The sequence below is a fragment of the Saccostrea cucullata genome, unplaced genomic scaffold, assembly GCF_032062105.1.
Source record: "Saccostrea cucullata isolate Sc308-1 unplaced genomic scaffold, CSIRO_AGI_Scuc_v1 ctg315, whole genome shotgun sequence".
NCBI lineage: Eukaryota > Metazoa > Mollusca > Bivalvia > Ostreida > Ostreidae > Saccostrea > Saccostrea cuccullata.
Genome location: NW_026930873.1, coordinates 357,909 through 427,911, shown reverse-complemented (window position 1 = coordinate 427,911; position 70,003 = coordinate 357,909). Strand labels below are relative to the sequence as shown.

The window sequence follows — 70,003 nt, the reverse complement described above, 5'->3', positions numbered from 1 at the left end:
TATTCTAAGAACCTTGAAGCACATTGAGAGGCGAATAATGAAAATTGTTGCATGAAAAGTTTTAATTTTCAAGCTTCATTTTGAGACTATAATAAATTAAAGATTAATCCTTCCTGACTGAGGATCGGAGTACTTTATACATATTATTCAGATTGTACAGATCGACCCACTGGAAAAAATTAAATGGGAGGGGGGCAGTCTCTCTCTCTCTTCTCTCTCTCTCTCTCTCTCTCTCTCTTGTCATGCCTCATAGGCGTCAGAACCGGGGGAGGGCGGGGCTTAGCCCTCCCACTTTTTTGCAAAGATTGTCATATTCTAGGCATTGAAAATTGGGGGTAACATTTTTTTTTGTTAGTTTGCCCCCCCCCCCTCACCGACTTTTAATTAGCCCCCCCCCCTTTCAAATTGCTTCCGATGCGTATGTGTCTAAGTGCATTTTGAGTCTTTTACTGGATTTTCCGCTAATACTTATAATTTTATAATTTCTTTCATATGAAACTCGTCTATTTGTTAACATAATTTAAAGGGTTAAAAAGAAATTCAGTCAATAAACAGCGTATTCAGGTTCTGAGTGAGTGACAAGCAGCTGCATTGAAAATGTCCCTTTTACCATGATTACATGTATATGTTCATTTAATATTTGAAATGTTCTTCCTATAACATGCGAGGATCTAGAGGGGGGTCGGGGGGTCAGGACCCCTCGTGGAATTTGCAAGGTTATTAAATTTATATACTAAAGCAAGAAAAATAGATACCTTGGATCCCCCCTGGAAAACGCAGACCCCCCTGGTAAATGTGTCAAATTGGTATGTTGGTATGAAAATTCAATGGTGTGAAGCATTTGAAGTAATGGACTACCCCCACCCCCACGAAATAGGTTTTTGACGTTTTGGCGAGTTTACGTTTTTTTTTTTTTTTTTTTTGCTTGTCAAGAAATTTCTGGCTTGGATTTTTTGGGGGGATTAGCATGATTAGAGTGGATCCCCCCTGGAAAAAATTTCTGGATCCGCGTCTGTATAACCATGATAACGCTCTTAAAAGTTTGGAATATTTTATATCTAGTTATTTACTCATTTGTTTATTTTACTGAATTTTTCTATTTTTGTAATTTCAGGGATGATTTTTTTAATTTAAGGGTTGGGATCGACATACAGAATGTCTTTTTCCCTCGGGCGCATGCGTTCGATTGACGGAAGTACAAAAATGTCGTAGAGATATTGTTGTTAATGTTTTCAAGTGATTAAAAAACAAGAATACTTAAATGTAAATATCTGGAATTGTACATCAGAAGAATTTTCCAAATAATTTGTAAGTGGTGTTTAAGTTAATGAAATGTTTTAAGGCAAGTGTAACCCTTTCATTTAGGTGTAGTGAAGTTCATGAAGGTGAAAGTGTTGACAACTTCAGTCATCAGTGTGTGCAAGTACTGCCACTTTAAAATGAAATATTTGATTGACATTATAGCCACTTTAAGGTTTAGTTTGCAAATTTTCCTAAAGTTTTTATGTACTATTTTATTTATATATTAAACTAGGTGATAGTTTGTTTACCTACAACTATTTTTATTTTAAGAAATCTAAACTTTGATGGGGCTTGAACAGCTTGCCACAAGAACTTGTTTCGGAAATAAATTTTAAACCATAGTAATATGTTGACGGTGCAACTGTTAGGACGAGCGCAGGTAATTGCTCAGTTTTCATTTAGATCGGGCTGGCCAAAGTGCACGTGACATTTGGTGCATCTAAGACTCTGACATCACGTTTGTATGCATGTTGCTTTACCAAACCAAAGACTATGCATGGCTGATTTTAATGAAGAATCGTTTTATTTTTTGCAATAGATTCATTAAATCAAGGCAAGTGTATAATTCGTTTAACTTTTGTTATTATTCTCGTGGGAATGCTGCTTTAGCTTTTGTGTTTGAAGCGATGCATTGTGGGTCCAAAGTTACTCCGGAAAAATTCTATTGAATAGATATGCAGTAGTCCCAGTTTTCTTTTGGCCTAGACATTGACGTTAGAGCTCGCAGTGACGAGAATCCCTTCGTGACGCTCGCTTCACTCGCTATAATAACAGGGACCCGTATACTAACGAGAGAGGCAACTCCTTTATCACCATGTTTATTTACCCAAAACATAATATAATTTAGATAATTATAAGTAAATGATATTGTTTACCTTATATTAGCACATACAATTTCATTAGCAGTACAGGGCTCTCACACCACTTTTTGGGACTGGGGCCGGGGCCATTCAAATTGGGAAAATTATCATCATTTTGGGAAAAGTTGGATAACCAAAATTCATTAAAAAAATCCTAAAATTTTGCTTTTCTAGCATTTTGTCATCAATTTACCTCTGGTTTGGAATAAACAGTTAAACAGAACAAACATGGGTACATAGGCTTTTAATGAAAGTACATTAGCTTTGTCGTTACTTTCTCTGAGTGTTGATAATTGCGGTTATATGTCTTTCTGAGTGACAGTCGCTAGTCAAGTAGTCCCGAATTTCCTCGATCACATGGACAAGTTTGCTTATCAATACAGCGCGAGACTGAACATGCCGAAGCGAGGGTATGTTTATAGGTGCAGCTTACTAATGTTTAAATGAAAAGTCTATTTTTGAAACCAATATGATGTTTTTTGTTGAAACTACATGACAAGATACTCTGCTCTCATAGTTAGTACATATTTTTGTAAAAACAATAATCTGGTTCCCCGAACCAGTTTACGAATGCATTTGGCGCGAACTATTAAAATAGTAGTACAGATTCACTTTCATTTGCAAGTGTATTTCGTTTGGGTTTTTTTGCGATTAAGTTTCATGGACTTTTATTTTTTAATTAATATTTTGCTATGGAAATTGGGAAATTTACACCTTTCTTTTGGGAAAAAAAGTAACAATTTTTGCATTGGGAACGGGGCCGAATATCGACCCCGTATATAGAGAATCGAGAGCCCTGTAGTATAAGACTTTCCACTTGACAAGCAGAGTTTTGATGCTGTTTACTGAGATAACAAAGACATGCGGTTGTGTAGATGAATTATCATAGAAGAAAATGGTAATGAATAGTTCGCCAGTGCATTCCTACGAAATAAATCGTATTCTTGATCAAAGCGCAGCATTTTTTTTTTTTAATCTGAAAATTTTATTTTACATTGCCGAAATTCTCATTATGTACAATATTAATTGACCATATATCATTCTGATTAATGGTCTTCATTACAATTTGTGCATTTACGATATAAATATAATTTTTTTCTCTTTAATTAAATAAAACAGCAATAAACAAACAAAAAACTTTTTACAATGTAAAACCGATGTTGTTCTCAGACCCTTACTGATCAAAGAGGAACAACTCTGAAAATGTAGGAGATGTTTATTTTCCTCCTTTTATTCACGGTTTTCCACAGAATCGGATACATTTACAGCAAGACCTGATAAATCCGAGAATTGAATACTATAGACCTCATATACATGTACACTATGTAAGTATAGAATATTGAAAAGAATTGTTCACTAGTACTGAAATTATCTGCATTTATGAATATCCTATTGCAGCAAAGACTTTCTGTCAATGTCAACAATGTCGGTTCGCATTTCCTCGAATCAAAACAAAACATAGCCTATAAGATTTTTAAAAATATCAATGTGCGATTTGATCGATATAAATTGAAATAGATGAGGAGTTTAATGTTTAACATTTTGAAGATAATGTGGACGAATACGGAATTTCCATTTTAACTTTAGAAGCAACAACATTGAAAGAATGCGTACAATATCATGAGGGGTGTACATCTATGCAAATGTCGATGTATCCCCACGGCCACATAGTGATACTGTCTCATTTGAAATAATGACATGAAAGAAACTACAATTATTCCATTTATATCACAGGAGAGTTGAACATACACAATTTTTTTTAATAAATAAAATTAAAGAAATCAAATGAAAAATCAACATATTCAAGTTCAACTTAACTTGAATTCGTGTCCAGTTTTCATGTGATATGGAATGCATAACGCATGCATATATGGACTAAAATCCTTCAGTAATTTTTTTCCTTATACATATAAAAACAGTAGTCAATATTTATTCTGCATTCATGAATTTAAAAACTAATGCATACCTCCAGGATTCAAATGAAAAAATACCGGGTACTAGTATATTTGCACTGTAAATGACGTTTCGTCAAACGCTAATGGTTGCGACGCAAAAAAGGAAGGGATGGGGGTGGTAGGGGTATTCAAAAATTGCCTAAAAATCTACATTTAAATACGCTTTACATATGAGAACTTTTAAATTTGTAAGTTTATATATTTTTGAAGCAAAAGCAATATTCCAATTTGATTTTTTAAAAATGTGTATTTGTAGATTCATAGCAAAGTGATCGACCCCTGTCTGAAAGACGGGCAGGAACATGATTTATTGAGAAAGGGGGAGGGGATAATTTTCCGCTATTAAATCAAAACTGGTCGTACAAAAATTATTAAAAAAATATAAAGATTATTTTTACTACCAGCTACCTAAAGAAAGTTTTTTATCAAAATTAAACGACAGGTTTTTTCACAAAAAAATTTTGAATTTGAAAAGTACACAATTTTCAAGGCTTAGATAATTCATAGTTTTTCAGTTTAAGGTCTTTAAAAATTGTTTTGATGATATGTATATCAAAAAGATGACTATGTTTCTGTGTTAAATGGTTAAAGGAATAAGTCAGTGAAATTTGACATTTATATCTAACCTGGCTTTTTTGAAAATCAAGGTTTAAGTACACTAGTTCATTGATTAAAAATTTTCTCTCCTTGTAAACGCCACTCGAACGATTTTGTCCAAAATGTGCATACATGCAGTAGATATAGTCAAGTACTAAATATACAAAAATAACGAAAATTAAACGACAGGAATTTTGGGGGGTAGGTGTGTTGTACATCCTTAAGTTCATTTTTAGCTCTACTGGTCAGAGACCAGAAGAGCTTATGCGATAGTAATGCGTCCGACGTCAGTCCGTCTGTCTGTCTGTCCGTCTGTCTAGCTGTCTGTCTGTCTGTCTGTCTGTAAACAATTTTTCAAAATGCTACTCCTCCTACAGTTTTGGTCAGATTTCAATATAACTTGGCACACAAGTAGACTACACTAAGATACGTAATTCTGTGCATCGGTTTTTGATTTCGATGAACGGTGTTGCCGAGGTTACTAAAAATAGAAATTTTTGTGAAATTGTTTCAAAATGCTACTCCTCCTACAATTTTGGTCCTATTTCAATATAACTTGGCACACAAGTAGACTACACTAAGATACATAATTCTGTGCATTGGTTTTTGATTTCGGTGAACGGTGTTGCCATGGTTACTAAAAATAGAAATTTTTGTGAAATTGTTTCAAAATGCTACTGCTCCTACAATTTTGGTCCGATTTCAATATAACTTGGCACACAAGTAGACTAACCTAAGATACATAATTCTGTGCATTGGTTTTTGATTTCGGTGAACGGTGTTGCCATGGTTACTAAAAATAGAAATTTCTGTGAAATTGTTTCAAAATGCTACTGCTCCTACAGTTTTGGTTCGATTTCAATATAACTTGGCACACAAGTAAACTACACTAAGATACATAATTCTGTGCATCGATTTTTAATTTCGATGAACGGTGTTGCCGAGGTTACTAAAAATAGAAATTTTTGTGAAATTGTTTCAAAATGCTACTCCTCGTACAATTTTAGTTCGATTTCAATATAACTTGGCACACAAGTAGAAGATACTAAGATACATAATTCTGTGCATCGGTTTTTATTTTGATGAGTGGCAAGGATCATTTTTCTATTTATTGCTGATTTAAAGTCTCAAGTCCCAACTGCTACTTTTCTCTTTCTTTGTTTTAAGTATACTCTATTCTCTGACCTTATTTATTGGCGCTGCCATGTTTGGGTCACATGACTTGACGCCATGAAGGTGCTGATAACGTCATATATTCGGTCATACTTAATGCAGTAATTTTTCTCCGTTATTCATCAATTTACTGGCGTAATACTTATACAAACACGCGTTTATATAAAGTAAAAGTTTACTGATTCATTCTTTGTTTTGGTATTTTTTTTTTTCTTCATTGTTCGTGTAAATATCGTTTTAAAATAAATAATGATCGATTGATTGTTATTGTTTTAGGCAGAGTTGGTTATATTTCATCCTTATTTCCGCGGTTTAATAAACATTAAGCCGGGGTTTTTTAAAATTAAATTTTACATGTAGCGAGATTAAAAGGTAAAAACTTGTATAAGTAAGAATATTATATCTTCTACACAGTGAGAGAGAGAGAGAGAGAGAGAGAGAGAGAGAGACGGAGGGAGAGAGAAGGGGATGGTCTCGAGTAAAATTAAAAGTTTTAAAACAGGTGCGTAGTAAAGCCATTTTGGAAATGAATATGAGCATACAAACACAAACAAATGTACGACTGGAACTTTTTACAATTCGTGTTTCATTTCTGCGATGATTATTTTTCTAGTTCATTATAGGCTGTACGTGTTAAATTATTCATTATCCATGGGTCCTCGTGGGATATTGGCAAATGAATATCTTAAGGATGTTTTAAAGAGGGGCGAGTTGACGACTGATCCTCCCCTTTTAACTGAACCCTTCTCGTATTTTTTCACATTAAAAAAAATCTGCGTGGTTCGCGTTCAGCATGCAAGTCAGTTTAATGCTCAAGCAACGCTTAACTACCCATTTTTTAAACAAGTTTTTTTTTCTTTCCTAAGTGATTTCACACAACCAACATGTGTGGAATCATTTCATAAAACCGATAATCGTGTTTAATATTACAGCACACTCTAAAATAAAATGGAGATTTTGTTTAAATTTTTCCTACTCAAATGTTATAAAAGTAATACATGAAACTAAGTCATGTTTTAAAAAAAGGGGGGGGGGGGCGTAAAATGATTATCTCGGCAGGCGGGCTGTTCATATATATGATTGTATTTAGACCATTGGGAATTGTATCAGATAAAGAAGAATAGAAAGTTTTTTTTTTTAGTATATCGCTTTATAGAGTAATAAATAAATTAATATCCATAAGGTAAAATTGGATAAAGAACACGACGATCGTCTTGATTTTCTCGACTGACACATATTTTTTTTTTAAATGGTAAACACGCAATAATTTTTTTTTGTCTCAGTTTATTTGTTATTGATCATTATTTTATTTAGTAAACCAGCACATGGTGTATAAAATTATATACTAAACATCAAATAAAAAGGTTTTACCTATGAGCGGTTAACTAATAAAATGAAATTGAAAACTTGATTTAAAAAATAAAAAACACACATGTGTATATCTTCTCGTTAAATTTATTTACTATACTAACCTTTCCAGTCGTATCTCAGCATGTCCGACTTTGGAAAACAAAAAAACAATGCATTTGTCACCCATTTATTCGTAGTGCTTACTGTCACTCTTATCACATTATCAGCACTGTAATGGCGGCCGACGACAACGCCGCCGTGTGACAAAGCGGGATAACTCTGTAAAACTTGTGAAAAAGAATCGTGTATAAACCAGTAGAGCTACAGTCTCGAGAGAGACTTCTGGTTAATTTATATGTCAAAATATATCTATAAGACATTGAGTGAACTAGAAGTATACACAAGATCCACTGTCAGGTAGAGGGATTTAAAGCACTGAAAACTTTTTTTTTACTGCAGTTCACTGGAATTGAAAAGAAAGAATTTACCTATTGCAAAAACAAAAAAAAAAAACAAAGCAAAAAAAACAAAAAACATTAGGCAATGCAATAAGAAAATGTAAGAAAGGGCAACTTTCTTCATGATAAAGTGCTAATTAACAAATAAAATTCACAATACGTTATTGTATGCCTGCAAGCTGCTCATATTTATATTACACCAATTATAAGTTTGAGGACAGTTTCAATTACATAAATATAAGTACATACAATACAAATTGTTTTCTTCATAACCTAATGATTTTTTTTTCTTCTATATATGAATAAAATTCATTATGATTGTGGTCAGATGACTTTTTAGGTCCCCCTTTGAAGAAGGGAGGGCATATTACATTGTTGCTTTCTGTTGGTCAGTCTGTCTGTTTTTGGTCCACAAACAGCTTCTGTTCATTTTCTTTACAGAGGTTGCTCATACTGATTCAGAAATGAAAGAACTTTATTCGGTAATAACCAATATTTGCCCCCCCAAATCAAACTTTGATGGAGATATATTTAATTAAGTTCTTAAACAGGGGAGTATATGCTGACTTCAAAGCACTGAATATTTTCATAAGTAATAACGCCATATGTATGTAATGACGTCACAAACATGACGTAAATTTCAGTTTTTTATGAATTTTACAGAAAAATGTACATATTTCGTCGATATTTTGAGTAAAAGTCACCGAGCGCATGTGTGTTCAGGCTCAATATTTTGATACAATGTGTAGAATGATAATATCAATGAAATATGCCAATATTGTTCCTGAACAAACTTGCGCTCTATAAATTTTAAAGCTAAAATTGTTGAAATTTTGTCCATTTTGTCCTCTTTCTGAAAAAGGATATAACATCGGACTAGTTTGTGACGTCATAATAACAAAAATTGTGAATACACTGCTTTAACACTATAATATTTTCTGTTAAATTATATTTCTCATACAGTTTATTGAATTCAGCACATTTCAGGAAGTTTTCAAAATTTGACTTTTGTGGGGGCAAATATATGCAATATACCGCATATAGTTCTTTGGTTACAGATTTTTTGTAAGAATTTGTCAAGTTTTGGTTTGTGTACGTCTGGCAATTTTTGACAGAGTTATGCCCCTTGGATTAAAAAAATTCCCAATTATTTGCAGTTTTCCTTCATTTTCTTCACATGTATGTCCAGATGTGGGGGGGGGGGGCATATGTGTTTTACAAACCTCTCTTGTTTTAATTGTATCATCTCACTTTTTGAAAAATTACAGTTTTGTAATGACACTATTCACTTGTTGTCCATTGTTGTCTTGACAAAATGCTCCATTGCTAAAAAAGGTGGTAAAAATTTCAACTTTTTCAATGCAAGGAAATACAAAGTTGACTTATCAGATTAAAAAAAGAAGATAAATTTTTTTTTTCATCCTACTTCACGTTTTAGTATATCGTGTAAAATGAAAGTACTTTTTATCCAGGGATAATTGAAGTTTCCAAGATTGACATATGTAAAATTTCTGAGGTGGTTCAAATTACATGATGGATTATATATGTATCATTCAGTGTACTGCATGGCTCTCCATAGTTGTCTAGAGAGAAAAGTGCATCCCAATTTTTTTTTATCTTTAAACATGATAGAGTGCTTACATTGTTTACTTAAGTAGTAATGATTATATTCTATTGAAAATGTGTGAACAGATAGGCAGAAGGATATTGATAGTGCTATACCACCTAACCTGGTGTGAGACATATTGATAGGCTTGTTATGATGATATATACATAAACCATATTGATTTTTTTCTTGTCATAATTCTTAGAGAACTCAATTTTGCTCCCAACAGAAACCAAAACTATTTGAGACAGACTGTTGGTAATACATTTTTTTAACCTATTTTCTTTTTTTAATAATGTCTATGGTCAGAGTTGCTGATGTTGCAGTGTGTATATAAGGTCACTTTGTGATATAGAGGAATTTTGAGATTCTCCCCTTCATAATTTTGTGTAAAACATTTAAAGTGGTTGATGACCGTACTGGATTTTACTGTCCCTAATTTTGGACTCAATTTACTTGCAACTCATCGACAGTGTAACCTGTATAATCAGAATGTTTATAATTTAAATAACCAGAGGGTAAAAATGTCTATTGTTTTCTATTATAGAGGATGTGTGAGTTGCAAGCCACGCTGGAGTTCTCCCTAGAATTCAACAAGTTCTTCAACGTAGACTTGTTCCAGCGTGGGTAAGTACATGACTGTATTATACTGCTATATTTTAATAATGTAGATCAATTTATGTAATTGTATGAAATGCTTAATGTTAAATATATTCCAGTGCATGTGTTCTTTTGATCAGGTATTATCAAGTACGTGCCACTTTGAAAACTTCACCTAAACTACCAGCTAAAATTGAGGTGACTTTGCCCAAAGCTTCAGGTAATGATGATGACCAACTTTGATACATTTAATTTTAAAGTAGCTAAAAAATGATTTGTTGCACATCAAAGTACATTTTAGCATGTGGGTACTTTAAAGCAATCATACGTCTGAGTTTTAATTAAAGACACAAGAATAATGTTTTACCACCTGGCATGTTTTAAGGCATTGACCTGTTATCTTTTTCTATATTAATTATTTTTTAGATGAAAGCTACATATTGCCGTCCTGTGTGGTAAATGGTACGGCCATCACCAAGACATTCCAGATTCTGTATCGAAATGAAGATGTGGCAATTAACGACCTTATTTTGTACCGGCTTCACACATTGGTCGATGCCAACAAGGTAGCGATTATAGTTAAATATCTGAAGTGCTTCCTCTTATGAATATTTGTTGATCTGTTGTGTAAAGGTTTATCATAGTGACTGATTAACACAATAAGAGAAGGTTATTGGGTACAGGAGAAAATCAATAATAGATGTAGTTTTCATGGTTAATCACTCAGGAAGATGTTTGATACATCTCAAATTTTTTTAGTGGGAAGTTAATGTAATAAATATTGTATTTAAATATTTTGTGAAACATACTCAATTAGCTGCAAGAAAATAACACCAATTAAAGAAAATAGTGATAGTCATACCTAAAAATGATGATTTTTGTATTGTAAGCATGTGCAATTTCCAGAATTATGCATGATTTTGTCCATTGTTCTGTTTCAGATAGAAGAAACTCTAGATAAAGCAGACATACAAGTTGTTCTGGATTTATGGTTTTCTGAGGAGGATGGGGGGTAAGCTAAATGCCACAGTGACTGGCTTATTATTCAGTGTCTCACAGCATTTGTGTCATGCTTGACTGTCATGGTTGTGTTTTATGAATTAAATATAAATCAGATGGGAAATAATGATGCGTGATAGGAAATATTAGTCAAACACACAGCCGATTCACTGCCTTGTATGCTGGTACTTTTCCAGTCTGTCATAGATTTCATTTTTTAAATAAAAAGACAAATGTCAGAAATAATTGATCCATTTTTCTTATAATAGTAAAAACAGGTAATTAGAATAAGTATCTTCTATCCTAGTGCTCATTGATTTGCTATTATGCAGTCAAAGTTGTATAATCTGTAGGCTCTGTCATGTATTCTGAAATCTGTCTAAGTAATGCGATGATAATTTCAAGTCCCTTTTAGTAACTTCAATTGTTTTCTATGTTGTAAAATCCAGTTGTGTTGTTTTTTTTTTTTAACCAATAGTGACCAAATAAGACAAGTTTTACTGTAGTACACATTTTATCCTTAGTCCACAAGGCCTGCAGGACAAGATGGAGAACGTGAGCTCCCGGACCCTACAGCTCCACTTCAGCACCACCAAGGGCCTCCACCACTATGTGCCCGTCCTGTTCGATTACTTCCATCTGTGTGCAGTGGAGGTCATAGTTCATGGTAGCCTGATAGCCATTCATCAACCCTACATCAGGTACAAGTTTGATCTCATGTTTTGGCTTATGTTTGTTTGTGTAATATTTTAGACTACAGTTCTTGTTTGATGTGTGGGTACATGGTCACATTACCATATAAAGGAAACTTTAAGCCCCTGTATTATTAGCTCTACTGGTCAGAGACCAGAAGAGCTTATGCGATAGTAATGCGTCCGTCGTCTGTCTGTCTGTCCGTCTGTAAACAATTTTTCAAAATGCTACTCCTCCTACAGTTTTAGTCTGATTTCAGTATAACTTGGCACACAAGTAGACTACACTAAGATACATAATTCTGTATATTGGTTTTTGATTTCAATGAACGGTGTTGCCGTTGTTACTAAAAATAGAAATTTTTGTGAAAATCATTCAAAATGCTACTCCTCCTACAGTTTTAATCTGATTTCAATATAACTTGGCACACGAGTAGACTATGCAAAGATACAAAATTCTGTGTATCGGTTTTTGATTTCCGTTGTTACTAGAAATAGAAAATTTGTGAAAATCATTCAAAATGCTACTCCTCCTACAGTTTTGGTCAGATTTCAATATAACTTGGCACACAAGTAGACTACACAAAGATACTTAATTCTGTATATCGATTTTTGATTTTGATGAACGGTGTTGCTGTTGTTACTAAAAATAGAATTTTTTGTGAAAATCATTCAAAATGCTACTCCTCCTACAGTTTTAATCTGATTTCAATATAACTTGGCACACAAGTAGACTACGCAAAGATACAAAATTCTGTATATCGGTTTTTGATTTCAATGAACAGTGTTGCCGTTGTTACTAAAAATGGAAAAATTTGTGAAAATCATTCAAAATGCTACTTCTCCTACTGTTTAAATCTGATATCAGTATAACTTGGCACACAAGTAGACTAGACTAAGATACATAATTCTATGTAGCGGTTTTAGATTTTGATGAACGGTGTTGCCATTGTTACTAAAAATAGAATTTAGAAAAAAAAAACTTTCAAAATGCTACTCCTCCTACAGTTTTGGTCTGATTTTATTACAGTATAACTTGGCAAACAAGTAGACTATACTAAGATACATAATTCTGTATATTGGTTTTTGATTTCAAAGAACGGTGTTGCCATTGTTACTAAAAATAGAAATTTGTGTAAAAATCATTCAAAATGCTGCTCCTCCTACAGTTTTGGTCTGATTTCAATATAACTTGGCACACAAGTAGACTACACTAAGATACATAATTCTTTTTATTGGTTTTTGTCATTATTCTATTTATTGCTTTTGTAAAGTTTTATATCCCAACTGCTACTTTTCTCTTTCTTTATTATAAGTACAAACCAGTAGAGCTTCAGTCTCGACAGAGACTTCTGGTTTTTGATACTTGGTGTTGAGTTTTAAAATTTGTAATTTGCATTTCTTTAATCTTCAAAAAAAAGTTCTTGTTCTGAATGTGCTCATGATATGAATGTTGAGATTTTCATTGGATTTTACTAAAGGATTGACATTTACAAATTTTAGCCTTGGGATCTTGTCATGATGACTGATGCAGCTTTATGTCCCAAGTACATCTTGATAATACAAAAAACACAGACAGTTTTGCTTTTGAGTCCTGATTAACATCTTATTTTCAGATTTTGGGATTTAAAGGCTTCCAACAGGTGATCAAGCGTTTTTCATTCTGGGTGTTGTTTATGATTTTTTCCAATTTTTATTGATTTTTCTGTACAGTCAATCAGATATCCCTATCACCACCCTTACTATTTTGTGATAATATTTTCCCCTAAAAAATCACACTTGGTTGATTCCTTTGTGAAAATTAATCACTTTCACTGCATGCCACCTGAATACTGTTTTGAATCACATGTTGTATAAACCTTAACTTTAATCTAGTGACCCCAGATATTCCTAGAGCTGGATTTGTCAGTTTACAAAATATGGACCTTCCCTTTGATTATCCAATGGTCTATCATACTCTAGCTGAAGCTTTGTCAATATGAATATGAAGCTATTTGATAGGATTTTCCACACATTATTTTCAGTCAAAACAATTACTTGGAAATTTACCCAATATTTATACCCCCGCTCCGAAGGAGAGGGGGATATACTGTTTTACCCTTGTGTGTCTGTCTGTGTGTCCGTCCGAAACAAATTTTCGTCACAGTGTTCTCAGCAACTACTCATTGTAGATGCTTGTTTTTTTTACTTTGAGCTATGTATTTTGCTCAAACATTTCAGATTTCAATTGTCCTCGAAAAAATGGAAATAAAATGTGTATTCCCAATGTCAGGGTATGTTCCTACTCTTAACGCACTGCTCTGGTAATATAGATGTATATGTGATTACCAGTATTTGTTGTTTCAGTTGAGAATGAAAAACAGACATATATGACTTGTAGTTTGCCATTTTAGTCTCTGTATTTTCCTCTGTACCATTAGATACTTGCGCAGAAGATGGAGTGTTCGTGGAAAGAAAAGAAAAGTTGTGTAAGACATAACAGTCAGGTCACTGAACTTATCACGTATCTAGTCAGGAGTATTATGCATTATCAAGTATATTTTTTACTCTCAGAAATCTTTCCAATATGTTGTGTAATTTTGTGTTTTCAAGTCTAAGCCTGTTAGAATTAAAAAAAGAAGAAGATATATTAATATACATGTATAACACCATGTAATGGTGAGTTGACACAGAAGTAATCCCATATAGGCAAGTAAAACACAAGGTTTACATGTACCAATATGTACTGACAAGTTTTAATCATGTAGTACATACAATATGGTGAGGGATTTATTAACAGAGAGTCAGATCTTAACAAAGCCGGGACAATGACCTTAATTTCTGGTGAGGATTACTGCATGTCATTCTGGGTCGGTGCATGTGTGAGGGTCAGTGACACACAGAGCTGGGGGGTGAAGATGTGGGGGCGTGTTCACAGAAATCCATGGTTACTGACAGATGCATCAATCAGTTTAGGAACTAATGAGAAAAAACTAAGGAGCCCAGGATGTTAAATGCACATATTTATGCCAAATCACGACTATATACATGTTTGTAATAAGGATCTTATTTAGCAGTAAATTGAATATATGTACATTATATCAAGATACCCTTATTTTGCCATTATAACTAAGGAATATTCACTAACAGGTGAATTCACTTACTTTAACTTTAATAATTATTTTCAATCTAATTTTCCCGAAGTATTCACCAATTACAAGTATAAAGTACTACTATTATGCAAAAAATCAAATTGTTGGTTATTAATTATGCATCTTTCACAGAGAAGTTAACAGGAATAAAGTTAAAATGATGGAATTCTTAGAAAGGTAATGTAGTCCTGAGAATTCTCTCAAATTTTGGTAATGCAGGAAGGATATTTTATCAAGCATATAGTCTCACATAATTATGCCAGAAATAAAGATTTATTTTACCAATAAAAAGTGGTTTACAGTAGTCTTCTCAACTACTAATAATCTTCTCAAGATTATTAGCAGGACCACAAATTTACAGGTTCATGAGTACATGTACTCATTTTCATATATTGTACATTTATATAGTTTCAATATGACCAAGGGCTAGAATAGGACCCCAATGGAATGACTGTTAATGAAAAAAAGTCCCCCAAAACAACAGAGCTGCAACTACCCGGAAGTCAGATTGATATGCTAAGATTGTAGTTTTTTCTTCCATATATTTTGGGTCAGATATTTAATGTGACCAGGGAAATGATTCGGTCTTTGAATCTCTTGTTCGATTTATGACACATGTTTCAATCTGATTTCAGTGTCCCAAAGCCTCCAAAGTCAGCCTGGACAAACAAACAACAGAACCCAGACCAGCAGTCCACACTTGAGATGGTGTACTTTGGAAGCAGAACCGTATCAGGGGTGAGGGTCACTGTATCATAGTAGTCACTCAACTAGAGTAACTGGGCATTCCACTTTACCCAATTGAAAAAAAACAGGGCTATCATCATTGATTCTAGTCTAAAATTAAAATTTTAATTCTGTATGTGTATAAGGAAGGTATTTGTTTAGAATTTTATCAAATATTTTACCACTTTAAAATAAGTGTGTGAGTACAGTGATTGCACAATTATCATCTGTGAAGAGAGGAAAAGGAATATAAACATATGTACATGGTCTTGAAATATTACATACTCCTACAAATTGTTCTTCAGTCATTCAGATAGATGATGCAATGATAATATGATTTTATTCCATTTGTAGGATCCCATTAACAGTTCCACCATGAAGCTTCACAATGCGATGAATGTCCATCGTCGTCTGTGTAAGATCTTACTGTCGGCCTACGAGAGCCTACAGTCCATGTTTAACAACTTCCTAGCACAGATGCCAGGGACTGATTTTGCCCTGGGTAAGAATTTATTTCTAAAGTTCAGTCTGTTAGAAGGGAGTTGTAAAAGACTGATTTAAAATATGTTGATACTGTCTAAATTACTATTACTCCTTGGCTATAAAGGGCAGAAAACAGAGATAATGTATAAACGAAACCCCACGCTTTTAGCTTAGTGCCAGGGATAAACAATTTTGATTCATTATGAAAATAATTTGTTATATCTACCATGTTAACAATATGTTTTAGAAACATGGGGAAAGAAAATCACTGCTGTAAGTGTGAATTCATTATAAGCGTGTTCTGTTTATCTCTGTTTTACTGTATCTTACAGACTGCAAAGACTGTCATAAGAGACTGGAGACAGTTGTTAACAACTTACAGGTAAATAAAGATTTTATTTACAGGTAATACAGTTTTACACTTTCTTGGGAAATAAGTCGGTAACATATTACTCATAAAAAAGATAAGATTGTATACCTTTAAAATATGAAAAGCAATGTAAGTTTTCCATAAATATTAATGACAATTTGAATTTTTAAATGAAATTCAATATAGTGCTCTTATCTCTTTTGAGAGGAACATTTATTGCGTAAATTTTAATTAAGAATGTGCTTCAAATAATTGTCTGAATATTACTTTGTACCAAAGTGTAGTTTCCTAAGTAACATTTTTCTTTAGAATTTTGACAATGAAGAGGATCTTCTCCAGACAGCGACAACTGACATTACACAGCTCTGTGCTGAGAACGTGATTCTGTGGACACAGTTTATAGAGGTTGTCTCCCTGGACAAAAATGCTCTCATCACACTGGCACAGGAGCACCACACGGGAAGGGTAAGGTCAATTATAGAGTTGTGTCAATAGAGCTTTGTGGTAAAATTCATATCTGGTTAAGTTGAAGGTAAAAGTCTTAGGCAAGGTTATGCATCAAAGTCAAAAAGTTACTGTCAAGAGTGATATAGATTATAAGCAATAATACTTGTTCAACTGGTAATTTCTTATGGAGATCAGTCAAAAGTTCATGCACAAACAGCTTTTAACATGTAGCTGTCAAAAAGAAGGGGCAATTTGTATGTACATGTATAGTTGGCCAATGTCCCTCACACCAAGCTGAAATTTGCCAAACATGGCTTTTGTATTTGTTTTGGAAGAAATTAAAGAAAACCAGAAAACATTTATGAGTAAAAACTTGTCAAAAAACTAATATTGAAACTAACAAACCTGCTCACCAGATTTTGATTTAAGTTAAGTGTGCTAAGATAAGTTACTTTTACCAGGTGAAGAGAATGGCCGAGGCCTTTTTTACTCACGAGTATGCCAAACCAGAATGCTTGTCCTGTTATGAGCCCAGGTGAGTGATGAGTGTCTTTCTGTGCTTGATTAATTACTTTAAAAAAAAGTATTCATGAGATAAGGTTAGAATAATTAGAAGAAGTTTCATGTCAAAGAAGTAACAATCTATTTTTCTCTCTCTTTTTGGTCAGTTTTCATGGCCATGCTGAGTTTGCCAACATTGTCAAGAGCTCAGGCTGTATGCAGAGCCTACCTCCCATGAGGGTAGAGTGTGTAGAACTGGACGGAGATTTCACCACTCTGCCAATCATATTTGAGGACATTTATTGTGACCATATACAAATGTCTACAGGTGTGTATAGATTTTCTCCTTTCATTTCTCTGTGTTTATATTTAGAGATTACTAACTGCATTTTCTTAACTTAATAATGTATTTGTTTTCTGTGTATTGTTGAATCTTTTTTTATTGTTTTTTGAATAGTTTGATTTTGCCAGATTTTTAAACTTTTATTAGTACTGTACATTGACTTTATATATATTTTTATCTTTTTGATCAACCAGTTCTATTAATGGTGTAGAATTCATATTCATGGAAAAAAATCTTGGTTATAACTTTCTTTTACCATATAAATTTTTAGACATCATAGTGCCACCCCCAAAATCATGAAATCCACTCCCTAAACTTTATTATCTGTTGACTCCCCAGATCCCCCTCCGGCGCGCTCGGTCGTGGAACTTTTTCAGGTCCCTGCCACATCGCACGACTCAGGCGACACCAGCTCGGTGGTCGACCTGGGGGAAGTGCGATTGGTCGGTGAGTAAACAGGAAGTAGTTCTATATTGTTTGCTTTGGTTACTATGGTATTTTCTTTTCCATAGATTCACCTGCATGCAACTGGGATTTTCTTTTGTTTGTCTGTGATGTTGTGTTTGTCTGTCACTGTTGTGTTATACTGTTTTTGATCTGTGTGAGACCTTCCTTATCATGATTCTGTGCTAAATAATATTGAGTGTAAAGAAAGAAAAAGGTGAAAATTTGCATGTTAAAACGAATTCTACTTCTTTCTAATTTGAATTATACACTGTAACTGTGTATATAAAGTGAGTGTGCTTTAGAGGTTTGTTTTGTAGTTTTTGGAGTTAAATGAAGGATATGCCAAATCTGGGTTTTATTTTAATATGTAAATAAGGGACACTGAAAAGTGTCAGAGTTTGTAAAAAAAAAAAAAATTTACATCGTTGTGGCATGTAAAATGGGACGTTTCAATTTATACTGAAGTTCTTTGATATGCATGGTGATTGAACTTCAATTTTTCACAGCTTTTTACCAGATTGAAAAGGAAAATGGGTGAAATAAATTTTTAGTGCTCTGCACATGATTTTTTTTTTTATTTTGATTTTTGAAGTCTCTATAATTGATATGGTCATTTGTTTATTTTTTTCTGCCTTCAGAGGAGACAACTCCTGCTACAGGTCAGTGTTAGAGTGCCATCTAGCCGCTAGCTAAATTGTATTACATTTAAGGGTGTCACATGACATTTTTAAAAAATGAACTATTAGTTGTTAATCACTGGAAATTCCTTTTCTTATTTTTGTATTTTAGTAAAACCAAAAACTAATGCAATGATATTCGATCCATCAGTCTTTGGTCATTTGAATAGTTTTGAAGCAAGTCAGCGTCAAAGCTTGATACATGTATTATAGGTAAAAGTAGAATACCACTAGATAATGGAGAGCAGAAAAGAAGGCATTTAAAGTCTCCTTGTCTTAGATGGGTTAACGTCCTCTTTAGACATGTTTGCTGCCATTAAGATTCGTAGTACATATTTATCAAGTCCTAGAGATTTGTAAAAATGATAAGAATCTGCTGTAGAAAAAGGTAGAAGCACATTACTTTTAGTAAAGTTACGGTGTAGGCGTTTGATTTTTTTTTAATTCAACTACTTAAGGCTAGGAAAATCTTGATATTTATATAATTTTTCCTATTCATTTGGATGTGAAATGGCAACTTCACAATGGTTTGAAACTCTGTTTTGATTTTTAAAATATGGGGCTTTTTTAAAAAAAAAGAACAACCTTAACAAATTTTTTGGGGGATATATGAATCTGCACACAAAATCAGAACAATGTAGTCCAAATATTGAAATCAATTTGTGTTTTTGTTAGAGTTATAGAAAAAGATATTTACGTTAAACATGTAATATAATGAATTCTTTGCTAATTTTGAATGATTATTTACAGAGAGACATAAGGGAAAAGAGAAATCAGGGAAAACTGGAGATCCTAAGCAGAAACAGAAGAAGAAACTCATCAAGAGCATCCGACCAGACGCCTTCAGAAGGCCGTCATCGTACTCAATGTCGGAGGTGGATGCCGTCACAGAGAAAGACACTCAGAAAGACTGTGCTCTGATTGGCTACAGGAAAAAGGAAACTGGGTCAGATTCTCCTGGATCTGTGGTGGATCATTCAGTGGAGTTGGGGACATTGTGTGATGAGGCCAATAAACACGATCATCTGTCCTCATCCTTCTCAATGCCGTCACTGTTTGTCAGGAATTCCTGGAGTAGAACTAGTATAACATCTCTACCAGACTTTGTAGAATCTCCCTACAGCAGGCGAAGAAATGTCAAGTCTGCATTGATCGCCAAAGAACTGCAACAGATTCAGGATGAATTGAAGGCTCATGGGAAGGAATCTGTATCAAAAAATGATCTCACTTCTTCAAGTTCTGGAGAATTAAAGCCAGAAGGAAGGGATTCTGGTATAAAAAGTGATCTGACACTAAGCTCAGGGCTGGGTACAGGTGTACCCAGTGAGGAGCAGATCATGGAGAAATTAGGACTGAATGATGTTCAGTGCTCTGTGAATGACAGTCTACCAGTGGAGGAACACGAAGACAAACAGTGGTATATAAATAAAGGTGCGAAAAATGACGATCACAATGACGACGAGAGACATGTGGACAATGGTTACGATGCAGCGGTCGATGCACAAAAGGATGTGGTAGAGTCTGGAACCTCACAGAAGGTTGTGTTGAGGTCCGGTCAGAGAGTCGTGAATGGCACAAACAGTCCGACCCAGAGTCTTTCTAAGGACAGCGGTATCCTCACTCAGGGATCTGATCTGGAATACCAGGACCCAGGGTATGACGAAAAATTAACTGTGATAGAATTTCTTAAGCAGGAATATGGAAGAATTCCTAATTTGTCTTCAATGGGGGCACATGGTAGCCCGTATAATAATCCTGTGGGTAAGATGAAGTCGGTAGAAGGTAAATTGAAGGAGAAATCATTATCTCAACATCGGGCAGTCAGTGACACTAATATCATATCCAGCATAGATAAGGCATCATCATCCTCAGTCTCAAATCAGTCCCACGATCTGGAGTCTGCCAAAAGCAGCCTCAAGACTCGAGTGTCAGCTTCATACTCATTCCCTGAGCTTTCCAAATACTTGGATAATGATAGACCCAAACTAGTTACTCAGATTGGCCACAGTACTTTAAGGTACCTTTATTGACAATTTGAGATCACCAATATTTGATTATGTCTGAGAAAACTTTGCATGCTTTTAAATTGATGTTCTGTGAAAATGTTTTCAATATTTTTCCCTTTATACTTGTTTTCTGATGGCTGATAAGTGGCAGTGTTTTTGATAATTATATTTGATTATCAGTGGTTAGATCAATTTTAGCTAAATTTCTTGTACTTACAATGGCTTACTGCTATTTTAATTAAGTATAAAAACTTGAATGGATGATTAGAAAATAATTTTTAGTATGGTTTCAATGACTAAATATTCTGAAAATTAAATTTTGGTATTAAGAAAGAAATGTACATTACTCTGCTAGCAAAGCAAGTATTGGTGATCATAGAAATTAGCTTTATTTTTTACTAACGTTTCTAAATTTTCTACAAAATTGCTTCATTCAGTCATCTCTGCACCCCACCCTTTCTTGTTCATGCATCCCATTTTGGAGTTTGCCTCTTCCACATTCACTGGTGGCTGGCGTTTGTTTTCAATCCGTCCTCTATTTGGTTAAAACTGAGATATTTTCAATTTTTATCAACAGGATAAAAGAATTTCATTCGTTTGTAGCATGTTTAGCTTTGGGTTTGAAATAGCTCTTCTGGACCCCTATTTGTTGAGTACTTTTCTTCAGAAAAACTCTATAAAGGTAACACTGTTTGACTGGGATATTTGCTGTTGTTGAATTGATGTTATGTGCATTTTGAAATTTACATGAAGGAAAAATATATGGATTTCCCCTTTAACTTTCTATTTTTTTCCCTTCATAAAGTCTTTACTTAATAGGTTTTTTTAGCATGCATGACCATGATCTCCCTAAAGTATTAAATAACTTTTTCTTTGAATGCTTTCTTTAACAAATTTCTAGATGTGAATAACCACAAGTGCTTATGACTTTATGATTGTTGCTGACATAATGAATTATTTTGTTATTTAGTACATACTGAGCATTTGTATTTCAGCTTTGTAAAGCTCAGAGAACAGCTAAAAACAGAGATGCAATATCATGGACAGCTTTATAGGTAAGCTTTTATCAAAGGAAGAATTTGAACAGAAGGTTTCAATGCATCCTTTAGTTGAGATGTTTTGTCACAAAACCAAAATTATGGCAACTGTAAGAAAAGGCAAAAGAAATTAATAATAACTGATGGTTTAAATTTGACTGCCCTTGAACATGTTAAAACAAACTTAAGTGCATTACAAAGGGATGCATGCTTTATGTTTGTAACTGTATTTCAGTGACATACCGGTAGATTATAAAATTTCACCTCATTAATTTGATGTAACTATTTTTCTCTATATTTTTCAGTCATATATATGTAGTATTGAAACAACTAAGCCTAGTTGCAGATTGTTCATTTGTAATTTATTTCTTTGAAATAAGAGATTTGATGAGAATAGAGTGTCACTGTGATGATTTCAATATTAATTGTTCCTTGTTTCTCTAGCAGTGAGTGCCCCTCTCTGGACTCCATACATCCCTACTTCCACGTCACTGTGATGTTAATTAATTGTTAATTTTGTCTGTGACAGTGAGTGCCCCTCTCCGGCCTCCATACATCCTTACTTCCACATCACTGTGATATTAATTAATTGTTAATTTTGTCTGTGACAGTGAGTGCCCCTCTCTGGCCTCCATACATCCCGACTTCCATGTCACTGTGATGTTAATTAATTGTTAATTTTGTCTGTGACAGTGAGTGCCCCTCTCTGGCCTCCATACATCCCTACTTCCATGTCAATGAAGAGAGTGTAGATGATGGAGATGGTGTTCATTTAGTTGTCTGTGTTCATGGATTAGACGGTAAGGAAATATGGATCTGGTCAAATCTTATCTTCTGTCCTAGTTTTAAGACACTTGGTGTTAACATACATTTTGATACATCAGTCCAGGAAAAAATACACACAAATTAATGCCAAGAAAACAATTTTTGATGAGGTCATAAAAAGCATATTAAATTCAGTCAATGTTTTTAGTTTACTTGTTATTTTGGCTCGAGTATTGAATTTTGTATTAAAACAAATGTTTAATTTTGGCAGTAAACCAATTTAATTGAACAATTTGTCATTTTATTTAGAATCTGCAAGATTTTAAATAGGGATGTCAAAATTGTCAATAATTGATATTCGAATATTCTATAGAAGTATTCGAATATATTCGAATATTCGATAAAATTAATACATTTTGCATTATAAAGTATATATTTTAACTCTCCTGTCAACCAGTATATGTTTTTTGTCCCCCGCTTGAAAAGTGGGGGATATTAATTTGGGTTTGTCCGTCCGTCCGTCCGTCTTTCTGTCTATCTGTAACGCTTTCGTTTCCACACGATATCTCGAGAACCCTTTGAGCTTTTGCAATGAAATTTAGCATAGCAACTCCCTATGGACTAAAGAAGACCCCTATTGATTTTGAGGTCAAAAGGTCAAAGGTCAAGGTCATGAATAAGCAAATTCTGTCTGTTAAAACACTTTCGTTTCCACACGATATCTCTAGAACCATTTGAGCTATTGCAATGAAATTTTACATAACAACTCCCTGGGGCCTAAAGAAGACCCCTATTGATTTTTGAGGTCAAAAGGTCAAAGTTAAAGGTCGTAAATTTATACATTCTGTCTGTGTGTAACACTATCATTTCCGGGCGATATTTCAAGAAGATTTTGAGCTTATGCAATGTAATTTTATACCAAAACTCCCTAGGACGTCTCTCGCCCCTCTCAAAGTGCCCCGCCCCATTTGTTTTATTAGTATTTATAGTATTACATGTCGCTATTTTTAGCGCAGGGGCATGAGGAGAGTTATTGCGTATAAAACAGGTTCTCGGCGGACTCTATGTTCTTATTACATCTATTAGCACTGTTTAATAAAGGCTAAATAAATCAAACACCATGGATTGTGTAAAATTTTGAGAATACCGAACATGAAAACATGAATATATACATGTATGTGACTTCAGTTCTGCATATACTTCCCTTCTTGTAAAGCGACTCCGTGGTCTGGTGGTTATGTCTCTCGCTTGGAATGTGAGAGGCCCCGGGATCGAATCTCGATCGAACCTTTCTTTTTTTTTCTTTTTTTTTTTTAAATACTTTTTTTTTTTACTAAATGATAGTATTCAGCATGTGAAAAATTCATGAGGTTATAAAATCATCATTACAGTGTGATAAATATTCCATATAAAAAAATCTTCTATACACATAATAAAGAATAAGCAATCAAATCTTTATATGCATATTGACATACATGTATTTTATTTCCTTCAGTATACATGTATACTTTTAATAATTCTACAAATTCAGTCAGGGGGAGCCGACTTTTTCCCTAAGCGGGGGACACGAATTCTCTGAATTAGCTTGTTGTCATTATTTTGAAGTAAAATTTCATGTAGAGTTTTGTAAATGCAAAGTAATTAAACTTTTAAAATTTTACAGACTTTATGAAGTATATACATCTAAAATGTAATGAAAAATTGTTTTTGAAAATTCAAAAGCTTTTTTAGTATGTTTCAGATTAATTCATTGTCTTATCAAAGTCTACACTACTTACTCCTTCAAATTTATACTACTCTAAACGATTATCTACTGAAGAAAAATTAAAATCAATTACTTTTCGTGAATTAATTCCCGATAATTATTTTTAATGATATATACATCAACAAGGTATCCATGTGTTTTCTGTAAAACTGTGTCCTTACAACAATACATACTGATTGTAAGTAGTTGGTACTGTTATACCACTGATTAAATGATCAAAGAATAATTTATTCTAATAATTACACTATTCACACTAATTCAACAGGAGTGTCTGTTAATTTTTTTAATTAAATCTTATTTATTTCAACGGTAAAAACTTTATTAATTTCAAATAAAACTTGTCAGAATTTTCTCTCTATTAAATGCCTGTATACTTAAAAACTGAATATTCGAATCACAAATTTGTATTCGAATATCAACTCATCGAATGAATATTCGAATATTCGTTGACATCCCTAATTTTAAATATCATTGGGTACTCATGTCTTTAGAAGTTTGTAATCAATGGTTTACATAGAAAAGCTAAAGTTGCAAATAAATTGTAAAAAAAAAAAATCATATGTATGTGTTTTATTATTTCAACATCAACATTTGAAAGGACACAGAGAAGCTTTTGTAAATGGATTTTATTGATTCTTCATGTTTTTTACAGGAAATAGTGCTGATTTAAGATTAGTTAGGACGTACATAGAAATGGCCTTACCAGGCCATAGAATAGAATTCCTGATGTCAGAGCGAAATCAGGTAAGTTTTGTTTTATATGTACACGTAGTTTGAAATTTTTGTAGTCATAAGAGATATGAATTTTTTAGCCTCTTCATTGATTTGTTAAATGTGATATGCCTTTTACTTCATTCATCAGTAAACTGTTTTATCTCCCTAGGACACCTTTGCTGATTTTGATTTGATGACAGATAGACTAGCCAATGAGATTAATAGTTTTATAGAACTTTACGGGTTCACTCCTACCAGAGTCAGGTAAAATTATTTTGATCTTTAATTTCAAAGATTACGAAAATACAGATATGTAATTCAAGTTCACAGTGACAAAGAAATATTTCGAATTTTATTCTCGGAACCTTGTACTAATAGAGCAATGTTGTGTTACAGTTTTGTGGGGCATTCTCTGGGGAATTTGATCATTAGATCTGTGATATCTCTGCCAAAGCTCTCTCACCTGATCCCTAAACTCTATACATTCCTCTCCCTGTCTGGGCCTCATCTAGGAACCCTCTACAACAACAGTGGTCTGGTCAACATGGGTAGGAGCTCATTCTGTTTTTCTTGTTAAACACTCTACTGTGAATACTGTAAAATGAGAATCTTTGGCGCACTATTAATTTTAGCGCCTTTGGCGCAAGAGCCATTGAACGCTAAAATTTATTGTGCGCTAACGGATTTCTAAATATTATTGTGTGTGTTCAAAGCTTTTACATAAGTACATGTAAACTGGAATGCGCGATTACGTAATGTCGAAGGGTCGTTCGATTTTATATACACACTAGCACTGCACACTCTATTTGGGAGGATCGATCGAGAAAGATCTGCCAAATTATAATTTAATTAAATTATTGTTTCCCGGTAGTTGTTACCCGATTCTTATCATTGGACTTTTACGAGGAGCGCTGACTTTTACAGTTGACGCTTACTTTTACACTAGGACTATGTACGGTAGCTCTTTTATGATATAAATATTTAGCTCAACATTTAATTAAACAAAAATAACGGGTTATTCAATGCACATATAAGTTGTCATTGAAGAAAACGACAACTACCCTACCCTCAACTCCCGGTCTTCACATGTTGGTGCCCCTGACACCATACCTATGACCACTAGAAAGGTTTTCTTATGCCTTTTCAATTCTGTACTTCTGTACAGTGTACATGATACAAGTTTAAATGTCCAAGTAAACCGTCAAGGCATCAACTGTAGAAGTCAGTGCTTCTCGTAAAAGTCCATTAGCACCTTCAAAGTGTGACTTCTCAGCATGTTAATCATCTATCGCCTTGAGGTAAACAATGCAATCAAGCATGGCGAATCTTGAGCTTGAAGACAATACCTGATTATGATTATCGTTTATTCAAGTAACTTTCTTTCGATGCTTGCATTGTTTTAATTTGAATAAAATGCGTAAATACTCCATTTCTTTTATTTAAAATATAATAAATTTTAACATTGTGCCACGTCCTTGTGATTCCAACACCACAGTAAAGTTTACAAAATTAATGTTTACTTAGATACGGGAGTGCTACTGTGTTTCCATGCTTGAATAACCAAAAAGACAAACGGGTGTGGATAAAAAGACAAAATATCACATTTATAAATTTTTAATGACAAGTGCAAGCGCTAAAATTTATTTGCGCCAATGCATTCCAACTTGTGTTTGCGTTAAAATACGTATGCGCCAAATTTTCTCGTTTTACAGTATCCACTTGTATGTCAGACTTTTTGGAAGAAAACTTTCTTTAAAGGCCGAGGTTTTCAACCGTACGGTTTTCCTCAGGTAAGTTTGGTGTGGGGTGGAGCTTAATCGAAATGATTAGCCCCGAAACGACTTTTTTTGTAAAAAAATATATACACAGGGTGTTATAGCCCCTGAATGTATTACAGCACGTTTAAAACAATACGACTTTGTAAACCGAGGCCATTTTTTTTTCATGTTTAGCTCATGAATTGAAATGCGAAATAAAGCATTTTTTGTTGCAGACAGAATCCTTCTCAATTTCTCTCTTTTAAAATAATTGATATTTTTAATAATTTGACATTTTTTATATACATTGTGTTTTTTAATGAAGTTATAACAAAAATACATTAGCACCAAAATCTGTCGTTGTATTCTGGCGACAAAAAGGGAAGTAATTCAAATTACACGTCGTCTACGCACAATGAAAGAAGAAAGTGAACCATAATTTTAACAGTCTCTCGGTAAATAACAATGAAACTTAGAAACGATGTTTTGAGAATAAAATGTTGAAGTAGAAATATTATTGTCTAAATAAATATATTTAACAAATAAACCCTACTTGATTTTTCCATAACGCTTGGTCGGTAAAAATGGCCAGGGCTTCGGACCGGGGTTGATTCCGCGACAGCTATGAAACGAAAAAGAATCATCTGCATCTTCTTTTTTTCTTTCGGGATTCATTATTAATTTCAAACATTAAATACAAAGCAAGATTTATATTCCGCAGTTAATTTCTCTTCAGCTATATATACCGTAAAATTTTCACCATGTCTTAAAAAAAACACGTACAGGTTTGTCTTATAAATATAAATTCGGTTGAACAATGTTACAATGTTGTCATACTTGTTTTAAAAAATAGTTTTATTTAATTCCATGATACTAGCTTTAAACGCTGGTCGGTTTATTTTGTTAATTAATGGAGGAATAAATATACGTTAGTTAACTCATGTTTTGACACGGAAATTAAAATTATCGATTGTAATTGTGATATGAAATCCTCCCTTTTAAAATTAAATTTATAATACATAATATATAGCCATGATTTCCTTGTCATTTATTCAATAATTTGATAGATTGATTATATTTATGGCATATTCTTATGAATAAAAAAAAGAAAAGAACGATTTGATTGCTTCTTTATCACGTTGGCATACAGTGCGGTAGGCATCAAAAGCCTGAGAGTTAATTCGATGGTCGGTACGATCTCCAGACAAGGTGCACAAGATATACACAACAGCAGCAAACTAAATGTCAATCAAATCAAAGTATCCAATCCCAGACTTAATTTCAGATGATTGACAGTGGTTCTAGGACCAGGTAAATTTGAAGGAGGTGCTTATTTCCTCCCCCTTTAACATGATAACAAAACTGTTATGTAATGTTGACAGGAATGTGGTTCATGCAGAAGTGGAAGAAGTCCGGGTCACTGTTACAGCTGTCACTCAAAGATCACCAGGACCCCCGCCAGACCTTCCTGTACAAACTCAGCCAGAAACCAGGTCAGGGTCATAGAATTCAGGTCTTTAGGTCAGAGGCAAAAAAAAAAGAGTTGATTATGTTCATTTTAAAAGTTAGGCACATAGTCTACATGCTGGACTTTCTCACACACACTCTTTAAGCTTAAAAAATTGAAGATGACACTTACCAAGGTGCAAAAACATTTTGATCCCAAGTTAGAAATTTGTTTCAGTAAAAAATATATATATATATTAAGGACCTTTGTCTACCCTAAAATCTTAGGTACTATTTAAAAATAATTCAAATTAGAGCATTGGAGTGGATAAGATTGACATGGTTTTACAGAAATTGAATGTATCATATCTGAATTGTAAATGTGCATTTGAGAATCTATTTTATCAAACAATTTAGAATAAGAAAAACAAATTTAAGTTTTTTTGTCACAAACAGGTTTGGAGATGTTCCGCCATGTGCTGTTAGTGGGGTCTTCTCAGGATCGCTATGTTCCCTACCATTCATCCAGGATCGAGATGTGCAAGTCAGCTCAGCGAGATAGCTCAGGCATGGGTAAGATATCTCAATGAAGTTTTCCACACATTCAGGAAACCAATTTTTATTCTGTTATTATTTTTAATTCTCTTTATTAACTTATATTCATTCATTCATATCTTTATATTTCATTCACTGATATGTTAAGTGTTCTAACTTGTTTTTTTAATGAATCCCAAATTCAGGAATTCAAAGCAATACTTTATTTTGTTTATATCAATTTATATAATATGTTTAATCTTCAAACTTTCTAGAATGACTGTAAGACTTATTTTTTCATTATTAAGGTGCTATATATAGTGAAATGGTGGCCAACATCTTGACTCCAGTGGTGAACAATGCCAATTGTAAGCTGATTCGTTACGATATTTTCCACGCTCTACCAAACACTGCCAATACAATCATCGGAAGAGCAGCCCATATAGCTGTGCTGGATTCCGAACTGTTCATAGAAAAATTTCTCACGGTAGCGGCCTTAAGATACTTTAAGTGACGAGCTGTGCTTAGTCATTTCATGTTACTAAATGTTAGTGACCTTTATTTATTATGGAGAGAGAATATAGTCCCAAATCTTGTATATATTATGTCTGTGATATGACTGATTTATAAGTTATATGTGCAACAAAGATTTTTATGTTTTGTGGATTTTTCAGCTGAGGTTTTGATATAATTTACATAAAAATACGAAATAATTATAGTATTATTGACGATGGAATGTTTTATGGGGATGATGATGCAGTGCTTATTTAACAAAATTGTGGGGTGTTTTTGTATTTTTTTTTTGTTTCTGCAATATTGAGGGTGAAATGACAAGAGCAAGCACAAAAAAAATATGGGAAATGCCTATAGCTTCATCATACATATGATATTCCATTTTTGAACTAAGAATTTAGAGCAATGTAATTTTTTTTTTAATTGTAAAATTCAGACAACTAAATTTTTCCTGGAAAAAAATTTTCTCCAGCAAATATTATGCATTTAAAAAAAATGCATTGTGCTTTCCTTTGAATTTGACCCAAGCAGTGAAAATTTGGAATATCATTTTCTTTTAGACCACACAGCTCATTAGTTCATGTAGTGGAATTCAAATTCTATTTTGATACAGTCCTTTGATAAATTGGATATCAAATATTTCTTGAAAAGATTTGTTTTGTCATAACAGTATTTCAGTCAAGTATTGTGAGTTCTTGCTCCATGTTTTTTTTTTTTTTTTAAATGTATATTTTTTATGCATATTTTGAAAATATGCTCTCCAATCAATGGAGCAAAGACCCACTCATTAAAAAAAAAATTATGAAGAATTATGTTACTTACTTTGATATGTGCATGCTATTTCATTTTGCAATTTTTTCGAGTAGCAAATCATAGAGAGGGTACAGTAAAACTCGGTTATGACGAACACCTGTGAAATTACTTCGCTATATCCGTAATTCGTTATATACGTTATAGGGAATATCTAGAATTTCATTGTGGGGGATCTAAGAAAATTTCGCTATATCCGTAAATTCACAATAACCGTGTTCGTACTAAACGAGTTTTACTGTGTATACAATAATTTTAATTGAAACTTGAAAGAAAATTTTGTTATTGGGACTTTTTTCACCTTTTTTATTAGTCAAACCCTGGGCATTTTTCTCAGTTAGTTCTCCCACATTCTTATTAACTAATAGATTTTAAACATTGAGGCAAAAATAATTTTCAAAATAATAGAAAAAAAACGTTTTTTAACTGCAAAATGTCATCGAGTATGCATGAGATTGTTAGTTAAGTTTATAAAATCGTTTAATGTAAAATAGTATACATGTATTCGTGATACACATTGTACAAGTGCTTTAGTTTTTTGGTTAAATAGTATTTGGAGTTGAGAAAAAATGTTGTACAGTGTATTTTGTGCATGATATGAAAAGTCCTATTTTTATTCATCCAATGGATGAATCAGCTGAACATAAACTGTTGTTTAACTTAAAATATATATTTATTAATTATTGTTACTTGCATAATTTTGTATAAATGATTGTTACTAATTTCAGATGTATTTTCGTCCTGATTTAGATTCACCTGTTATAGAAGAGGCACTATTTTTTGCAATAGTATTGATATAAACAGAATATTGGAGTTTCTTTTTCACTCAGATATACGTTTGTGCAATGTGCCTTGTGTGGGGGGTGATTTTGGTTTTACCCATACTGCAGTTAATTACATGTCACAAAAATTCAATTTAATAGTATTCACTCTAAATTATATTTTTATTAGCATTTCCATCTGTGTTATTACAAAGTGTATCTTGCTTTTCAGACTATCATGGCATCATTTATAAGTATGGTACATTTTTTTTGTAAAGTACAATAAAATGTTTCAGTCACATTTGGGCATTTTTGAGTGATGTAAAAGTAGGGTAGGGTCCATATTTTGAAATTCATTTTGGAACCTATACCTTTGTTTTTTGACTTCAGCAGTAAAATTCTGTGATACTATTCAACTTGTGATCATTTATGTACATATTGTTAAAATTTTTGAGAGTCAGAGAAAACATTATTATTTCTGATATGCATGTATTTTTACAGTTATTGATGGATTATTTTTTACATTAAAAAAAATGCAATGAAAGGGCATAATATTTGCTGCAATGTGGTTGAAGTCCTTTTTTTCCCAGAAAGCTCTATATGACAGTTAAGTTTAAGTTAGAATCTCCCAATGGAATGGTGTCTGTATGTTTATCCACACTTCACCCTTAAAATGTTAATCATTAAATGCACAGCTATCATCATTTGGATCTCCTTCAATTTGTTCAATTTGTTTGCATTATCTTGAAATAATTCTTTAATTTTTCACGTTTTTTGACATGAAGATATTTTATACATTGTGTATTTGCTATTCGTATCAGATTTTTTAATGTCATAAACATTGTGTTGAATGTTTTTAATGTTCATTTAAACATTGTATATTGTTTTCCAAAACAGAACATGCAAAATACACACTGACAGATGCTCTAATTTTTTTTACAAGCCATACTGGAATAGAAAACCTGTGTTTTTGTTTCGTTTTTTAGCTCACCTGAGCCATTTAATTTGTCTTCACGTTGTTGTCGGCGTTGTCGTGTATTTTCACATTTTCATTGTGTTTCAACCAAACTTGCCATAAAGTATCCTTAGGTGAAGGGGATTCAGGTTTGTTCAAATTTTCATGCAAAGAAAAATTACACACTTCTTCTCAAGACCACTGGGCCAGGAAAGATGAAACTCATGTGGAATCATCACCAGGTAGTGTAATTTTTTTTACAAGGGTGGGGCCAAAATGGCCATATTAGGAATATATAGGAAAAATCTTTAAAAATCTTCTTCTCAAGTGTTTTCATCACCAGTTTCAGTTTGTTCAAATCATGACCCCTGGGGGTAGGTCGGGCCAAATTGGAATATATAGGAAAAATTTTTAAAAATCTTCTCCATGTGGAATCATCACCAGGTTTTTTTGTTCAAATCATGTAGGGTGGGGCAAAATGTTTTTTACATAGGAATATATAGGGAAACCTTTTAAAATCTTCTTTTCAAGAACTTCAAATCCATGCTTAGTGATATTTATATGGATTATCCTCAGGTAGTGTAAATTCATGTATATTCAAATACTCAGTAGAAATGTGCTTTTTCCTAGCAAATTGCTCAGGTGAGCGATGTGGCCCCTGGGCCTCTTGTTTTAAATTGTCATTTCCAGTGTTGTTTTCTGTTCTGTGCAATGTTTTCGTATATGCCTTGGTTTCAAGATTTCCTGTAGTGGTATATTCAAAGAGAAATTCATATTACATTTCTTCAAAAACATTGAAACAATTTGTTTGTTAATCATGTTAAGATAAAAATGATTGTATCCTAAACATCTTCAGGAGAATGAGAAGAAAATTGAAATTCTTTTTAGTTTTGTTTTCTTTTACTTAAAAACTGAATATGATATGGTCCATGATTGTTGATGTATTTATGACAAATTGAGACGAATTTAATGTATGGTCTTTGTATGGTAAAAAAATTGATTTCTCAAAATGTTCCTCCTGAATTTGAATCAATTTTCTCAAAGAGTACTGCACTTGTATTTAGTTTTATTTTCAATTTATCCTTTAAAAAACCCTTTTCTTATTACATACATTTACAAAGATGAGATTTAGAGATGTTGCTAAACTGCATTTTAAACAATATCCTTTTCCCCTGGGAATCATTATTATTATTTTTTTTCACTATTTTAGAAATTTTTAAATTTTCAAAGACAAACAAATGCATTATCGTACCCCTAAAAAGCTTATTTCAAGCAAATGTATATATACAGTAAAACTCGGTTAGTACGAACACGGATATTGCGAATTCACGGATATAGCGAAGTTATCTTGGATCCCCAGTTATATAAATGTAACATATTTCTTATACGGATATAACGAATTACTGATATAGCGAAGTAATTTCATAGGTCCTAGTGACTTCGTTATAACTGAGTTTTACTGTATGTAAAATATACATTTAATTTGCAAACATGTAGAAAACAATTTCACATTTTTGTTAAAATCAAGTGTAACTAAGAGGTCATCTTGGATATGGTACTTATCATAAAAAATATGCTAGTGCTATCTACGTAGCAGCTAGTCTAGTTTTATGTTCAAGTGTGTAGCTTTATAGCAGTTTTGCTGTTGAACAAACCCAAAACCAATATCACCAACAGCACAAGATTTTATACTGTATCTAGAATTAGTTGTAGCAGAGACCTACATACTAGTATATAGGTCCCTGGTTGTAGCAAAGAATTTCAGATCTCAACTGACCAAAAAAAAACAAACTTTCTTCCAAAATTTATTTGTTCTTCGTATAAATCAGATTCCTTGTGCACACTGGGGGAGTATTCGACTTAGGGAGGGATTCTTCTCGTATTTCTTGTATTTAAAAATTAACTAAATTTTCACAGAATCAAGAAGACAGTATTACAAAGTGATGGTATCAGATTTAATTTGTTTTATATTACAAGCAAGGTCAGGTGTAGGTCATTACCTTTTCCCTGGATGTTGGGAATAGCAAGCAAAGTCAAAGTATTGTGGTCCCCGCTTTCAGTGTCTTTATGGGCGAGATGTCATTATTTATGACATATTGTGTCAAATATGAAGACCCTATCATATGTCATTCAAAAGTTATCACCAAAGTTGATTTTTGTAATTAGGTCAAACATCAGGATCAAGGGCTCAGAAATCATTTGCTCGGAAACATCTTGTCACCGGTAATACACATTCAAATATACATGTAAAAGTCCCATCTCTTCTCTGTCAAAAGTTATAAGGAAAAAATAACATTTTTGAAAAGGAGGTCATACGTAAAGGTCAAGGATACCAGGTCAAAAATAATAGTGTTTTGTCACAGGTAATGTACATGTGAAAGGTGAATCTTAATCTTCTCATCAAAAGTCATGACCAGTGATAAAGTTTTTGAAATGTATGTCAAACTTAAAGGTCAAGGGGTCAAAAATCAGTGTATTTAGAAAGGCCTTGTCACAAGTAATAAACATTTTCAAGTAGAAAAGCCCCATTTGTTCTCATTTAAAAGTTTTGGCAAATTTAAAGTGTTTTTTTCTCTTGCCGTCTGCTGTTATGAATGTTAAATAGGTCTTTCCTGAGCACATGTCCAAAAATCATCTCCACTTTCTTGTCTTACAATCTCCACCACTATGTCTTCCTGTCCTGAAACATCTCTTCTCTTTCAAAAGACTTGTTTAAAGTTTTTGTGACACCTGATCTTAATTTATGGTCCGTAGGCAACGATTTCTAAACACTCTCTCTTTCAAAAGATTTCAATGAAAAGCCCTTTTGTTTTTTAAAAGTTTTGGCAAATTTAAAGTGTTTCCATATAGATATATAAGATGAAACTCCAAATTGACGTAACTAAAATGGATATTGGTTTTCTCTATTTTTTCTGAAAATTTTCATAGGAAATGTTATCTTTTGTGAAAGCCCTATCTTTCTTCTCTTTCTTATATTAAAATTTTCCTTTTTGTGACACATAATGGGATTTAATTTCCCCAATCATGCGATTTCTACTTCTATTTCAAAAGATTTTATGTTTTTTTTTTCTTTTTGCATAAAAGATACAACCACATAGATATATATATAAGATGATACTACCAAATTGACGTAACTAAAATGGATATTGGTTTTTTCTATTTTTTCTGCAAAATTTTCAGGATATATTACTTTTGTACTCATTTTCTTATGTTTCTTATATTTAAAATTTTCCTTTTTTTCACATATGGTAAAGTTGCCACATAAACATACAAAGTAATATCAAAAGTTTTGATCATTAACCAAGAGAGAAAAACACTTTTTACGGATATTTGGCTCAATTCTGTACTTTCATTGGAAGGTTTTAAAAGGTTGCATCAAATTGTGCGGATCTAGAAAAATATGATCTTTTAAACCTTTTGCACCTGAATATATGACATTTAAAAAATGTATATACAAATATACAAGAAATATTTCATCTTGTCCCCCCATGGAAAACGCTGACCCCCTGGTGAACATGAATATGTGTAAAATGGGTATGAAAAGTGAAAGATTTGAGGCAATAGAAGTCATAGATTAAACAAAAACAAAAAAAAAAACAAGCACCCAGTTCCGAGTTCGTTCTTTTTATTCACTCACTCAACATTTTTGGCAAATCAATCGGAAATAAATTAACAAGGAAGTTTATAAAGGATGTGTACTTACTATTGACAAATGCAGAAAAGGTGAAATGATTCAGACTAAGGGAAATTAATATAAAAGTAACACGGTACTAAATATAAGCAAATCGTGTTCAAAAATATTTCCTCTCTCCTTCCGATCTGGCTTCATCAATCACATCTAAAGCTGACATTAAAGCAATGGAATCCAGAGGTACGTAATTATTAGTCTGATCATTTTAAATTATAATTATCCATTCACACAGTCGTGCTATTTTTGTCCAAAGTTCACTTATTCGTGAGAAAATTGTAAAATTCTCGAAATTATCCATAATTTCAACTGACAATTTAAGAAAAAAAAATTGCAAAGATTAGGACGAGGTTAATTTTGTCGTGTAGAATGGCAAGTTTTAAATCAAAGTGTGTGATTTTTGGCGAAAGTAAATGGAAAAATTCTGTCAAGAGTCAGGGTAAATATGAATTAAAGTATATGTCATGATGTTGAATAAAAGTAAATAATGGATCTTTGTTGAAAATTTTATTTTAAAAAAATCGTCTTCTTTCACAAAACTGTTGGACTGCATTTAAAATATTTTGCTTGTCATTCTTATCAAATTATAAAGTTTTGTCTAAATTTGCATTTAATTTATAAAAATCTAAAAAAAAAAAAAAAAGACTGGTTTCGATCATAAGGACGTATTTCCACTACATGTTATTTTCATTTTACATGCACACACAACAAGTGCTTCCGTACACCTGTTCTAACCAATTACAGAGATTCATGCTTTTTTTTAAAATATATTTTCCTCCTCAGAATGTGAGTTCTGGAGATATGGACAGAACTGCTCGCAGACCTGTGGACACTGTGGGGATAATGTGACGTGTAGTGCAGAGGGACTGTGTACTAGCGGGTGTCAGTACGGATGGCGGGGGCGCCAATGTCTTCAGGGCAAGAATTGACACAATTTTTACCAATATAAAAGTTAACTTTAAAGAAATCGTATAGCCAGTTCCACTAGAAACATTGAAATTTTATTTTATTTTTATGCCCCTGTTATCGACGATTCGGTGGTATATAGTTTTTACTCTGTCCTTCCACCTGTCTGTCTGTCTGTTTCTCCTTAAAAACATTACCCTGCATAATAATTTTTGATTGGTTGAGGCTGTGGCTTTCATATTTCACGTCTTTTCATTGTGTCAAGACTTTTCCTTGTGTAGTACAATCAAATTTGACCTTGGAGTATGACCCAGTTTTGCAAAATTTTACCCAACTTTTACCTTGGCCATAACGTTTAAATAGTTGGCTTAAGTTTTCATACTTCACATACTAGTATGTAATCCTTGAACACAACTTTCTATTGGATACCAACGACTTTGACCCTTTAATTTTGGCATAAGAGGTTAACCTTGGCCATAATATAACTTTTGAACAGGTGGTGCTAGGGCTTTCATATACCGTTTATATTTCACATGTGTATTTTTTGTTAGAAGACCTTACTTTGGATACCAATATATTTGATTTGTATGGGAGAGAGTGTAACCTTCGATATAAGTTGTCATACGGGGTATCAGTATTTCACAGTCACAGGTTTTTTTTCTATATTTAAATCAAATTTATATTATTTCAGAATATTGAATTGTTTTATTTTAATTAACAATAAACTACAGTAAAAAATGTGTCCAAATTTTAAAACTCTCGATCTATTATTATTATCTTATTAACATACATCTACAACTAAATGTTTTAATTAATTTGTGAATATCTTTGTTAACAGTTGATGACATGGAACCTTACCCTCTCTCGACACTTTTATTATCTGGCTTCCTAGCAGTTTCACTGATTATGCTGTTGTTTGTTTCACTGGAATTGCGTAAACAGATTAAAAGGTCCATTCATTTATATTTTACATACAATTATTTTTATACCTCCGTATTCGAAGATTTTGGGGTATATATATAGTTTTTGCCTTGTCTGTCCGTCCGTCCGTCTAGCTGTCTAGCTGTTTTGTCTAACTGTTGATCTGTTTGTCCGCAAAAACTTTCACCTTGCATATAACGTTTAAGTGAGCTTTCACATTGCACAGGTGTGTTTCTTGTGAAAAGACCTTTTTAAGGGTGCCACCAAATTTGACCTCCTGACCTTGACCTTGGTTTTTGAAAAAAACCTTTACCGCAAATTTCAAACTTTTACATTGCTCATAACTTTTGAACAGTTGGCGATAGGGCTTTCATTTTTCTTATAAGTATTCACTATGACAAGATCTTTCAAAGGGCATAAATATTTTGACTGCCTTGAGTTTATAATTGACCCACTTTAAAAAACGTTAATCTTGCAACGGCAACGTGTTGACTTGGGACCGCTGACGTTTTGAGGATGCATGGGGTTTGACAAAATAGGGGATTGTTTAAATAATGGTTTCTTGGTCAAACTGGGATTACATACTAAATGGAGACAAAATGTGTTTGTGAAACACTTATGCCGAAGATTGATGTTTTTCAAATGCAAGTCACAAAGTCAAAGGAAGGACATATATATACATCTGATTTAAAGTATTGACAATGCAATGCACTTTATGTTATTCCTTTTTTTATTATGTTTATCACAGACATTGTTTTAAAATTGTTATGTTTAAAGCTTATGGTATATATCCCTGTGTCCATTTAAAAAAAAAATAAAGTTGGAATTATACAATTAATTTGATATTGAATTGATATCAGCCAACTCTTGACAGAAAATGTCCTCTTGTTTATAATGTTTTGTTTGCCTGGGAAGGGGGGGGGGGCTACAGACGTAGTAAAAATATGTGACATTTTTTAAAAATGTAAATGTTCAAAATTTCATTAATTAATTGGGAAAAGAAGTAATTAAAAAGTAATGAGAATTAGATTTAAAACTTGACTTGATTTTAACAACTTAGACTCTAGACTCCAGGGTATAATAAGCAAGCTCGTGTAATTGTAAATAATTCAGTGTAATTTACTTAGATAATTCTGTTTCTAAACCAATTTCTTTTTCACTATTTATCAGTTTATGGTATAATGTACACATTTTTCAATTTTCATTAGGTAAAATTTGAAGCCATTGTTTACAATTTTCGTCATGTTTCCCTACTTTCAGTTTAAAAAAAAAAACGATCTCCATAGATCCAGATTTTGTTGATAATTTTTTTTATTTACTAACTTCATCTCCTAATAACACTATATCCCCCCTTATTTAATCCAAATTATATTATTTCAAGCAATTTTGTAACCCTTTATTGCTCCAGCCTAGTTACCTAGTCAGCTGTGTTCGTTCAAGCGAGACATGATTTCCTACATGTAGGTTTCAATTTTCACACCTCTGCTGAATTAAATAAACAATTTTAAATATGGCTATCGAAGAGTTATCTGTATACATTGAATAAACAAAGGAGCTAACCAGGACTACACAATTTTTGTACATGGTACATCTAAAAAAAATCATTTTCGCCACTTATGAATTTCTTTTCGCCACTTTTGAAAAAAATTCGCAATTGGCGACAATGGCGAATCACAGCTCGAGCCCTGTGCAGCATGGGGTTTGACAAAATAGGGGATTGTTTAAATAATGGTTTCTCGGTCAAGCTGGGATTACATACTAAATGGAGGCAAGATGTGTTTGTGAAACACTTACGCCGAAGATTGATATTTTTCAAATGCAAGTCAAATTCCAAAGTCAAAGTTTTTTTTAAAAATGGGTCAAACTCTAAGGTCAAGGTCAAAAATATATATATACCCATTGAAAGGCCACAATGAATACCCATGTAAAGTATTGAAGCTCAAGCGTCATTTGTTCAAAAGTTATGGCCAAGTTTAAAGTTTAATATTTATTGTAAAAGTGGGTAAAACTCCAAGGTTAAGAGGTCAAATTCGGTGGTCCCAAAGAAAGATTTTGTCACAAGGAATAGTGGAATACATCTATTAAATATGAAAGTCATAGCCCCACCCATTCAAAAGGTAGGGGTGAGGTTAAAGTTTTTGAGGACATACAGACGGACGGACAGGGCAAAAACTATATACCCCTGACTCTTCGATTGCGGGGGCATAAAATAGGCTACCGTAAAAAGAACAATATTACATGTACATTCTATAGATATCAAGTCTCGCTATGAAATACTGTATGTGGATTTTGTTTATATATTCAATGTTGATGAGGAGAAAGTTCAGGCAAGCAGTGTGATCCAAGGGACATTTTATCTGTAGACTTGAGCACGTACGTGTTAGAAACGTTATACGTCCTTTCAATTTCAGCAAAACCAACGTGAGATTAAGCAGCTACGAAATCCCTGGCGAACAATTGATTAAAAAAGAAAGCGGTAAGATACATGATACATCTAATATGCAAGACACAATTATATTTTTTATGAAATCTTAAAACCTGTTGGGTCATCTAAACAACACAAGTTGGTAAAAGGTTGTTTTGAGTTTGGTTAACATTGGAAATTATTCACCTTTTAGTAGATAGTCAGTTCTATTTTCACTTGTTATTCAGTTCTGGTTTCCTTTAAATATTACCTTAAAGATGCACATCATTATGCAAAGTGGTATTAACTTTTTATATTGATGATATGCAAAAAAGTTGATTGGATTTCATCTATTGTAGAAAATCGTTATGGGACTTTGGACGAACATAATCTGAAAACATCTAAAAAGTTAACAGACGATGAAAATGGGACATCCTCAAAAAATAACAATTTTTCCAGTTCCGGGTATGAGAAGCCACCACAATTATCTGGTTCAGCTAATCTTTCTAGTTCCGGATACGAGAAGCCACCACGGATAACTTGTTCAACGGATCTTCACAGTTCCGGATTTGAGACGCCACCCGGTTCGGCTAGATCAAGTTATGGTGATTACCTTTCCGGTTCCGAATATGAGAAACCTCCAAGACTAGCTGAAATAGAGGCAGATCGAGATTCATCTCATTACACTATTCCAAATATGGCCTATAACGTGCCATATAGTAAATCTTCTGCTTAACAAACCTTCCCCCGAAAAGTTTACTATATATGAAGTAAAAGCTTCCCCTCTGAGTGATTGCTTCACAGCAAACATCGCTTCCGGATATACCTACGTAGTAAATTTTCCCTCGTGGAAATACTACGGTTAAGATCCACTACTGTATAGCAACAATCCCATACATACATCAAAATCCAAACGATTCCATGGATTTTTGCTATAAAAGATACTTTTGATCTGCATATCTTAACTTTCCTACAATCATAGTGAAAAGGATATCTGGACCATCGTCACCGAGTTTTAAATTCTCCTTAACTGGAGCTAAAGTGGCAGATTTGCTTTGAAAACAAAACATTTTCTCTCATAATTTCTGGAGTAATGAAGTGTTGTGACCTTGAAAAGAATTTATGGTAGTTATGTATTAAAAGGTTTCCATATGTTTTTTTATGTAATTTGTGGGGGGAAAATTGTAAAGATAACAAACAATGGTCGATCCCGAAAGATATATGTTCCAAACAAATCTATAAACAGGGCATAAATCACGGAATCCTGGAAATTCCAGAGGTGGGATGAGATGCCTAGGAGGAGTAAGCATCCCCTGTTGATCGGGTGTGTAAAATCCCTGTAACATCAACTTATCTGTCAGTAGCCTGCCTCGGTTTTAAAAACTGATCGTACTGGGATGATGATTATTGAATATTGAATAAGTTGGGAGACACCGTATGCAGGTGATACCGGAATGTTTTTACATAAATAAGGAAAGTTGACTATGGAAAAGTTGAAGATGATGAATGCAATATTGTATTCTTGAAAAGAATTTGTTAGTAATTTGTATTTTAAACAAGAGGCACATGGACCAAAACTCTCACCTGAGTAATTTTGACCCTGCTGTTTTTCACAAGAGTCCCCCTTTGAAATACCTTTTTGTGGTTCCATCCTCTTCCCCCCCCAGGGGGGGTCATGATTTAAACAATAAGAATATTAATACCAGGATACTTCCACAAACGTTTAAGCAAATTTGGCCCAGTTATTCTCGAGAAGAAGATTTTAAAACATTTCCCCTATATATTTCAATGTAAAAATTGGATTCCTTTTTGTGGCCTTGTCCTACCCCCGGAGGACATAATTTGAACAATTTAAAATCTACACTAAACCAGGATGCTTTCACATAAGTTTCACCTTTTGTGGCCCAGTGGATCTTGAGAAGATTTTTAATGATTTTTTTAAAATATATTTATTTCAATGTAAAATTGGATTCCGTATTGCGGCCTCTCACAACCCCCAGATGATATGATTTGAACAATCTAGAATCTACACTACCTCAGGATACTTCCACATAAATTTCAGCTTTTCTGTCCTAGTGGTTCTTGAGAAGATTTTTAATGACCTTACCGTATTTTTGCTTTTACTTAATTAACTACCCTTGAAAGGAGAACTGGTTCCTCATTTTAAAAAATTAAACTACCCTTTACCCACGGATGTTCTGTTCCAACTATTGTTAAAATTGACCCAGTGGCTCTTGAGCAAAAGTTGAAAATGTGGAAAGTTTACAGATGGACGGACGACGGTCAACGGGTGAATAGAAGAGTTCATTGAGCTTTCAGCTAAGTTGAGCTAAAAAGGATATTCACAAAAATGATACTTTTTTTAATTTGATTAAAAGAGATTAAGCACTCGGGCATCAGATAAGAGCCTTGCACATGTATGGCACGCCAAATTAAAAAAAAATGAGCTATACCTAGTTTCACAATTGATAAACTAGGTTTATCGACTGTAAACTATGGCACGCCAAATTCACAAAAATGAGATAAACCTAGTTTCACATTTGATAAACTAGGTTTATCGACTGTAAACTATAGTTTACAAACCGTAAACTGTAGTAAACGATTCGTTAAGTATAGTTTTCATCTGTAAAACTATATTTAACGGTTGTTAACTATAGTTTACGAATGATAATCTAAGTTTATCTGTCTGTAATAAGCATTAACAATAGATTTTGTTGATAAACATAGATTCACGTTTGTAAACTATAGTTTACGATCGTAAACTATAGTTAAGAGTTGTTAATCATAGTTTCACAAATCGTGAAACTATATTTATCAGATCGTTAACTATAGTTAACGGTTTGTAAACTAGAGTTTACAAATCGTGAAACTGTATTTATCAGATAATCTATATTTTGCAATCGCAAATGATTGTTTTCAGTGTTAAGTATAGTTTACGGTTGTGAAACACAGCTGATTATCGCGTTAACTATAGTTTACAGATGTAAAATATAGATTAACGTTGTTAACTACAGTTTACATTTCGTAAACTGTAGTTTACAACCGATAAACCTAGTTTATCGACTGTGAAACTATGTTTTGCTCATTTTTGTGAATTTGGCGTGCAATAGTAAACTATAGTTTACAAACCGTTAACTATAGTTTACAATTCGTTAAGTATAGTTTTCATCTGTAAAATATATTTACCGGTTGTTAACTATAGTTTACGAATGCTAATCTAAGTTTATCTGTCTGTAATAAAATGTTAATAATAGATTTTGTTGATAAACATAGATTCACGCCTGTAAACTATAATTTACGATCGTTAACTATAATTAAGAGTTGTAAACCATAGTTTACAATCGTGAAACTTTATTTATCAGATAATCTATGTTTTGCGATCGTAAATGATTGTTTTTGTGTTAAGTATAGTTTACGGTTGTGAAACATAGATTATCGCGTGAACTATATATGGTTTTCAAATGTAAAATATAGATTATCGTTGTTAACTATAGTTTACAGTAAACTATAGTTTACAACCGATAAACTTAGTGAAGATAGTTTATCGACTGTGAAACTATGTTTTGCTCAATTTTGTGATTTTGGCGTGCCATATGCATGCACCATTGTTGCGGTGTTTTCCCTTGCAGGCCATCGTGTTTTTATTTTTCATACACCATGAGTAGCTATTCCCTAAAACCATGCTCTGTTAAGATAAATCTACGACGGCGTATTCGTGCCATATTGACAATGTAGAAAAAAAAATTAAAAATCGTTTGTACGATTTTTTAAATCGTTCGAACGATTTAGAAAATCGTTTGAACGATTTACAAAATCGCACAAACGATTTGTTAAATCGTTTGTACGATTTAAGAAATCGTTTGAACGATTTTTTTTTCTGATTCGGAACATTAACGTACTGGATAAGAAACCTGGTAAAGCCATTGCATAGAGAATTCCTTTCGCTGCTGACTATATCAGGTACAGAAACACTTATAATAAATTGTATCTTGGATTAAAAAGCAGATACTCAGTACTTTGCATCTTTACAAATAATCCTTCCAAACAAAGATACATAGACTCCATTAATCACAAAGCCTCTTTTTGCATAAATTCTGTCTCGTTACTTCAAAAATAGGTCTGCTAATTATAATAACGGAACGAAATTGGTACCCATGGGAATTACGACATATTGTTGGAAAAACTTGATTCATTTTGTCAATCATACCTTTTTAATATCCCCTTCGGAGTACTTGTGTCAGTGTGTACAATCAGAATGTCAAAAAATTTTGTAAATAACTTATATTATCGAGTTTCATTAAAAAAAAAGGTGCTATCTATGAAGTAAAAAAAACCTGGACTTTATCATTATGGTAAATGGTTATATTAAGTGTTGAACATGGACTTTTCGATGTTATTGATTGTTGAACATTGACATTTCGCTGTTATTGATTTTGTTAAAATTTTGTGATTTTAAATTCTTTAAAAGCTCCTTGGAAGTTGTAAGAAGTATCCATATCTGATTCAAATCACTTCTCCAATATATTGTTGCAAAGTACTCCTGAAGTTTCTTCTTCACTGTTTTAGTGAGGAGTAAAAAATGTATTTATGAAAAGAAAAAGTTTCTTGCTGTGCTCCTTATTTCACAATTTTGATATATCAACGACGTTCCACACATCCATTTAAACTCGAAATAAAAGATAACAAGAGTTTGACACAAAGTTTCATTTTTGGATATTTTTTACTAGAAAGACATTATTGGTAACCTAAAAACAAATGTTGTCTATAAACGTCATGATCAACTTTTCTCTCCTTAACTTCCCTCATAATGTTTCAATATACCTTTACCATTATCATCTGTACATGAAGTTTACCCTCCCTATTGAATCGATACGCAAAAACCAAGCTCAATGTGCAAACAATTTCCAAAACGAAGCAAGCTATTAACAAACAAGGTAATGAAACAAAGAAAAGCAGTCTCGTTTAAACATAATTTAGCAAATTCTTTAGTCGATATTATGACTTAGTTACCATTACAATCTATTACTTGAAGTAGTGTGAAATAAAGTCATAGACATAGGTCCGACTAGCCCTATGCCAAGTTATGAGCAAGGTTAGCCTACTTAGTTTTGCAGACAAACAGACAGACAGGACAAAAACGATATAACGTTAGGTTACCCCTGAATCTTCGATTATGTGGCATAACAAGAATATGTTAGAAAAGACTTTCTGAGTCGATTCTGCATTAAAAACGATCTCTTGAAAAGAATGGAAAATACAACGTATGACCAGACTCGGTAAACTTGGGAAGAAAATCACCGACACCGCTATTCCCTTCACGCACGATTGCCTATTCCTTTTCTTTGCGAGAACTATTTGACATGTCAGCCCCAGGAGCGGATACACGTGGCCTAATAACTAATGAAAACATTTAACGAATGAAGTTCGGGGCGGATTAACCAGGGTTTTTAAAGGTTAATACTTTTCTTTGTTGGAACGTGTTTTGTATGGCGTTAAACAAGAGAGTGTGGCGATTTTACAAGTGTATCTAAAATATGAGAGGCAGAAACACAGTGCTGCTGGCTCTGCTATTTTTGGCTGGCCTCACGACTGTTTATATTTTGCATTCAGGCCCTGGCGTTTTTCAACAGCTTAATCGACAGTCTGGGACAGGAAAAGAGGTAAGTTGATATTTTGACAGTTTGCACATATGTAATGCTGTGTCTTTGAATGATAACGAATGTAAATTTCATCACGTTCCAAAGGAGAAAAACAAATCAGCTGATATGCACAAAACAGCTGTTTTATACCAACTTGTAATTTCTTAGATATTTAAGTTTGATTTTGGTTTTCAAAATCATTCCATTTGTAATGTACATGACACAATACACCAATTACTTATGTATTATCTATCTGTATCTACATGGCCTCCAGCTTGTACATCATATTATTTATGCATTGTGTATTATAACGTTAACAGTGGTTAAAGATCCAAGCACAGATAGGATGATATTGGCATAAAAACAAAATCCGACAATTACTTGGACTGCTATAAGCAGCCCATTAGATTATTCCATATATTTACATATATTTGAAAATTCTTTATCATTTTAACAAATAATTTTAAAAAATATTTTTATTCAAACAATTTTTATTAGCAGGCCTAAATTTGCGATAATTTATAATCAGCATCATGATTATAATGTGGGAGTTAGAGTGCCAGTGGCTATAGATAACTTAGTTCAGGCCAGTGATTTAGAGGGTCTGGGTTTGAGTCCTGAGTCTTTGGTATGCTCCATCTGTCTGGCCAGCTACCAGATTAAACTCAGATAATTCATATGAAAGACCACTTGACCAGTGATTAAGAGGGTCTGGGTTTGAGTCCTGGGTCTGCTCTATCTGTCTGGCCAGCTACCTGTTAGTGCTATGTCCTGAAAGGGAGGGAGGAATGTGGAGATCAGACAGATACAATCAAGAGGCCTTAGAAATCTCAGTTATTGATAGACCTGGAGAGCAAATGCTGGCCATTGTCCAAACTGTATATTTATTCTTCACAAAAAAGTGTTATAGATTTTTTATTGTCTAATGTGTGATGTCTTTTGCAAAAAATGGAAGATTTCAAAAAATTCCTCTCTCCTGGTATCAGTTCTCTCGTTTTTCCATCCAGAAGCATAATGTAATTTATTCTTTTCCAAAATGGCAGTATAAATAAGCACTGTTATTGCAATATCAGATATATTTATGTGTTTTGTTGTGGAAAGAGTGAATATGTTATTTATATTAAAAACATGGAGAAATAAATCCAACTCAGAATTTTAATAATCAGTAAATTTTATCTAGTTCTCGAAAAAGAAAATAACTTATTTAGGCTTCTGCAGCTACAATGGGGCCTTAGAAATTATGGTCCTGGGTTCAAATCCTGGCTCAGTAAAACACTCACTTTCAGGTTATAGTAATGTTTTTGTCTTATATGTTTGTCTTTTGGAAGTACTGTACTACCTTTATTGGTACAGTTTCTTTTTCCTCCAGAATGAAATGTAATTTATTCTTTTCAGTAGAACACTTTACTGTCAGATATATTTCTCTGTCTGCTATGACAAGTGATGATTTATAAACATGACTGATGCATAAATCCAATTAACTCAGAATTTTAATAATCAGTAAATTTTATCTAGTTCTCAAAAAAAAAAAATAAATTATTTAGGTTTGTTACATGGATTTATGGTCCTTGAAAAAGTAAAACACTATAAATTAATAATGTTTGTTACTGTTTGCCTATGGGAAGTATATATTTTAAGGTTGATTAAACGTATACATTTCTGTTGATGGTAACAAATCTAATACTGTAAGTAAAAGTAACTGATGCATTTGATATATATTAGAATGTTGGTTTTATTGTGTACCTAGATTAGTCTTCAAACTACAATAACAAGACCTGGCCTGAAGCAATAAAACTACCAAGTACCATAAAGATTATGTGGTTACCTTAATTTAAGGGGTTTGCATCACGAATGACAGATTAATTAATGCTTTTACAGATGAGAGAATGTATGTGTATACTGGAATTAGAATTGTCAATGGAAGAGAAGCTATGAGAGAGTAGTCACTGAAATAAATTACGTTAAATATAGAAATGACATAAGATGTTTGTCGGAGAAAATGATTGCCTCTTTGAAAACAACACTGTGATTAGCGTGTCAAAGAGAATATCATATTACGGATTTAATTTTTTATAAAGTACATCTCTTGAAGTAACTGTATACAGTTTTATCTATATGCTGATCAGATGGAAAATGAATCTCTTTATAGTTTTGAAGAAATATTGACTTGAGGGATGTAAAAAACAATTTCTCAAATCATGATTGATGTAAACAATGGCTGCTATAATGTTAGAGCCAGCTGTGAACTACACAGTCTATCAAAAAAATAAATATATTAATACGAATTATAAATCATTGCCTTGCTTGTCACGGGAGAATATTATTTATGATAATTGCATAGATTGTGGGCATTTTGTCTAATGCTAATATTTCTTTACTGTACAATGTAAATTCTGCTAATAAGGTCCTTCTCAACAATTCTTTTCCAAAAAATTAGAACATCAAGGTCACTGACAAAGAATGTGAGTAACATTCTGTAAAATTTGAAGAAATGTTCAGTGATTCAAGGTTTCTTGACAATGTCTAAAACGAATTCAAAATCAAACAGGTCAAGTTAAATCCTAACCTTAAAGTATAAATAAGGTGTTGGCTATTCATTGTTAAATAAAAATCAACAAAAAGGACCATGGTGAGCTACTGAATGAAACTTTTAAATCGAAATAGTTTCTTTAAAAGACACCATTTAGAAGGTTTTGTGCATTATAAGAAAGAGAAAGTGTCGTGGACGCAACGTGGTATGTCATATCCATTTTACAGCTTACTAGTCAACTTTGACTTGATTGTTACTTATGACATATTAAGGAAATATTTTAGCCTTTGTTGTAATTCTTTATGTTGTTGTATTCTGAGCTTTGGGCACACAAATGACCAGGATAAAAGTGTAACAGGGGAGGGTACTTAGGGGGTTACACTAGACCAGGATTCAGACCCGCGCCCCCTGAATCTCTAGTCAGATGCTCTACCAACTGAGCTATCTGGCTACTGTTGGTTGAACCTATCTGACCACCACATTCCTCCTTCCTTAGATATCTTAAGCCCACAAGGACGCCAACCTAGGCTCTTCCATGGCAGGTCTTTCATCTGTCACTTCCAGGGCAATGTCATGGTACCAGATATAATAGGACAGAAGAAATACTATGGACCAGACGGGGACTCAAACCCTGGCCCTCTATCTCCAGTCCAGTCATGTTCACTACCAAATGATCTCTCAGGACACCAGCAATCTTAATATCCATCTGACTGCCACTTAAGGTTTGATTCAGAGCATCTTCGCAAGCCAAGGGTTTTTGAAGGGTTTGTGGGGAGTGGACCAGAAACCTTTGGCTTGTTAAGACGAATTCAGAGTGGAAATTAATGTTTTAACATACATGAGAGAATTACCGGGTATAGTAAGGCATTTAGGCAGGTTTGATCAGTGGTAGTCAGAGAAAACAGTTATACAGACCCAGGTTTGAATCCTGGTTTGGCTCATTGCATTTTCTTCTTAATACTGTCACATCAATTGGTGCTGTGGAAATTACCCTGGAAGTGACAGATGATGGGGTCTAGGTTGAAGTTGAGGGGGGGGGGCATGAATGAACAAGGAATGTAAAGGTTCCTGCAGGTTTGTTTGCATGAGGCCAGAGAGCAAACAAACTCGGGGGGCAGGGAGGAGGGAGGAATGGGGGATGGGATGTAAGATTCAAAGAGAACTTGCCAATGGATTATATATAGCCAAAGCTTTGTGTTACAGTGTATATATATATGTATTGTAGAAAGTAAAAATATAATTTGTTTTAGCCTATAATGAAAAAAAAATTAGGAGAATCACTAAGGTACATGATCAGTTATAACACTGATGTATCATTTCTTTGTTTTTCACCAGATATTTTTGCTTATGTTCAGCTTTGTTTGTATCTGTTGCTTTAGGACTATAGCGTGCATGTATTATATGTAAGTTGCTTATATTTCTCTTTATTCCTTCTCTGAAGGATAACTTCGTCCATCACAGTATACCTATATCCTCATATATAAATATGTAGATGTGTATTGGTATATTAATATACATTAGTGATCATATATTCTTATTTCTATTGGCATGGCTATATGACTTGATAGTGGGTCAACATTTAGGAATCTCCTGTCTGTATTCAAAGCACATCTTTCTCCATTACCTCTCTCTGTACTTTGCTAGCACCTGCTAAGCTCATACTTTCTCTTTCTTGTTTGTGTTATCCGAGTCGTATTACATGTATATATCTCAGTAGGACATAAATAAAAAAAACTGCAATATTAAATTTAACTTATTAAAAGTTTATATATTATTATATACTGGTAGTATTTAGAACTTAATTAAACTGCAGTACGTTGAAGTTTGACACATTATAAAATTTTATTTTCAGGAAGGATGTGACATATTCACATAAAAAAACCCACTCACAAGAAATCGTTAACATATCACACGCTAAGTATACAGACAAAATGCACATTGTTTAAAAAAAGTGAAGGGCTGACGTCAAGTTAAGTGTGTGTATGTGAACGTGTAAATGTTTGTACACATGCAAGCACTTTCAGTTTGCTGGTTGACAAGTAATGAAGAGGAATTATGATTAAGTCGCAGCTGATATAATTTTAACTAAGAAACTTCGGAAAATAGCTCTTCAGAGCTAATGTTTTTTATTGATGAATCCAACTTTAAATAAATGTTATCTTATCAAAGAAGTGCATTAACAGATAAATTGCATCACACAGCTACAGCTAATGCTTACATATTCACTGACATTTATAATCTTCTTTGTTGTCGTTGATTTATTATATTGAGCAGTCAATGCATTAAGAGTCGTGTAATGGTTTCTTTTTACTCTCCCTGAATAGGTTGATAAATAGACAGAATTATGATACACATGAACAATTTGACTTGTATGAAATTTGAGAGAGTACAGGTACTATAATAGGAAATCTTTTCACATTCAAAGACCATTCAGTGATAAAATCACTTCAGGAAATTTATGTTGAATTCACATTAGACACTTTTAACGGGGTGATTTAAGAATTAATAGAATGTAACAACAAGCATGTGACTGTCATTATGAATATTTAAACCTGAAGTAAATTGGGATAATAAATTTTTATTTTTATTTCAATCTGAAAAATTACTTGTAATCTCTGCATTGAAGCAAATGCATATAGATAATGTTATTAAGGTATAATGTTTGGCTCAGAGCCATGCACTCTAACTGACCATCAATCAATGTGTGTAAAAAAGTTTGTTAGAGAAAGATGTCACTTTTTATTTATTTATTACCCAAAATTGCCAAAAACAATATAATTACATAAAAAGTCATGAGATACAGTTGTATACATGTATTTTCATACTGTTGCATTAAAAAAGTAATTTACTAAGAACTCTTTTCAAAAAATGTTTGAAATGGATAACATTTTTTGTATATGAATAATCACTTTAAAAAAAACTTACAAAGAAGAATAAATAAATTATACAAAATAAAAAAAATACATTTCCCCATGTTAAATTCTGGTTGATGGTCAAAATTTAAAGAAAATTTACAATTTCTCATTTTTCATTGAAGAAGTAAAATGAATAGGGCCTTTAAAACTTCTGTTTTGGAAAATTAGAATTTTTTTTTAATTATAGCATCCCAAAACTCTGTCTAAAGCAGACGAGTACCGGCTGAGATACCCTGACCCCCACAATGACACTGTGGTTCTGCCTCCCAAAGAAGTCATGCAGAAGATGGACCAAGGGGCCCTGGGGGATCTGTATCACAAGTAAGTGACCTTGACATTGAATGTTTTAGTTGATCAGTTTGGATAACATATCACAAGTATCACACATGTATCACAAGTAAGTGACCTGGACGTTGAAGGTTTCAGTTGGTCAGTTTGTGTTATAGTTCATAGGTGACACAACACTGTGGTAATTGACCTTGACATCGAATGTTTCATTTGGTCAGTTTGTGTTTTAATTGAAAGGTAACATATCACAAGTATCACCCATATATCACAAGTAAGTGACCTTGACATTGAAGTTTCTGAAGTATCACACGTATATCACAAATATGTTACAGTGACATTTAAGGATTTAGTTGGTCAGTTAAAACTGATAGGTATATTAACATATCGCAAGTATCACACATATGTCATAAAATAAATGGCCGTTACATTAAAGTTTCTGTAGGTCAGTTTGTGTCTTGGTTCATAGGTGACATATCGCAAGTATGTGACCTTGACATTGAAGGTTTTAGTTGGTCAGTTTGTACCTTAATTCTGCCCTTTTAAGGATCAGTAAGCAGTTGAGCTTAATGTGTACTTTTGCTGTAATGGACATTATTGCTGATTGCCTGGGGTTGGTAAATCTTAATTCAGGCAAGTGAAACTATCAATTCCTAAAATCTTTTCAGTGATTCAGTCGTATTTCTAAAGTTAAGTAAAATTAAATGATACATTGATTTTTTCTTTTCTTTTTATTTTAGACAATCAATTTCTTAACAATAGTTAAAAGGGAGTGGGTCGAATTTGATTCTGACCTGTTCATATATATTTGTTCATGCTTGTCACAAATTTTTAATTGTCTCTTTGTAAATGTTTGTACATGTTTGTAGTTGGTCAAGTTAGCTATAGATCTATGTGTAAAATTGATTGAAGCATTTGCTTTCAGGTACAGATGTTAAAAATAGATGAATCAATTGATATTGTTCTTTTTATGGCTTTTTGTTTAACTATTGATCTTTTATAAGAGGCATATACATGTATAATTTATATATTTAACAAAATGTATATGAGGGTGTAAAATTGTGGACAACTGTTTTGAATAAGAAATGTAAACTCTGACTTAAAATTTTGAGCAATGGAGTGTTTATTCATCATATTTCAGTTTTATGTTTTTCAGATTAATAAAAACAAATATGAAGAATTATTATACTTGAATGTATGTAGGGTATCAGTCCTACTTTAAAATCATTACATTTTTGCATTATTCTTGTAGGTATATCAACAGTTTACAGATTTTCTGTCGGAAGGTCATTCGTCTCGGCAAACTAGATGACGGAGGATGGGATTTTTGCGATGACTACCGATTTCGTCCAAGGAACAACTGTCTAGTCTATTCATATGGGTAAATTGTAATTTAAGGGGTATCATACTGTAAATGTATTTTATTTGGCACGTACCATCTTTCAAATTGGTTTTCAATGAGTAAGTATAGATTTGATTTAGCTCTAACTGTAATTAATATGAATATAATTATATACACAAGTCATTTAGTGATGCTCTTGACTTTAGTTGGTAGAAGTGGCTTTCCATGAAAGGTGCTAAATTGAATACACAGCCAAATGTAATCTATTCTATGCTTACAGTATTATTCTTCAAAATGCCTGGGTTTTTAGGCAGAATAATGCAGCAGATTTTTTGGTTCATTAAGCACAGAGGATTTTTGTTTGCAATGATGAACATCTGATCTATTGTACTTTTTGGGGCAGTGCTACATTTATTATATACTGAAAACTTTTTTGGGCTTATTAAAACTATAAGTATTTGAGAGTTAATTTAATAATAAATTATTAAATTAAACTTTCTACCCATTATATTTTATCATGTGTTTCAAGTCACTGCATAAACAGCAGAGATGATACTTCATATCAAAAATGTCAAATATTAACCAAAATGTGGTCTTAATTATGTTAAGGCTCAATTCATTCTCCTTGATAAAAGAGCTATCATTTTCTACAATGGCCATCTTTGCTATCCAAGGGTTACTCATACGCTACTTTCTTTTTAGCATCTAACAGACCTTAAAAATTGTTCATGATGTCTTGGAAAATGCTGATATTAATTTTTTACCTATTTTTTTCAGCATCCAGTTTGACTTTAGTTTTGATGATGCCATTGTGAAGAAATACAACTGTGAAGTGCATTCTTTTGATCCCAGGTAAAACTTCATAAGGTGAACAGAAACTTTTGGACAAAATCCATGTCATAAACTTGACAAAATTTTATGATTGGTGAAAGTCATAATTTTCTAACCAATGTAAACAGAGGCAGGATTTGAATATTGAATTTCAATGCTTTAAGTAGATTCTTGAACTCACAAAATAAAATGGGAAACATTTCATACGAATTATTGCTAAGTAATTATGTAATATATAATTTTTTTTGTCATTGTAATATCTTTCTGACCTAAAAATCCTTTGAAATAATTCATGTAATTTTAGGAGAGTGATCTGTTTTAAGATCTACATTTTAACTTTTAGTTCACTTCAACCTGAATAAGGTTTCTGGAAATTTTATCAAGTTATTTTTAAGAACCTTTTGACTGCATTAAAAAGTCAGCTAAATTAAGGCTGTTTTAGGCTTTATTTTTAAAGTGCTTACAGTTTGTTTGTTATAAGTATGTCACCAATGATCTAATGAGCCAGAACAGGGGAAATGGATCGTTATCATTAAGTAGTGTCTTAAGTGGTAGTCTTCCTGACCACAGATTGCATCAAACTTCATCAGGGAATGACCGGAGAGTAATGGGACTTAGTTCTTTTAAACCCTTTGTTACCAAAATTTTAGAACTTATAAAATAGTAGAATGTATGACTTCTGATTTTAAAGATAATGCAAATACCAGTCATTCAGTATTAGAGATTCTAGCTAATCCTAGACATTCCACAAGGCAATATTCATCCACCATATGTTATGCATTATAAAACTGTTCACAAGTTGTTATTAAATAAATGTACAAAGATACAAAACAGTCCAAAAGCAACATGCACCCAAATATATGCTCTCAGTAACAATGACAAATTTAAACACTTAGAGCATATATTGATATATAGTCACATCATAAAACTATGTACAATGTTTTTTTTAAAGTACAATAAAATAAACTAGGGAAAGTTCGTGTAAAGGGAGGAAATAGGTCGATCAGATACAAAGCTTTTTGTTTTAAATCCTACAAGGAAGTAGGATAATATATAAGCTGATTTAAAACATCAGTGAGCACAGAGTTTCTGAGTGTCCTTGTAATGTCATAGTTAGCACAGAGTTTCTGGGGTCATTTTTTAATGTCATAGATTGGCGGTGAACTGCAGGACTTGAGTCTGCCATTTCCTCCATTTTGATTTCTCAGAAAATTCTTCTTGAACAATGCCGAATTAAATTAATTATGTTCTGATTCAAAGAAAGTTTCTGTATTTTAGGAAGGATTACATTTTTTTTTAGGATATGAAAATATTTTGGTTGAGTATATATAGTGAATAAAAATATTTAAATTATCAATTATATCAACTTAGTTTGGTTGTGTACAGTCTGATGTACAGTTCAGACCTAAGTTCAGTTTATTATAGTTATGGGGGTGTCTGTCTGTCTGTACGTCCATCTAGCTCCATCTAGCTGTCTGTACGACTGTCCATTAGTCTGAACTGGTCAGACAATCTCATAAGCTTATAGAAAAGGATTATACTATTGACTAACAATTATATCACTAACACAACAATAAAGACCAATATTACAGAAATATACATTTAACTTCTATATTCCCTTTGTATAACCTTTAATTTCCTTGTTTTTGCAGCATGAGGGTAGGGGATCACAAACACGGTAAAAATGTATTTTTCCACGCCACGGGTCTGTCGGGGGACAACAATCCCTCCCGGGGGACAGGCTGGAAGATGAGGACCCTTCAGAAACAGAGAGAAGAACTGGGTCACGCTAAGGTAAGGGACCAGCCCCTCCCATCAGTATCTGTAGTGAGACAGCAGTCAAATAGGAGTCTAGGGAGTGTTCGATTGAAAACACTGGGGGAGTTCGTTTGTCTTTTAAGTATTTGTAAAAGGAGGTCACGGTACATAAGATATATAAACTCTTCACATGAATCATTTTGATTTTTAGAATTGTCTTAATAAATTAATGAAATTATTACCGTATTATTATTACAAATTCTTTTTTAAAACAAGAACATGATTTTGTTTTTGTATATTCCATATTACGGATTTTTAATGCAAGAAAAAATATCTGCATTCCATATATAGGTAAGTAAACAAAATTTCTCTCTGGTGTTAAACATACCTAATTCGTTTCTCTATAGAGGAAACAATCTTATTCAATGTAAACATCCTTAAATATGTAATAAATTACAACACAGTCATAAAACATCTGTAATAGTTTGGATGGAAATGAAAAATCCTGTTGGTATGTGTGTAAAAATGATTTAGACTTGCAGTGTTTTATAACTATTTTGTTTCAGAGCTGGTTTAATTCACTAACAATATCAGGTTCATATCATGACAAGCTCTTGACTTTAAAGTTATACACAGAAAGGTTGTTACACTGTACTTGTAGCTAGGAATTGCACAAAAATATAACACATATTGCAATACAATTTAAAATATCACAGTACGTTTAGTGCAATTCCAAACCAATACCCAGTCCTATGAAATATACTTAAATGCATCAATGAATTAGCCATCTATAGAAATAGATCATGAATTAAAGAAGAGGACAAAAATGATGAATATGGTACTGCATGGGCATAGTTTCTCAATGCTGATTTTAAAATATAAAACAATATTGACATGTGATACCCTATTGACAGTCACTCAACACTACATTAAAACTCACTGTAAACCTATAGCATGCTGTTGTATTATTAACAGTATAGACGTAAAATTGTAACAAAGCATGTCCTCTGTGTTCCCTATGTAAAGCTTTTGTTTTATATTTGCATGCTTCAGAGAAATATTATATTGATTTATATAGTCCTGCTTTTGATAAACTTTTTCTGTTTTTACAAAGCATCAGTAATGTGTTTTAGTGTCTTCTTGTGAACTTCCATCCTTTGTATGAACAACATCAATACAGCCCTTAGCTGAACACATCCTTGTAAACAGCATGGAAAAAGCTTTAATCAAAATCTTTTCTAAGGACAATGCATAGGACAGACCATGGAAGACTCTATATAACCTTTCTCTAGCCTTTAAACACTGCATCTTAATTAAATCAGCACAAATCTCTTCATTGATGATGCAGCTAAATTGGACTTCTTGTTCGTTAATGTGAACATTGTCACATGTATTTCTCTTTACTTGATTAATCCTAATGAAAAGTACAAGAATGACTATGTATATTAAAATATTTCCTCAAAAGACCTTGACGAAATGAGGCTTTATTATGTGTGCCTTCTTTATCAGATATACTGTAGCTCTAAATTTAACTCTTCAAATTTTCCACCTCATTTTCCAATCATGACAAGGAGCACACGGTGGGTGTGACCAGTCAGCAGGGGATGCTCACCTCTCCATGGCACCTGGTCCCACTTCTGCTGTTTTGGAGGTCCATGTTTGCTCTGCTCCTAATTTGTATTGTTAAATGGTCTTTTGAGTCTGAATACTGTTTGTTATCTCTATAAATTTCATTTAACTCATTTATAATAATATCATAGGGTTATGAATTAGGATATTTTCTTGTTTAACAGTCACATGTATTGCCTTCTTAACATCTTTACCCATTGAAATGCAAAACATTAAGCTTGGATGCTAATGAGGAATTCATGTCAAAATTACACATTTAGTTTATCCATGTGTCATGACAATATTAAAATGCATTAGATAGTGAGCTGAGCCCCCCACCCACCCTTCCACCTCAATGTAGAATGGATTGAAACGTTAATTGATCGACTTTTTTCACTTTATATCTTCTTTTATCAGTTTATTTTGCTGTTTATTGTGTATATTTATGAATTTTCATTCTATAGATCCTTAATTTTCGTGGTATAGTGTCAAACTAAGGTGACTGATATGGCCCATAGGCCTCTATCCTGTCATTGTTAATATTTTCTCTTAAAAGTTACCATTATTGCTCATATTTGTATTAAATATTCTGCATCACTGTTTATTAACTTAAAGGTATTAAAAGCAAAGTACATATAGTAAGAAAAAGTAACAATGCATTTGTGGCCTGTATTTGGCCATAACTACCACTGCTTTACTAAATGCTCAGTAAATAATAGATGTTGGATCCTTTTGTACCTAATTGTGATTGTATGGGTTGATATTGGAATAATGAAAGGTGTATTGTTTGTAGAATTCAGGTTAAGGTTAAAATCAAAGAAATCTGATGTAGCATATAATCAATAAAACTCCACCACGATATACAAGTAATGCTGAATCTAAACACATGGATGCAGAATTGTGTCTGAAATATTTTTGAAGGCATTTTTGAGAATGTTTTTCCCTCAGAAAAATTTAAGTGCTTTTACAGTTGGAAAGTTAGACAAAGAAAAGAAAATATGGGTTAAAAATTAAAAGCTGAGGGTCGTTGGAACTTAACAGGTTCTAAAATATTGTCAGCCAGAAATATACTCAGAAAAGCTTGAAAGATCATAAATGCATGCTTATTTTCAAAAAATAAAGTGAACTGGCAATATGAAAACCAGATACTATGAACAAAACAGACGATTCATCATTATTTATCTCAATGCAAACATATTACCTCTGTCTTAAAAAATGCTCATTGCATGAACATATGTCATAAAATAGCCGCGTGGTTTTCCCAGAAGGAGTGTTGCATTTTTTGGATTCCTACATGTATCAAGTAAGTATAATAAACTGTAGTTCAAGGAGAATCTTTTTTAAACTTGAATTTCAATTGATAAAAAAAATCCCAATAAAAAAATCCTTGATTGAACTCTGAAGTAGTCACTATGTCCTCCAGTCCTTCTGTCCAATCAGGAGCCATCTCTTGTGAACCAAAGAATTTCTATGCAATTTATATTTATTTCATAATTTGACAAATAGATAAAGATTTTAGGGTCACACTATAAAGGTCAAGATCAAAAAGAATTTATTTTGTTGCATAAAATGACAATGGCTGAAGATTTTAGGGATAGGCAATAGGTCAAGGTCATAAGAACAAGGATTCCATAGAAGATATGAGATTAACTAAATTCCCTTTCAGATCAATATTTGATTTTTTATATTGAATTAGCTACAGATATACATGAAAAATAAGGCACTGGTAGATTTTCCTCTATATAATTAAGCAAATTTATCTGATCTCAAGATTTATAAAAAATCTTGTCACACATATTTCATTATTTTCTCATCATGCATTTTGATTGCATGTATACACGCCAATACTAAAATTGATGCCACAGCTAAACAATGAACGCCTTGGGCTGGCATGGAAGGTGTTAATTGGGTGTTTACATAGATGACACTACACCTTTGGGTAGTCCGTGTTTTGATATAATTAATTGTTATTAATCAATGTTAATTACAGGGTAAGTTATAAACAAATTCACAACTTATTTCGAATTGAAACTGAGATGATAATTTTCTAGAAATTTAATTTATAGATGTACGTTTCAGTAAGTTCCAATAGACTATGAACTTTTATGATTAAATCGAGTCTAAATAATTGCAGCATGGCAAATATTACACAAGAATATTTTCTACATTTCACTGGTGAAGGTCCCTGAAAAAGCCAAACCGACAATTGCTATTCGGGTTTCATGTAATCATGCAAAAGAACAAATAAATACTGAAACTTTAAAAATGTTTTATTTATTTGAAATACAATCATTGTTACATTGTTATCCGTAAATTTCCTGTCAAACAATAAAACGTGCAATGACTTTATTTACATATACTTCCGCAGAAAATAATATGCAATGTATAGCATGCTGATTTGGTCCCTTGAATTCTTGTATAAAATTTATAATTTGCAATTTATAAAAGTCATTTCATTAAGATTATCCATCATGCATTTGAATGATTACTTCCACAGCTAAAGTAGGGGAGATGGTTCAAGAAAGATTTGTTCAAGATATTAAGAATCGAAGTATTGTGTATCAGGGCCAACAGATGAAGTTTATTGATAGATTTATGTTCTTTTCTAATAACAGTGAAGATTCTTTTTTCCTAAAAAAAAAAAACATTATGGCCATAAAATATTTCTAAAAATGTCCATATTACATTGTTCACTCCATTTCATTTACCAAGTTGTAAACAATAAATAAACTATAAAGCATGCAGAAAATAATATACAATGTATTAGCATGTTGATTTGGAATTCTTGATAAAATTTATAATTTGCAATTTGATTTGCAGCTCTTCTTTTTTTAAATGGGGGGATGGGTGTTTACCTGAGTTAGTTAGACATATTTTATCGATTTATGTTCTTTAATAACCTTTTTTCAAAAAGGATAAAATTTTTTTTTCACTTTATAGCTAATTTTGGGATTTGATTTCATTTTTTAATAAGAGAGAGATTTTCATCAATTTTTTTTTTTCACTTTATACATTTCAGTTTGTATGTAATAAGAGGGTTGTAAACTTTTTTTTTTGGTTAGGTTGATTAAATTTAATGAAAAATTTACAGGAAATTTTTGCATAAAAACATACAGGAAATGTTTATATTAAAATATCAAGGAAATTCATATTTAATTAAAATAATACACATTTATTTGTAGAAAAATAGGTATCTCAATAAAATATTTTCAACAAATTTTCAAATTCTACAAATTTAAGCTACAAATTATTATGAAGCTTTCTGCACTCAGTATAGATTCTATTTTGTGAAATTTCCCCCTTTGAACCAAATTGAGTTTGTTAAATAAAGAATAAAATATGGGGTTAGATAAACTTTCGTTGTAACACTCAGGTGACCATCAAGGCCCATAGGCCTATATTGTCTATTTTGGTGTCTTGCTTTTAAATATGAAGGGAATAGAATCAAAAGAATTATACACAAGTGCTAACTATGCATATGACAAAAAATTGAATGAAATTGAGTGAAATTTTTCACATATTAACTTATTTTTTTAATGCATGATAACAGTGAGTTTTGCCTCCTCTATGCTTGATGATTTGCATGCTGCCAAATGATGTATGAATTTGCATAATTTAATGTGTACATGTGTGTATACCAGTTGTAGAAAAAATATATCTTACTAGAACAATTATAGAACATTTAGATTCCCTGCTAGTATTTTATTATCCACATGTTATTGTAGCAAATATCTACATGTATATATTAAAATATATACAGCACTGTATATAGGGGCAATTTCAAAAGTGTATTTCTTACATTCTAGAAACACTACAATATACAGATGTACCATTAAAACTGATTTTATTTTTTTTGTACAGAATATATAATATAATATATTATACATGTTTATAATTATTAGTAATTTTACATTTTGAGAAATTTGATTTAGGAAGGGGTATTAGATGCTCCAAAAAGTTTTAGAATACTTATAGTCTAGTAGATAGTCCTATATATTTATCAATTACTATGAAAATGAAGAATGAATATTAGATTGTTATTATTATCTCTTTAGTTATGCATAGTTTTGAAGAATAATATAGGCAAATAAAGTTTTGAGCAATTATAGGTGTATACATTATACATTTACATGTACATCAAATGCTTCACCAATTATTTTTTTTTGGCTTGAATTAATGATAACCCTGAATTAAACTTAATGCTTCAAAGAATGTACCTGGCTTTGCCATGCACAAGATGCAACTACTGGGATGTAAAGGAAAGCAACAAATGATTATAACAGTTAATGTTCATGCGTCACAGTTACATTTTCTCATTTCAGCGGCCAATGGATGTTCTCAAAGTGGACGTCGAAGAGTGGGAGTGGTCTGCCCTTCCTGATATGATTAGTTCGGGGGCGCTGAACGATGTACGACAGTTTGCCATCGAGCTGCATATCACACTAAGGATCGAACCAGACGGCAGCAAATATTTACTGGGATTAAGCATTCTCAAAGACCTCTACGATATGGGATTTAGGATTTTCTGGACTCATCGGAACCTGTGGTGTAAATTTTTCCCTCAGAATGGGGCACCTCAAAGAACCGGCTGTCATGAAGTCTCGTTTGTTAATATTAATAATGTGTGAATTCAGCATTTTTCAAACTCACCTTAACCAAAGGAGTTCTCTTAGAGATTGAGAGAAAGTGTTTGACCTGCATTCAAAATATTCCATGGAGAAATACATGGTCTTACAATTGTCCTGATTTTGACTCAAGGTCATTTGAAGTCTATGGTATTATTGATTTCCAAATTGTGACAAATTGTTATCAAGCATCAGTCTTAAAGTTGTCAAAACCATTGTAAAAACAAAAGATGAATCAAATTTTACTGAAGATAACAATACTCAATATATGTAACTGTGCCTGGTGCATGTAAACTTTGAAAGATATATTTTACCGTTAGCTTAGTATTCGTTTTTGCAATGCATGTGCCAACTTTTTATATGGTTTGTTTAATCTTATTGCATAGTACGTGTATAAGGAACCAATTTTTTTTTAAAATTATATACAGAGATTTGACAGTATTTTTATACTTTCTGTAATCCCAAAGACTTTGTTTTGTAGTAAAACCCTCAGACGACAAAGAAATTTATAATTTATTCCTTTAATATATGTGTTCATTGAAACTTCATCCAACCAGTTCAACATTTTTCTATAACTTGTGGCATACATTATAAGCACCACCTTTTCTTTTCCATTTGACTGTTTGAAGAACTGATTAAAGAACTAATATAGGAGAATATAGTAATCAATGCTTAGAATTCAGTCACAATTGTAATATAATATGTTTGCATTGTTTGTCAAATGTAAACGTATTGTATTTACCATGCAGCTTTAATGTAGCAGTATATAATGATGCCGATGCATTTATTTGCAGATTTTGTCTAGTCACTTGTTATTGAATCTGAAATATCCGAGAGTTTAGAGAGATTTTTTTTATTATTATTATTATTAATATTTACAATGATTAGTAATTTGAACTCCCTGGCTTTTCAATTCATAAGTTTAAACTTGTTGTTTAATAATCACTGATAATTAACTTAATTAGGACATGCACTTGTTTAGAATTGTTTAATTTTGTTTTATTTTTTTTAATGAGAAGATGTTACATGTATTACATATATACCAAGTTTCGTAACTTTTTTTTAAATATTGTTTTTGGTGATGAGATCACGTGATGAAGAGGTCAGGTGAGAGTCGTCTCTCTTTCTGTACACATCTACAGGGCTCAATATTCAGGCACGTCCGACAAACTCAGACTGGTGGAAGTTTGGTCTGGTATTATTTATTTCGAGTCCAAGATAGCCTAACTAAAGTCAGTAAATAACTAAATATCTACAAATGAACTTTAAATATTTTTTTCAAACTATCTACACTGCAGTTTGCTCATGTATGCTTTCTTAAAAAATGTTTATTGGTATATAGATTTTTTACATTTATTTTTAATTCTCAATGGAAAATCAAATAATCATGCATACACAAAAAGATCTGTATGAAAGACTGTAAAAGCTAGTACTTGTTTTAAAGTACATGTACTATAATATTTGATAATTATCAGACATTTGTTTACACCATTATAAGTATGCATGTACATATAAATATTTCACCAATATTGCCACCATTTAATTTTCTCTAAAAGACTACTTAATATGCTTTTTGCAAGATCTTTTTCATTTTCACAACTGTTGTGCAGCATAAGTCTTAATTTAATCTCACTAGAAGAAAATTCAGCATAGTAATCTGTCTTTATGATATTTGCCTTAATTATGACAGTCAGATGGTCCAATTGCCAGTGGCCAGATAACTTAGTAGATCACATGACTGGAGATTTCAGGAGACCAGATTCAAATCTCCTGCTGGTCAGTCACTCTTCTCCTCTCCCATTACATTTGGTGCCATTGACCACCCCAGATGAAAGTCCTGCAAGTCCTGAGCAGCTAATCCCCCATCCACCCACCCTCAAAATTTCAAATCAAATTTTTAAAAACGAAAACATCAGCCAAAATGTACTTTTTATGAATAAGTAAGTGCAATCATAGTCTTAGTATTACCAGTTCATGTAGTCCAATACAGAAATCATTCTTTGATAAAGACACATATTTATTTCTCTGTGAGAGCAAAGTGACTAAGATGAGCAATATCATTATGTGGCATATATGACCTCTTTTTCATTGCTGGTACTTTATAGATAATTTTTACTTGTATTTCAGATACATGTTTATGTATTTTTCAATTTTATTTAGTTAATTGTATTGTACATTTTGAAATATATACTCTTCTCCACAAATAATGTTTTAAGCACATTAAAACAGTGGGTTTTGCAATATCAAATGGTTGAATCAAAAGCATTTTTAATATATATACCCTCTTATGAAATGACACTGTTCAATTTTCTTTATACCAAATTGCATTTTTGTCAATTAAACTACATACATGTACTTTGAATGTCATATGTCCTCATGCACGTTGTGAAAAACATGAGATTAACATGTTGTTAACTTTGTTGACTAGAATTGGTGCTGGTCTTAAATAAAAATGAATTCACAATAAAGCTCTGAGAGTGAAAGTTTTTTTTTAATGAATGGAGAACTATGAAAACCTAAAATATCTACTGTAATGTTGTTCTTTTTTCATTGTGTTTTCTGAAAAAAAAAATATCCTCTTTTTAGCTGAGCTGAAGGCTCAAGTGAGCTTTTTTGATCACTTGATGTTAGACATCCACATGTCTGGAGGTCTGTAAAATTCTCACATTTGATTTTTTTCTCAAGAATTACAGGGCCAATTTTGACCAAACTTGGTACAAAGCATCCTTGGGTGAAATTTAAATTGTTAAAATGAAGGGCCAAGTCCCCTCACAAGGGGAGATAATCCAAAAATAGGGTGGGGTCATTAAAAAATCTTCTTCTCAAGAACCACTGGGCCAATAAGGGTGAAACTAATGTGAAATCCTGGGATTTTGTAGATTTAAATTGTTCAAATTGTTTTTCAAAGTTTTACATAGAAATATATGAAAAATCTTTGAAAATAACCACTGGGCCAGAAAAGCTGAAACTCATGTGGAAGCATTCTTATACATGAAATTGTTCAAATCCCCACAAACAGGGCCACAAGTTGTTTTACATAGAAATATATAGGAAAAATCTTTGAAAATCTTCTTCTTGGGCCAAAATGTGAAACTGATGTACAGAAAACCATGACCCCAGGAGGTAGGGCAGGGCCACAATATGTATTACAAGGGGGAAATCTGGTAAAGAACAATATGACAAAAGATTCTCAGGTGAGCGATGTGGCCCATGGGCCTCTTGTTTGATCACCTGATGTTAGACATCCACATGTCTGGAAGTCTGTAAAATTCTCACATTTGATTTTTTTCTCAAGAATGATTGGGTCAATTTTAAGTACAGTTGGCTCAAATTTCTTATGAACTTTGGGATTCAAGATTCTCCAAATGATTGGCCATGCAAGATTCATGCCAGAAGGAAATACTGTGAAATCACAAATTTTTGTGGGGTTCAATTTTCATTGTTTTTCAAAAATAAAAAGAGACAAGCAAATTCATGCAGGACCACCATGAATATAAAATATGTTATATACATTTTACAGTACTCAACAATTCTTCATACATGAAATCAAATCCCCACAAACCCAAAGTTTTTCCTCAAACCATGAAAATTTGACCCCTTGAAAATGTGATTTTACAGAAACCAAAGAAATGGCAAAAATAGGATGGGGTCATTAAAAAATATCAAGAACCACTGGGACAGTATTAGGGAACCTTATGTGATAGTGTTATAGGGTAGTGTGTATTCTAAACTGTTTATATTTAGGGGATCAAAGTTAAATCAAATCATCCTCCAGGGTAAGGTAAATTGGGCCACAGTGGAACATCAAAAGTTTTTATGGAATTATGTTAGAAAAAAATTGATAAAAACTTCTCAAAAACCATAACAAAATTATTCGTTTGCAAATAAATGTTCCTAAGTTGTGTTGATTCATTTATCGTAATATACATGTATACCCCTGGTTAGAGTATTATTGACTTGTATATGTATCAGGATCAAATGTCAGATTCGCATGTTTTGAAATAATGGAAACGAATTGTCTTCTTCATAAGCTACAAGGCCATACTAACCATATCAATATTGAATCATTTTCTTGTATGGATTTTGGGACCCACAGAGTGGGTCATAATAGGGACTGGGGCCAGCTTCAAGCAAACATGCCTCAAAGCATCCTCTGATGAAAAAAAAATTTCCAGTTTGTCTAAGTGAAGGGGCACATTGATGTGTCAAAAGGAAATAAAAAGAAAAGGGGGAAACATTATTGTGAGCTATTCAAAAACTTGTTTTCTCTAGAAGTGACAAAACTGTAATGGAAACAGGAGGCTATTAATATATATAATTCCTTTAAATGATTAATATTCAAATTTTATTGAATCCCAAGTGTTTTAGATGAAGAAATTTCAAAGTTTTACAAAGAAATATATAGGATTCATCTTTAAATAACTTCTTAAAAGAATCATAGTCAAATTGATATACCGGGCCCATACCAATAAGTATGCATGGCTTCTATCTTCTATAAAGCATAGATTCTAATTCAATCAAATCATTGCTTGTAAATCAGGCACACTAGGAGTCAAATAACATGGGAAAATCTAACTGCTCTTATCAAGAAAAAAAATGTAAGAACTCATAGTTTGATTGCAATGACAATAGGCTTACATGTAGTTGCAGAGACAACTTAGTAGCAAAAAGGGATTAAGTAATTATACTGTGTGTATAATTTTTACATACAATCTTTTGTTTAAAATGTGTTAAACTTCATGATTTTCACATACCAATTTTTTTTTCTTTAATCTAGCGCCCTATAGATGTGCTGAAGATAGACATAGAAGAGTATGAATACTTAGCAGTACCTAACATGGTGGCCACGGGAATTCTCAAGGACGTCCGTCAGATGGCGATCGAGTTCCACGTCACTTTAAAACCCGACAGAAGTAGACGCTTCAAAGAGGAGCCTCCAAGGGAAAAATACTTCTTTGCTTTAAGTCTATTTAAGGATCTTTATGATTTAGGATTTCGTATTTTCTGGACACACAGAAATCCCACCTGTAAATTCTTTTCTAGGAAGGGTAATGTTGAAAGGGTTACTTGTCATGAGGTATCGTTTGTTAATATAAACAACATGTAAGGGTCTGTGTTGAGAGATTTTGAGCTGTTTTAATTGGTAAAATTTTTTGTCTTATTTTTTATATTTTGGGTAATTATATGAACACCAAATGTTGCCTTAATTTTATCTTTATACAGTACATGTACTTGTAAAAGCTTTTATTAGGTATTTGATGCCACATATATTCATACACTCATATGAACTGTACGTTACCTATTGAGACACGTACTGGTTTAATTTTGATTTTTCATTGGCTTTATCATTTTTAGAAAAAGTGCATTTTGCCCTGTATTTATATGTAAAATTTCTATGTGTTTTCATGCTTTTATAACAGTTTTGTTGCACAAGCTTAAATGATATCTCTTACTATAATGAATCTCATATTATTGTTTAATTAAATGGGTTTTTTTTATTATATTATTGTATATACTTAATTGAGATAAGTAAACCAAATGAAGCTAATATATCAAAAATCATACTAATCAAGAGATCATGAATTATTTTCCGTTTCTAATTAATTCACTCCTGACTAACAAATTTTTACATTGATTATGCAAGGGAACATCAAGAATACAACGCAATATTTTATCTGCGTCTTTTTTTATCTGTAGAATTAAATGTTAAGCTGTCTCAGGTAGAGAGTCTTATAGTCAATGTATATATATACCTCAAACTTCAACAGAACTTGTGTTCTTATATTCTTTGTGCCCAAAAGGATGCAGGAGGCCATTCAACAAATACTGGCACTTTTTAAAACGGTCACTGACAACAACCTGCATGTGCTCTACAATGGACAGAGGTTATATACAGGAAAATGTATTTAAAACTTGCAACTTATTGTAATGAAGAAAAAAAACCAATTTTGTATTGTTTGTACCATGTTGCTGATATTTTGTTTTACCCAATCATCAGAGACCACCTGTACTTAAAAAATACTCCAAACCACAGCATTACATTGTTATGTATTTAGTGAGATTGATTTTCATATACTCCATTACAATGTATTTTACATGTATTTTAATGTTGATGAAATACGAGGTTTTTATTGTATGAATATGGAATATTTTCTTTATTCTGACTGGGAGATAACCTTATGTTAAACTGATTTTCTCATGCCAAAATTTTCTCAAATTCACTGTCAACTTAAATTCAAATTAATATTTTACTTTTATCATTTAATTTAAAAAGAAATAAATGTATACTTTATCTGATAAAAAAAAATTAACATTTCTTTGATGTTGGTATGGGGCATAACTCAATTTCATTTTCTCCTTGAAAAGCTTAAAAATTGAGTTATTTCCCCTTTTCAAGAAAATAGATTAATGGACTAGTGTCTGGTCTAATGTTGTAGTGTCTGAGAAGTAGTAAATTTTTTTTGCCTCAAATTACACATGAGATTCATTTTAATATTTTAATTTTTAGATATATTTATTACACAGTTGTCTGAACTTTTGTGACCAATCAAAATTTATTTTAAATTTATTTATTGTTATAATGACAAGTATTATTTTAAATATAAAATACATGGTTACTGTAAATATAAGCGATATTTGGGCGAGGGTAAGAAAACGTGATAGAGGGCGAGGCTTGCCGAGCCCACTTACGTTTTCGACCCGAGCCCAAATATCGCTTATATTTCAAGACAATTATCATGTATTATGTTTATCCTGCAACATATTTCTTAAATTTTAACGTTCAAAACTACCCGGTAGCTATTTTCGACAGATTTAGGCACATTTCTGCAGTTGAAACTATGACGCCATGGCGTAAACATTGCAATATACATGACGTCACAATGCTTTTAGAACGTAGGAATGCATGCACGAGGCTTTATTAGGGCAGTGACCGGATAAAGCTTTGGTTTATTAGGTTACCTTTATTAGGTCAATGCAAGGGGTAGTTGCAGGATAAAATGCAATATACTATGCTTCGATCAGATGTAAAACTAGCATAGTCCACAAACATGAAAGGAAGCTGCTGGCAGTCTTGCATACGATGCTGGTTTTATCTATTAAATTAACTAGTCACCATGTTTTAGGTTTATATGTGATTGTGATATCTCAAATCGAATCAAACTGAATGCAGTATTTATATGTCATGTTGTTTTATCAGAATGATCTTTTGATGCAGGAGATATGCTTGTTTCTTTTTTTTTTTGCTTTTTTTTTGGGAATTTAGGTGAGAGTGAGTAGATTTTACTTGCTGTTTGGAAGAAAAATTTTTATTCATGTTTTCTTTTCAAAGAATTTAAACCAGCTTTATGTAAAAATGATCTGGTGTGTAAGAAATTACTGGATTTTCCACAAAAAAAATCTTTTATTGTACAATTCAATACAAAGAGAGCATTATTATGCATGTGTATGTTAAACTCTGCTGAGCGTAGTCTTCATGTTAATGATTGATTCTTAGCTTTTAAGAGTTGTCTCAATTTGTATTATTTCTGCTGATCAAAAAAGAATTTTATAGTGTTGTTGCTTTTTAAAAATTATATTTTTTTTTTACAAAATGTTTACAACTAGATTTACATTTTCTTTCTGTGTATATAAGCATATGTTTTTTTCTTTTAAAAATCAAAATTTATATGTTTATTGATTGGCAATATTATTACTACCGTATGTTGCAATATTTCTAAAGATTAATTATTTCCGATATTGAGGTGTTCAAACTGTCACTTTTATAAATGAATTGATAAGATATCATTTATTCAAATAAGTATTAGAACTAAACATGTGTCTTAATTTTTTCCATTTACATCTACAGTTTGTATGTACATAAAAAAAATATGAAAGTCTATAATGAATGTGTTGGTCTTCTACTTGATTTTGCTATTGCACATTGCTCCTGCCCTTTTGTGTCGTGGTGGCAGTGAGGGTGGGTGTGTGTGTGTGTGGGGGGGGGGGGGGGGGGGGGAGGTATTATGCTATACCTTGGACATAGGCCTCCCATATTAAAGCTTTTTAACAGATTTGATCCGAGTTACATGGTTACTGCATCTTTGAATGTTTCATTGTACAAGTCAGGGTTTATATGCTGCTGTTTCAGCAAATAAACCATGTTTGTATGCTCCAAGGTATCATAACTTGGATGGATGATGCTTTGTGGGATTCACAACTTTTAGACTTGCCTTGAATACTGGATCATCTTACTTAGAGATTTTCCTTACCAGTGACCACGTTCAAATTTTGGATCAGGTCCATTTCGAAGTAGCTATACCTGGACCAAACTTGCATGGGAGATGCATCTACCAAGAGATGTACATTATCCATTAGACTTAGTTTGGATGCTGGATCTAAACTATGTTGTTTTTATATACATAAAATTGACCTAGTAAGTTTTTGAAACGGGTTTATTTCAAGGTAACCCTAACCCCTCTAGTGACCACACTTGCATGGATGATGCATCTTAAGGTTTACAAATCTTGGTTCTTAAAGATAGTGAATCTGACATTTTTCTGCAGGTTAAAATTTTTAATCTATGTACTTTAACTCGTGGATACAGCATCTAGGTATTCACACAAGATTTGCTTTGATCTCATCAACATTTTCTGGTCTGACAGATAAAAAATTTAGAATGGGTTAAATTCATTCTCAATTAAGTATCAACTATAACCCTCACCCGAACTAAATTACCATAGATAACATGCATTTACGTACTGCACATGCTTTGGATGCTGCATCTGACCGTT

The 70,003-nt window shown here is 32.6% G+C and overlaps 3 protein-coding genes across 9 annotated transcripts; all 3 read left to right on the top strand.

The window, feature by feature from the left end:
• The first annotated feature begins 1,167 nt into the window (after positions 1 to 1,167).
• LOC134230386 (protein FAM135A-like) lies at positions 1,168 to 31,113 on the top strand. 6 transcript variants are annotated; one of them, XR_009984345.1, is made up of 25 exons: positions 1,169 to 1,308; positions 9,849 to 9,928; positions 10,042 to 10,121; positions 10,328 to 10,467; positions 10,843 to 10,913; positions 11,425 to 11,601; positions 13,209 to 13,235; positions 15,359 to 15,461; positions 15,804 to 15,951; positions 16,265 to 16,314; positions 16,612 to 16,767; positions 17,211 to 17,284; positions 17,418 to 17,578; positions 17,933 to 18,040; positions 18,679 to 18,699; positions 19,468 to 20,734; positions 21,719 to 21,778; positions 22,454 to 22,560; positions 24,943 to 25,034; positions 25,174 to 25,268; positions 25,401 to 25,552; positions 28,144 to 28,254; positions 28,664 to 28,780; positions 29,050 to 29,545; positions 29,577 to 31,113. XR_009984345.1 is itself a non-coding variant. In XM_062712186.1 (24 exons), exons 2-24 carry the CDS (start codon positions 9,852 to 9,854, stop codon positions 29,253 to 29,255), a joined length of 3,237 nt encoding a protein of 1,078 aa, XP_062568170.1. In that variant the 5' UTR covers positions 1,168 to 1,308; positions 9,849 to 9,851; the 3' UTR covers positions 29,256 to 31,113. The 6 variants fall into 6 exon arrangements, 5 of the variants coding, with proteins under 5 accessions (XP_062568170.1, XP_062568166.1, XP_062568167.1 ...); XM_062712186.1 differs by having other exon boundaries at positions 1,168 to 1,308; positions 19,468 to 20,371; positions 29,050 to 31,113; XM_062712182.1 differs by having other exon boundaries at positions 29,050 to 31,113.
• A 4,363-nt stretch (positions 31,114 to 35,476) lies between these two features.
• On the top strand, positions 35,477 to 40,836 carry LOC134230368 (uncharacterized). The gene is made up of 5 exons (XM_062712127.1): positions 35,477 to 35,651; positions 36,252 to 36,386; positions 37,213 to 37,324; positions 39,707 to 39,771; positions 40,059 to 40,836. The coding sequence occupies exons 1-5, from the start codon at positions 35,639 to 35,641 to the stop codon at positions 40,433 to 40,435; spliced, it is 702 nt and encodes a 233-aa protein (XP_062568111.1). The 5' UTR covers positions 35,477 to 35,638; the 3' UTR covers positions 40,436 to 40,836.
• A 4,159-nt stretch (positions 40,837 to 44,995) lies between these two features.
• LOC134230385 (probable methyltransferase-like protein 24) lies at positions 44,996 to 67,157 on the top strand. Of its 2 annotated transcripts, none has more exons than XM_062712181.1 (6): positions 44,996 to 45,359; positions 50,971 to 51,104; positions 52,321 to 52,449; positions 53,188 to 53,262; positions 54,894 to 55,035; positions 60,930 to 63,700. In XM_062712181.1, exons 1-6 carry the CDS (start codon positions 45,234 to 45,236, stop codon positions 61,233 to 61,235), a joined length of 912 nt encoding a protein of 303 aa, XP_062568165.1. In that variant the 5' UTR covers positions 44,996 to 45,233; the 3' UTR covers positions 61,236 to 63,700. The 2 variants fall into 2 exon arrangements, with proteins under 2 accessions (XP_062568165.1, XP_062568164.1); XM_062712180.1 differs by lacking the exon at positions 60,930 to 63,700 and adding an exon at positions 66,010 to 67,157 and having other exon boundaries at positions 44,998 to 45,359.
• Positions 67,158 to 70,003: the final 2,846 nt, after the last annotated feature.

What these genes read in the sequence shown, in the direction of transcription:
- LOC134230368 (XM_062712127.1), top strand. An exon ending in GGGGCGCCAATGTCTTCAGG is followed by an intron (nt 36,387 to 37,212) that starts GCAAGAATTGAC and finishes CTTTGTTAACAG; the next exon opens with TTGATGACATGGAACCTTAC. An exon ending in ATTGATTAAAAAAGAAAGCG is followed by an intron (nt 39,772 to 40,058) that starts GTAAGATACATG and finishes CATCTATTGTAG; the next exon opens with AAAATCGTTATGGGACTTTG.
- LOC134230386 (XM_062712182.1), top strand. Translation starts at nt 9,852, where the DNA reads ATGTGTGAGTTGCAAGCCACGCTGGAGTTCTCCCTAGAATTCAACAAG. An exon ending in GTAGACTTGTTCCAGCGTGG is followed by an intron (nt 9,929 to 10,041) that starts GTAAGTACATGA and finishes TCTTTTGATCAG; the next exon opens with GTATTATCAAGTACGTGCCA. An exon ending in TGATGTCAGAGCGAAATCAG is followed by an intron (nt 25,035 to 25,173) that starts GTAAGTTTTGTT and finishes TTATCTCCCTAG; the next exon opens with GACACCTTTGCTGATTTTGA.
- LOC134230385 (XM_062712180.1), top strand. Translation starts at nt 45,234, where the DNA reads ATGAGAGGCAGAAACACAGTGCTGCTGGCTCTGCTATTTTTGGCTGGC. An exon ending in AGTCTGGGACAGGAAAAGAG is followed by an intron (nt 45,360 to 50,970) that starts GTAAGTTGATAT and finishes TTTTAATTATAG; the next exon opens with CATCCCAAAACTCTGTCTAA. An exon ending in CTGGGGGATCTGTATCACAA is followed by an intron (nt 51,105 to 52,320) that starts GTAAGTGACCTT and finishes TTATTCTTGTAG; the next exon opens with GTATATCAACAGTTTACAGA.